This window comes from Borostomias antarcticus, assembly GCF_949987555.1.
Source record: "Borostomias antarcticus genome assembly, chromosome: 15".
NCBI lineage: Eukaryota > Metazoa > Chordata > Actinopteri > Stomiiformes > Stomiidae > Borostomias > Borostomias antarcticus.
The window spans coordinates 19,786,630-19,857,766 of NC_140248.1; the positions used below are offsets into that span (position 1 = coordinate 19,786,630).

The 71,137-nt window shown below is 46.2% G+C and overlaps 3 protein-coding genes across 3 annotated transcripts; all 3 read left to right on the top strand.

The window, feature by feature from the left end:
- Positions 1–18,071: 18,071 nt before the first annotated feature.
- LOC311318595 (amyloid protein-binding protein 2) lies at positions 18,072–27,672 on the top strand. The gene is made up of 13 exons (XM_084449963.1): positions 18,072–18,435; positions 18,808–18,896; positions 19,235–19,386; positions 19,947–20,070; positions 20,669–20,837; positions 21,028–21,117; positions 21,380–21,447; positions 22,982–23,087; positions 23,195–23,319; positions 23,509–23,594; positions 23,815–24,005; positions 24,454–24,619; positions 24,737–27,672. Exons 1-13 carry the CDS (start codon positions 18,298–18,300, stop codon positions 24,991–24,993), a joined length of 1,761 nt encoding a protein of 586 aa, XP_084306089.1. The 5' UTR covers positions 18,072–18,297; the 3' UTR covers positions 24,994–27,672.
- Positions 27,673–27,965: 293 nt separating this feature from the next.
- On the top strand, positions 27,966–43,499 carry LOC311318662 (ubiquitin carboxyl-terminal hydrolase 32-like). The gene is made up of 34 exons (XM_084450055.1): positions 27,966–28,096; positions 28,927–29,054; positions 29,411–29,516; positions 29,665–29,783; positions 30,243–30,402; positions 30,931–31,062; positions 31,196–31,303; positions 31,692–31,807; positions 31,945–32,007; positions 32,103–32,186; positions 32,275–32,336; positions 32,430–32,532; positions 32,822–33,008; positions 33,136–33,299; positions 33,523–33,663; positions 33,769–33,886; positions 35,089–35,243; positions 35,545–35,626; positions 35,745–35,819; positions 36,275–36,413; positions 36,537–36,642; positions 36,758–36,931; positions 37,114–37,288; positions 37,692–37,843; positions 38,334–38,457; positions 38,820–39,034; positions 39,266–39,450; positions 39,577–39,663; positions 39,788–39,908; positions 40,046–40,237; positions 40,473–40,713; positions 40,828–41,228; positions 41,336–41,428; positions 41,708–43,499. Exons 1-34 carry the CDS (start codon positions 28,039–28,041, stop codon positions 41,879–41,881), a joined length of 4,740 nt encoding a protein of 1,579 aa, XP_084306181.1. The 5' UTR covers positions 27,966–28,038; the 3' UTR covers positions 41,882–43,499.
- A 6,366-nt stretch (positions 43,500–49,865) lies between these two features.
- apbb1 (amyloid beta (A4) precursor protein-binding, family B, member 1 (Fe65)) lies at positions 49,866–59,281 on the top strand. Its single transcript, XM_084450480.1, has 14 exons — positions 49,866–49,959; positions 50,888–51,701; positions 51,985–52,190; positions 53,011–53,070; positions 53,221–53,297; positions 53,463–53,523; positions 53,891–54,037; positions 54,588–54,715; positions 55,571–55,685; positions 55,884–55,968; positions 56,210–56,305; positions 56,751–56,866; positions 56,973–57,149; positions 59,053–59,281. Exons 2-14 carry the CDS (start codon positions 50,897–50,899, stop codon positions 59,212–59,214), a joined length of 2,235 nt encoding a protein of 744 aa, XP_084306606.1. The 5' UTR covers positions 49,866–49,959; positions 50,888–50,896; the 3' UTR covers positions 59,215–59,281.
- The last annotated feature ends 11,856 nt before the right edge of the window (positions 59,282–71,137 follow it).

A 71,137-nucleotide genomic window follows, 5' to 3' on the forward strand; every position in this document is an offset into this window, starting at 1 on the left:
CAACAAACTCTGCTGGGCTTACCTCCCGATCCCCAGCCAGCCACTCTACTGTACCTCCCGAGCTACATGCCGTCCATAAATTCATAAACAACTCCAGTGATCAGCAACCATGATCTGTAACTGTAGATAATGTAATGTTAGCGTAGCATTATCCCTATATCCTCAAGCTTCGCTTACTAACAGTAGGCTAGCATGGCTATGATGTTGGGCAGAATTACTATACTGTAGCAGTAAAGCATAGCAATAGCATGGCTATTGTAGGTTACACTTGCTCCAGTATTACATAACTATTGCTCTCTTTAACTCTAAATTATCCTTCTATATACCCAATTATGCAATTTGTACGAACCTGCATGACAAAGGAAGATCTTTGATCCTGAGAAATGCATCTCCTGAATAATTTCATACAGTGAAGTTTGACTCATTTTAGGGAGATGACCGGAAGACAGTATATCACGAATATCCATAGACATGACTTTAACTGCACAAATTCAACATTTACTGAAGACATTCGTAGGCTTTATCGTATAACATGCATTGACTGCACTCTGAGCTAAACTGAACCAAGCAGCCATTGTGTTACTCCGCCTTAGTAGCTCCGTTAAAATTTGCCAAAACTTTTCTCAGCTTCACGCAAAACATGCACGTCCTTGGGTCCTGGGCAAAACATCCAACGCATATCAAATTCATACACGGTTGTTAAGATAGTCGAGATACAGGCAGACACCATCAGACAGACACCATTGGGCACCATTGGCCCTTTCTCTCATAGACCCTTTCAATGTAACCAATAAAGCTTTCGGTCACTAGGGCAATGACTTCTTGGTCCAAGCGAACTCTTTCTAGGTCGTCCTCAGACGAGCCCTCCATCAGCACTTCCAGTCTTCCCGATCCTCCATACATCTGGCTATCTCGCTGGTACTTTCTGCTCCTGCATCCTTCTTATACGTCCACGTACGTCAGTGTGGGACGCCCACGTGATCTATGCCTGTGTGTCGGCGCCCGCAGCACCAGTTTGCTGGCTGGAAGCTCCTGGTGTCTCTGGCAGTGACCAGCCAGCCTCATTCTCCTGGCTGCTATTTTCTCACTCACCCTCGGTGTCCCCCCATACAGATGCTTCTTGGTAACATGCTTGTTCTTGCACTGTAAACTGTGGTATTGTTGTTTTGAATATGAAAATTCCATGAAATGGTCTACAGAGAGATGCTCTGCTTCTGGTCTGATCTCCACTACCCCCTGGAAGGAGAAAGTAGAAATGCAGAGAGATGCCAGGCCAACCACCAGGAGCAGTGTGAGGTCAAACTCCTTCTACAGGCCAGGTGCTCAGTGGACAAAGTTCATTCTCAAGGCTTGACCAACATACAGACTCTTGGAATCCAACACAGCAATAATATTGTTACTTTACTCCAGTGAGAACCTCGTCTAAAAATGGCTGAGCGTAGAGGAAATTGCATCAGCAACGTGATGTTGCTGCAGAACATTTCTAGTGCCTGGCTTACCGTACTGTGTACTCTAGCTCCTACACTATTGGCCTCTGCTCCTCTCCTCTGCCCTCCTCTCCTCCTCCTCCCCCCTGCTCCTCTCTTCTGCTCTGCTCTCCTCCTCCACTCCACCCCCCTCCTCCTTTCTTGACTACATCCCCACAAACACTCAGCCCACAGCCTCACACCTGCAGAGGCCTGTCAGCCACATCAAACCTCACTCTGCCATCTTCGCACCCTTTACCAATCAGATCACTGTCTGGGCTGTACGGCTACAAGGCCGACACCTCTCGCTGTGTGTGTGTGTGTGTGTGTCTGGCGGCAGCTCCATCGGAGCGTGGCCGTCTCTGCCTCCAGACACGGTGGAGAGGGGCGGGCCACGATAACCCCCCCTCCCCCTCCCCCATCTGACAACAGTGAGGAGCAGCCTCCGTCTGCTCCTAATGGACACCCTGTCTAAGGGCTAACAGCTCAGAGCAGACACGGCTCCACTTAAGGAGTCCGGGCTGGTGTGTGAGGGAACCATACTTAGCCCTAAGTGCACCGAAGAGCCGCCTCTTTAAGGCAGACGGCCGAGGGAGCGGAGGTGTGGATGAGATGAAATGTCTGTACTACAGGCTCTCGTGACTACGGCTCCGCTTATGGAAAATCTTACAGTTCCCACTCAAGGCATATTCACCATTGTTCTACTAGCGATCCTCATTCGCTGAGTTCTTTAGAAGCTCCAAGGATCTCTGCAGAAGAGCTGTGAGAGAGACTGAGGTGCCATGCCTGGATGTAGGCTATTCACCTGTTGTGAAAGAGCTGGCCTTGCGTGATCGCTTACACGTAAATGCAGAGACCTCCAAGAACCTTCCAGTTTAGATACATTGTGAGCAAGATTATAATGAGAGTGTCTTTAGTGGAGGGCCACTCCTTCACCTCTGTGTCTCTTCATGTCAGAACCAGACACCAAACTACATACAGCTTTTAATGCACAGCAGCAACAAACGGACATGTTTCAGCACTCAATCTCCGTCAGCTTTGTCAAACACATACTGTAGGAAGTGTGAAGCTCAGGCACCATTAACACGAGATCACTGGATATCAACTTCAGACTATATAGGCGCCCGTCCCGGCAAAAATCAGAAAAGTTAAAGCGCCAGCAAACGTGGAGACAGAGGTATTTGTTCTGGATGAAAACAGATCCCTTTATTACGGATGGTAAGACAATGCGGCCCTGTCAGGAATCCCGGTATTCCCTTTGAAAGGGAATTAGTGGCTGCCCACGTCTGTGATGTAATCCTATTACCCAGGAGACAGGCTCACTGCACTCAATCAGAGGGCGGTCCTCTGCAGACGCCGTCCCAGTGGGGACTGGGTACAAGGGGGGCGAGGCCCGGTGCTAAGAGGCCTGGGAGTCCTGGGAATCCTGGGAGAAGACACTGCTGGAGACCCCCTCCTGGCCGCCACCCCACACAGCAGAGGGCTTTGGTTTTCCTAAAGCCCAAAATACAACCAACCGGACGTTAGAAGACAAAATATAGAATACAGTGTACATGGCGTGCACGCTGTCGGGGCATAGACCCACGGCCTTTTGCACAGCCACAGTTACTGCATGTTGTTTCAGGTTTGTGAGCCCTCAGCGCTGGCACATGAGTCAGGGCTAAAGAGGAGGTTTGAAAGGTGCTGTCTGAGATCCAGCACAGACTTCCCCCAACACCACCACAAGAGCCACAGGCCAGCCAATGAGGTATTTTCCTGCTCCAGTATGGGAGGTGGTCAAACTTAACGCGTACGTTTAAAAGAGGGGGAATCAGGCTACTCTCCATCCTGAAACATTAATGATTAGGATTCGGTCTCATTTTCTCAAAGCATTCATCATAGTGAATGCAAAAGGAGCTTTTTTAACAGTGTAAGGTGTGTGGTCTGCCAGTGTTTGCATTAGGGGTATGACTCAGTTCCAGAGAAAATAAAAAGCTCAACTCACAGCAGCTTTTTACAACTCAGAGAGTGGAGGGTCTGTTTTCGTGGGGAATAAAGACTCTGTTCTTACTTAATTAACCTTGTGGGAGCTCAGCAAATGTGAGCAGCAAGCTGCAAAATATAGGGCTCTGGCAGTCAGTATAATTTCCCTCCATGTGTCACTTGCAAGGCTATGTCACAAGGATAATAATATGTATGCTGATCAAGATGGACATCACTTGTAACGAGAAAGAACAATGTATGTAACTCAAGCAGAGGCACAACTATAAGCCCAATCCCATGGCAGCAGCAGAAACATAACTTTGCAATATACTGTAGCTTACTGAGAGCAGCCATGAAGGCTATTGATTACTGCATGGGTTAGCGAAATAAAATTAGCATATGGAGCAGTCCCCTATTCGAATCTGGACTTCATCACATCCTGGTAGATGCAAGGTGAGGGCATACAGTAACATAGCATAGCATCTTAGTTTCCTACAAGTCAATCAGAAACAAAATGTTTTTAGTCACTACACTCCTCCACACCATAGTGAAAGTTGATGTGTGACTGGATACCTGGACTAGATGGCATAACCGAGATGACTGTAATTGGTCGGCCACAGTTGAGAGCGACTACTGTATGGAAATGTGATGACAGTTCCAAAATTCCAAAGAGGACCCTCATACAACATCTGCTGTAGGGGTCAGGGGGTCAGTTCATGGATGAGATGAACGATGACATTCAGCATTGCACAGCTATAGCCTAATTGATTTTACATTATCATATCAAAATTGAAGCATTAGCACATTGTAGGGTCATAGAAATAAGGCCTTTGACTTATATTCCCTAAGCCATCATAGAGATCTTAGGTTAGTCCAAAAATGTTCTCTATACTGCAAATAAAAAAAAAATAAAAAAAAAGGCTCATGCAAATGTATAATAAAATGACACAGGTAAGACTATCTCACTAAACAGTTTGCAAAGAATAGGCAGTGACTTGACTTGTGGATCTTGGTCCCCAGCAGCACTGATGATGTGGGAGCCATCACCCTCCCTCTACCAAACAAACCTGCTGTTCTCTGCCCATCAATAGTGACTGGCTCCTCTCATAAAGACTAAACACTGAAGTGCAGTGATTAGACAACACACTGCAGCCGATCAATCCTGGACTTAATGCTTCTCTTAATAATTGATGAAGGACAATTTACAAACACTGTGGTTTGTAAGGACCGGTTAAAGACAGGGGGTCTGCCAAGGCCATCCGAAAACAGGCGCCACACTGTATTGACGTTTTATCAATTCTGAAACACTGGGCTCCCCTGATTCACTGTCTGTACTGAACTGCATCATTGTAGTGACATGGTGGATAATGTGTAAACGTATAGGATATGGGTGAGTTTAGAAACTGCTCTACAAGAAGTACAGATCTCCAATCAATTTGAGTAGCTTGAACTGTTTTGAGTGATTGGATGGGCCTTTCCAGCTGGCTTTTGGCCTGCCCTATTCCATGACTGGGGTGTGTGGGTGTGTGAGAGAGAGTGTGTGTGTGTGTGTGTGTGTGTGTGTGTGTGTGTGTGTGTGTGTGTGTGTGTGTGTGTGTGTGAGAGAGAGAGTTTGTTTGTGTGTGTGTGTGTGTGTGTGTGTGCGCGAGAGAGAGAGAGAGAGAGAGAGAGAGAGAGGAGGAAGGGTGAGCCTCAGGGGCATCGTTATAAATTACAGCCCAGTGCTGCAGACGGGCAGTCTGCACGCTTAGTCCCTCTAACTTCATTTGCTCCGTTCACCTCCATCTCGGCGCGCCCCCTTTGATCTGGGCCACCATTAAGGCTAATGGCCCTTGTCTCGCACAAGCTGTTGGAAGCTCGTTAGGGGGCCATCGGGTGGCAAGGGGGTGCAGACGCAGCCTTAATAAATCATTGATAATGCTTGAGAGGTTGAAAGAAGACTCAAACCATATGGGATGGAGAGCGATGCTGTTTCATCAAAAGAAGAATAAAGAGTTCTGTCTTAAAATTAGTGTTACAGAACACTGCTGAGGTTGGGTTCCTGAGGAGAGGGATATTAGACCTGAGGAGGAAACGCACTCCGGCCTCAGAGGCTAGGTATGACTATACAAAAAATTCTGGGATATTGTCGCTATGGAGAAATAAAAAAATAATATTTATTAACATTTGGAGTGGGAAGTTGGGCGAATTGCCATTGGGTATGGGCATTTTGTATAACTGCATTGGGGCTTATAGGGACTGCCTGGGCTGGGGGGGGTAGTTCAGTTGTGATTCTTTCAGGCTGAGATGACGTTCCTGAGCTCACGCGACGCCAGGCTAGTTCATGCTGCCTAATTAACCTGAGCTGGCCCAGGTGTGGTGGATGAGAATGCAGGAGAGCTAATGGTGCATTCGTTTGTGGTCGGAGGTGGCAAGTCGCAAGTGGCAAAATCCCTACCTCCGACCTGTGTGCATTCGAGCTATAGCGAATGATACGATGATGATATGATATGATATTGACGTCAGCCGGAAACTGGGGGCTGAGAAACATATCCGAATTTGCGACGAGGAAGTGCGAGTTCATGTTTTATTTAATCATTCCTAGTAGCAAGTCGCAATTTGCCACCTCCCAGTTATAAACGAATGCACCATAAGAGAAGGAAGGGCCGTCACGCCTGCGTATCGATCGAGGAAATGCCGCGGCGGAGGGCGAGGAGGAGAGCAGCGGGAATGGGTAGGCTAGCCTACTGCGCAGTGACCTCGCTGAAAGGGACGGCCTTCCAACGGCCAAAAAGTAAATTCAGTGAGTGAGCCCGCGTTCTAACGATATCTGTGTTCCTGTGTCTCCACCAGCCGCCTCTGGAAGCCAATCCTGACAGGCCAAATAGCCGAGTGGCGAAGCCTTGCTCAGTCCATAACCGCGCACCAGTAGGCCTACCTAACAAAAGGAACACGCTTCAAGGCCGGCCAGACGACCCACGCAGGGAGGACGTTTGCTCTGGTCTAGGGCGTTAGTGATGCAGTTCTCACTAATGCCCTGTTAAAGACCATACATTTCTACATTTACTTTTTTAAATGAAGAGTCTGCTCTAGAGGTCTTCTCGGGTCTAAAATGTGGACCCGAAACCGAGATGGACCCGAGACATTCGTTCCGAGATCCGACTAAATCTGATCATTTTTTAAAATATGTATACCGGACCCGATTTTGTCCGAGAGCAGGAGTAGGACAGAGACCCGAGACCCGAGTCGGATCGGGTATTTAACGGATCCGAACGGCAGTAGTAGCAAGTAGCCTAGTAGCATTAATCGCTTAGTCTGTCACGGCTGTTAGCTTGCATGCCGTTGCATCACAGTTTGATGGAATTGCGATTTATCCTCTCAATCTTGACAGGATCAATCGCTGTTTTGTCAGGCTGTGATGTGGCAGCATGGAAATGAAACGGCCGTAAATAAATAAGGCTACACAAAGCTGCCGCTAGAATTGACCTCTTTATATTCATTTTCTTTCAGCTTTTTTTTCACAAGGTAGGCTACTGGTGGTGGCTGCCGTGTCTCCGCTCGCGTCGTGCCCGCGGTCTCACTGAATTCGCGTCATGCGTTTCTCTCGGGTATTACGCATAATGACACAGACCCGAGACCCGAGGTAATAGAATCGGATCCACCCGAACCCGATTGACCATAATAAAAGCGTGGAAATGTGGACCCGGACCCGTACGGGTCTCGGGTCCGGTTCGGGTCCTCTCGGATTTACCCGACCCGTGAAGACCTCTAGTCTGCTCTACATATCATATATTTTCGTTACTCACCGAAGTGATAATGTTTCTCGAACGATGAAAGCCTTTTCTGAGGTGGCTTCACTGGCTTGACTTCCCGCCCCTCACTTTTGATATAAAAAACTTCAGATCCAGATCATGTGATCAGGATGGCAGTGAAGAAATAACACCCAGGTGATGAAGTAAGGGGTTCAGGTTTATGAGCGATCTCAACTACCATCTGCTGGGGTGCAACCGTATTGGCGACTCCTGATTTATCTCGTACTATGAATGGACACAAGTCACATAAGCGGCTGTTCTCAAGCTTTATTCTTAGTATGAATTTGAAATCAACAGCTGCCGTTATAGCGTTCTGAACATTATTAATTATTAACAACAGCGTGCTTTCTTCACGTGTGAATGGGGAGCATGGTTTTCTTTACTCCTCAGCACTAGAGGGCAGCCATGAAGAAAGCTTGGTCGACTTCAGACAGCTCTATTTCAAATATAAAAATTATAAATGTCACAGCTCAGATATTTACACCGTATAAATCCTGGGAACCATTTTGGTATATAATATGCCCGTGTAGTAGCAGTGACAAGTTTTATTCATAGTTTTTGTCCCATTGAAATGAATGATGGAATGTTCAGTGGTGGCAGCTGGTGATTTGAAAATATGCACCCTAATGCTCCGCATTTTACACAGTCACTCACATACAAATATCTCAGTGATGCCATTTATAGTTTTTGAAATATTCAATGTTTGAAAACCATGCACATGAATGACAGAATGTTCAGTGCTCAACTCTAGCGGCAGTTGGTTATTTTAAATTCATCCCCGTTTTCTAACTTGTCACTATTCCTACAGGTTTTAAGCTACATGGACATACAGTATGTCCGGAAAGTACTCACACCCCTTTACTTTTTCCACATTTTGCTATGTTACAGCCTTATGCCAAAATGGATACACATAATACCCCATAATGACAAAAAAAGTTCTTTTGTTTCTTTTAAAGAACGTTTTTAGAACATTTTGCTAATATATATATATATATATATATATATAAATAATGTAATTAAAACTTAATTAAAATATCACATCCTTTACTAAGTACTTTGTTGAGGCACCTTTTCCAGTGATTACAGCTTCAAGTCTTCTTACTGTAGGTATGATGCTACAAGCTTGGCACACCTGTGTTTGGGGAATTTCTCCCATTCTTCTCTGCAGATCCTCTCAAGCTCTGTCCGGTTAGATGGGGAGCGTCTGTACAGCTATTTTCAGATCTTTCCAGAGATGTTCAATCAGGTTCAAGTCTGGACTCTGGCTGGGCCACTCAAGGACATTCACAGACTCGTCCTAAAGCCACTCCATTGTCTTGGTTGTGTGCTTAGGGTCTGAGGTCTTGAGCACTCTGGAGCAGGTTTTCATCAAGGATCTCATGTACTTTGCTCCGTTCATCGCTCCCTCCTGACTAGTCTCCCAGTTCCTGCCAATGAAAAACATCCCCACAGCATGATGCTGTCACCACCATGCTTCACCGTAGCGATGGTATTAGCCAGGTGATGAGCAGTGCCTGGTTTACTGAAGAGAGGCTTCTGTCATTGCACATCACATATCTAATGATTTCTGGTTCTGCTTGATCTTAGTGCAGCTTTTGACACTGTAGATCATAACATCCTGTTAGACAGGTTTAGGGAGTGGGTGGGCATCTCTGGGAGCGCCCTAAATTGGTTTGCATCCTACCTTAAAGAGAGGAGTTTTGCTGTGGCCGTTGGTCCTTTTAAGTCTGACTCCACTCCTCGTTCCTGCGTTGTGCCACAGGGCTCTGTCTTAGCTCCAATTCTATTTTGCTCTCTACATGCTTCCTCTTGGCCTACTCAGCAAATTAAAGAGCATCTTTTATCATTGTTATGCGGATGATATCCAATTGTTTTTGTCTTTTAAACCTGATAAGATGGGAAATATAAACATACTGCATGAGTGTCTGTCCGCCATTGAGGAGTGGATGGCGAGCAACTTCCTCCAACTCAATGCGGCTAAGACTGAAGTCCTGATTGTAGCTTCAGACAGTGTTGCATCTAGGGTGGCAAACCATATGATGTCCCTAAATGGAAATGTAAACCCTAACCTCAGAAATCTTGGTGTTATTTTTGATCAGTCAACACACCTGGACAAAACTTGTAAAGTCTCTGACCCGCACCTGCTTTTTCCACCTCAGGAACATTGCAAAACTCAGGTTCATTGTATCTCATGCTGAGCTGGAAATGTCTGCCCGTGCATTTATATCTTCCAGGCTTGACTACTATAACCCACTGTTCACCTGTCTTAACAGATCATCTGTGGATCAGTTGCAACTGGTCCAAAATGCTGCTGCCAGGCTGCTCACCAGGTCAAAGAAGTCATGCCACATCACATCCTTGCCTCCCTACATTAGCTCCCATGTGCACCTCAGGATCCAGTTCAAGGTCCTGGTGTTCCCCTACAGAACCCTCCATGGTCAAGCCCCCACCTATATCTGCGAGCTCATCCACCTATACTCGTCCAGCCGGTCCTTGAGGTCGTCCGACCAGGGGCTCCTCGTGGTGCTTTGGACCAAGCTAAAGACATAGTAGGAGCTGCCTGTATTTTATATCTTTATTTGTATTTTATATCTGTACAGTATTTTATATCTGTGATTTGTATTTTTTATCTCCACTGTGAAGCGTGCTGTGCAGTCGTGATGTGAAGAGCGCTATAGAAATAAAGTTTTACTTACTTACTGTCTGGCTACTCTACAAGGCCTGAGGGCTGTATGCTGCAGGTGGAGTCCTGCATGTTATCCTTCTGGAAGGTTCTCCTATCTCTACAGAGGAACGCTGGAACTCTGTCAGAGTGACCATCGGGTTCTTGGTCACTTCCCTGACCAAGGCTCTTCTCTCTAGGAAGGTGATTCCAAACTTCTTCCACTTCTTCCTTTTTTGTACCCTTTCCTAGATGTCTCGGAGGTCTACAGACAATTTTCTCGACTTCATGGCTTGGTTTTGGTCTCACATGCACTGTCAACTGTGGGCTATTACTACTGTACATACAGTACAGAAGACAGGTGTGAGTCTTTCCAAATTATGTCCAATCAATTTCATTTGGTGGACAGGACTCCAATCAACTAATCACTGCCAAAGGTGCCTCAACAGAGTACTGAGTAAATGGTCTGAATACTTGTGTATATGTGATTTATTTTTTTTCCTCTTTTTTTTTTTTTTTAATGATTTGCAAAATTTTATTAAAAAAATACTTTGTCATTATCGGGTATTGTGTGTAGATTGATGAGGAAAAAATGAATTTATTTATTTATTTATTTATTAACATGTATTTACATGTTAACCACAACCACACTTATTCCTAAGTGGAAGCAGGAAGTGCAACTGTATGGTCATGGCGCAATTCAAACAGGACTAAGAAATTATTTGTTTCTCACCGTTGAATAGTGTACATACTTTTTTCTGCTTCCGCTTAGGGCCCATTCATACACTAGCACACTTTAGGCTATGCAAGGTGTCCTTGCGTGTGTCGTGGATAAAATTGTGACTTTGTGCAAGCGCTCGCGTAGAGCCCGCGTTCACAGCCGCGTCAGCGTAACTTGTGTAGAGTATGAATGAGGCCTTCGGCACTATTGGTTGGGAACATCCCAGCAACAATATTGGTGACAGTTACTGTGACCCCGGACATTCTTTTTGGAGGATGCACCTCTCCAAACTCCCCATAGAGAAAGTGAGTCTGCTTCCCCACACTGCCTCTGCCACATCCCTCTCCTCAAGGTGTTATGAGGCCTGGCTGTGAATCAGAAGCGAAGATCATGGATGTGAAGTCAGCTGTGACTGTGGCCACTGACAGGGTTGGCAGGTGGGATGTTGATGGAGGTTGTGCAGCAGGCAGGACACAGGAGCGGAGGGCAGCCCTGGGTTTGAGGAGAATACTGGAACGAAGGGGGCGGGACACACAACATGACAGGAAGCAAAGTGCAACACCTCACAGCATAACACATCACCACATAACACAAAACTCACCACACAGCACGTACAGTAACAGCACACACACAGCACAACAACAGTGAGCTCCTCTTAATTCAACAAGATGAACCATACATGCTGTATATTCTACTAAATTTGGACAAGACAGAGGAGCTTCTATAGTGTGAGGCAATTAGTGCATTCAGCCATTGAAATGTGTGTCCACCTAAACCTATTACGTGTTTTAAGTGGCAGCCATGTTAGCCAGTAGCTTGAGGATGGCTCCTGTGCTGATTAACTGGCAGACATGTTGACCTTTGTGACCTCTCTAAGCCCTGAGGGGGGAAACCACTGTCATGAGCGATCAATCTGACCATCCCACTGCACCAGCTGAACACAGCATGCTGGTGAGCTAATGCATCAAAGACTCTTGCTCTCTCATCATACCTGTGTACTGCCCAGGACTAAATTATTCTATAAAAATCATTTGTCAAAGGATAATTATTCTAAATTAAGGTAGTCACACTTTTTCTGCATTATCTTAGGTATGTCAGTTTCTTCTGTAACGATTGATTGAATCATCTAATGCTTTATATTTACACGTCTATACTCGTGTTCAAGGAAGAAATGGTGGCTATAGGCTATATTCATTTCTTAAAACATGAAAAATAATAACACAAATTGGAAATGACTTGACAAAGACATTAGTAGGAAAGCTTTTAAATGATTTTAAACATCACAGAAGCCAATATCTGTCACGATGACACAGAAGCCGATATCGGGCACAATGGTTTTCTTCACATCTTCACAAAAAAATGACTTTACCTTCAAAATATAAGTAATAAACTGTAGGACATGAGAACATTTTAAAATGACATAAATGATTAAATATACAAAAAATATTATTAAAAACATAACTGTACATCAATCATACTCTAATGGTAAAAGTGACGATGACTGGAAATTGAGGTAACAACAGTTTTTCTGTACTGTGTCAGTACTGTGTGGATATGTCACCAACTTCTGTAACGATTGAAAGATTCACAAAATTATGTGTTTTGATAAAGGGGCTTGAATCTTAATTCATATGGATTCCTACTTGTCTGTTGGAAAATGTCTAGTCATTGTCTTGTAAGAATTCCCATGAATTGAAACTAAAACTAGAGTCTAGATTGCAGTGATGAATAATATTTGAACGCATTAATAATGTTTGAATGCCAGACATGAGGGTTGAGATGCATCAGAGCACCATCCTCAAATCATGTTTAATATGGTCTAATTGCATTACATTAATGTATCAATTACGATAAATTTGATTGCCCTTTGTCTTGGTATCACGAAACGGCATCAAGGGACAGATCATTGGATTACACCAGGGTGCTGGCTGCAACAAACACAAGGCCATCATAATCAGTTTGCCTGTCAGTTTCCACAGAGTGCGTGGTATGGCTGCAGACGGAAGGGGGTTCAAGGTCTCTGTAATGACTGAAGCTCCACTCACATTGATTCATATCCAGATCCTTACAAAACAACACATTTCCTATGGCATTTTCATAAAAAATTATGTTTTTACTGATTAGGTGATGTGTATTTGAGAATCATTGGTAATAAAGTTATGCGTTATTCACTTGGGAACATTGTTCAATGTATCTTTTCTCATTATACAAAATGCCTTTTTATTTCTGTTTTCTTATTGAGCTTTTGATTTTAACCTCCAGGTAAGCACATCTATAAATAAACAGAGCAGCACAGGCCAATGGTTTTCTTATCCAATTTCCATGTGTAAAGTTGGCCTCTAAGCCCTGGTTCTGAAATAGTCATACACTGATTTGTGTCAGGATCTTTGAAATAATCATATACTGATTTGTGTCAGAACCTCTGCACATACAGTATGTGATGATGAGCTGGTTTATGATTGGAGAGTACGATTCCCTCATGCTCAGAAATAGCTGGTATTTTCCATACTTCAGTTCTAGGACGCTTAATCCAAGGCCAGATTGGACACATGGTTATGCTTGGAAAGCACCAAAACTTCAAATGCGGTTTTCCTCTTACAGTGATGTGGTTCTTTGAGGAGATACATGTGACAGTGCCATGTTGCTTTGGATATGAGGACGGGTGTCTTCTCTATCTGACCATGTGTGTATGTGTGTCTACATTCATTTCAGTTGATGGCAGGAAGTGTGATTGTATCACCACAACTGTGTTTATGATCCGATTAGACTTTAACATGTCATGCAAAATATGGCACAGTTTTTATCCGGAGTAGTCTTTCCTTTCCTACAGTATACACTGAGAAAATCCCCTTTCTTGACCACATGATTGTTCAAGGTTTTGAAATGAAAAGGGGCAGCATGCAACCCACTGCAGAGACAGAGAACAGACACGGCACTGTTTTCCAGAGCATGAAGAAAGGAAGACGCCTTTGGTTTTGTGGGGACCAGGGATTTTTTGAAATTAAAACCGTTGGATACCAAAGAACTTTAAAAGGAATCTCAGAATTCTCCCAGAGTAAAAAAAAAAAAAAAAAAAAGGAAAAAAATAGGTTGTTGGCTCATTTTGGTAATTTTAATAGTTCCTCAGTTGCATGGGAAAATTGTGCATTTCATATATTTTTTACATATCACGGATGGAGGAAATGTCACCAATATTGATACAATTCTGTTGTGCACTAAGACTAATGGTAAAGTCTCCTCTCTCTTGCACTTCACCTCCTTTAGGAGTCTGTAAAAACCATGTTACTGACACCTCACCTGTGTCTGCCCATGTCATTCCCGCCAACACCTCCTCGTCCCAACACGCTCTCAATTAGCCCTGCCAATCCCCCCGCATATCTCGCACTGGGCACCAACACCTCGCCAGTCAAAGATCCAGCCCAGTCGAGATGCTAATGCGTACACATTCAGGGTAAATAGAGGCACACACTCCAGTCCAGCCATGGGGGAGAGGTGTTTCCTTGTCAATTCATCGCCATTACCCGGGGTGTCTGTTTAGAGGCTGTCACGAACTCTTCACCATCACTCGTGCACAGAGATTGTGCAGCTTTCATCACTTTCCTGTGAGGGGAAATAAACATGAAAACCGAGGGGTTTAAACCAAAATCAAAACCAGTTTGACGTTCGGCTTAGAATAAAGGGATCCATATTAATTTGTGGTGGACTTGAATATTATGAGGGCCTGAAGATTATGAAGACAGTTTCATTCAGAGTAAGAATCTCTCGAGTGATCCCTCAAAGTTTCATTTGAAAAAATATAAAAGTAGGCTATTGGTGATTGTTTTGGTCATATGCTTGTTCATTATGTTGCTTGTTCATTATGAGTAACTTAAGATTGGGTTGACTATCAGAACATTGTGAATTTAGGAACATATTGAAAATGTGTTTATTCAGCCTCTGATCAATTGCAGACGCTGTCCTTTTCTTTAACATTACTGGCATCTAGTGGGAAAATGTGGAACTGCGACTCCCCAGTACAAACTCAGAATAGAATAGAATAGAATAGAATAGAATAGAATAGAATAGAATAGAATAGAATAGAATAGAATAGAATAGAATAGAATAGAACATAGAGGTAGGCCAGCAGGGGTTGGGGGGGTTTGAGAGACTGGTCCATCAGAACAGTCGTGGGGGGTAACTGTCCAGGGCAGGGGGGTGGGGGGATGGATCGTGGGAGAAGGGGGTCTGTCCAAGGGGGTGTCTTCAGTGGTGGTCTACTGCTGCTACTGGCTGGCTGTTGAGCTTGCAGACCGTGTCAGGAAAGAAGCTGTTGTGGAAACTCTCCTTCAGGTCAGGATGCTCAGTCAGTTAACTGAATGGGCACCGGTGGAGGGGTGGCAGGCCTAAGAGCTGAGCAGGGGTAGCATCCACCTGAGCAAACCAAATGGTCTGGGAGATTATGTCCATGCAGCAGGTTTGGGGCACTTAAAGCATATTTTCCTACAATATAAGACTGTAGCTTTCATGATTCATGCTTGTATTGAATTTATTAGAATTGTATGAAATTAAATTTCAGATCCTGCAACTGAAATTTCAACTCCAACTCCATTAATTAAGTCCTAAACAGGTGGCACAGGACACTCCCTTAAGTCCCTAAGGAGCAGTGAGACACCATATAGAACGACTACACAAAGTTGCTTTGATTAGAAGGGTAGTAGGTCTGGGTATCGATTCGAATTTCAAGAATCGATTCGATTCCGATTCACAAGGTTCAGAATCGATTATCACGATTCAATTCGATTCGATTCAATATCGATTCGGTTAGTGTTACTAAAACCTGTTTTTTTAGCTGTAACCTTAATTACATGACTGCAAAGTTATGCAACACATGAATACTAGGGCTGGGTATCGATACTGATTTCCAAAAATGAATGAATGAATGAATGAATGAATGAATGAACTATTCATTCCTTCATTTATTCATTCATTAAATATAAGATCGATTTTGGGAATCATTTGATTCATCGATTTTTTTTAACCCAGCCCTAAAGGGTAGTTTAAAGTTAAAGAAAGAAGCCATGTTTCCATCCACTTGTCAAGCGAATTATGTGAAGATCGCTAAAAATATGAATGTGAATAAAGCCGGTGAACGTGCGTTTCCATCTAGAGCTTTAAATCGGATAAAGCATCTATCACAAAAGCCTTTTATCGAACAAGAGAAAATCCGACGAGATCGACAGTACAAACTTTTTGTCGATTTTCATGACTTTTAATCAAATTGTACTGTTTCCATAAGACATTTTTAATTCGATATAACTTAATTCGCATGAAACGTGTGGATGGAAACATGGCTTGTGTTACACATCCTAACAGTCTCTTTGGGAGGCATGATGTTCCACTGCCAATTGGCCGGGATGATGTACTGTACAGTGTAGCAGTGTTAGGAGGCAAGGGTCACCAGTAGACAAGTAGTAATTATAGCTCCAAAGATCACCTGTCAAAAAAGTACACATATCAGAAAACATTTGCTGTTGGATGGATTAAAGCTGAGTGTGTGTGTGTGTGTGTGTGTGTGTGTGTGTGTGTGTGTTAGGGCCACACAGGATGTGACACTCAAAGCTAGGGGCCACAGCAAGAAAAGGAATCTTGTCCGGTGCTCCTCGTAACAGGGCCACTGTGGATCAGTCTGGGCCTCTTCCACCTTCCACACAACACAGTTCACTAATCAGACTTAGCTACACTGAAGGGACAGAAAAGCAGAGCAGACATGGTTGGCTGCAACCTGTCATCCCTCCAGGAACCACTTCTACACCACTATAGAGTCCATCCTCACCTCCTCCATCACCATCTGGTACGCTGCTGCCACTGCTAAGGACAAGAGCCAATGCCTCGATGGCCACCTTGGGGTTGTCCTTCACTGTGTCCCCTCATGGGCCACATACAGTCCCATCACAACCATACTGGCTGTTGTGCCTGATACATTGGGTAGACCATTGAGGATCTTTGGCCACTCGGCTGTACAAGCCATAAGAAAAAACAAATGCAACTGCCTGGTCGTCAAAGTCTAACACATGAATGAATTTGTCTGACAGTACATTGTGATTTGTAAAACCGCATGGTATGACACTATCCATAGGCTACTGAACTTAGATGGAGCACCCATTTTCAAATTGTACAACTGACTTGACTTGGTGAATGTGTTTTAGTAGACTCACTGTTACGCTACAACTTAGCTTGCTAACTATTGTACTACACTTAAGTAGCTTTTTCCACATTGCATGATAGTCGGCCGGCAATAAACCCTGCACACATTTCTCCATGGTCATTGGACCAAAGTCCCTGTTACTGTATATTTTCAGGTCTTTTCAGGTCTCGCAGCTGAGATGATATGGCAGGATTTATATATTAGTCTGCTGATTGGGTACCTCTGATACACCCATCAAATGAGAGAAAACCTACCTAAAAAGCCTGTTGCACACCGTTTCACGGAAACATACCGTTCATCCCAGAAACCGTAGTAAAACGGTGAATACCGTTTTCAGATAGAATTCACTGATGGTGTTTTGAATCCGCTCAGCAAGATCTCTTTCTACTTTTGACTCCCTTTTTCTCACCCTCTGCAAATTTAAAATATTATCCTCCTCCGGCTCCTTCAGTGGGGGTCAGCTCAACTTACTCCATTTTAACCTCACAACGATCCACCATGTAGCCTATTCCCCCTCACTTGGAGAATGCACTCATTCTAAAAGTTATTACATCGTCGATGATCTTCAAAGGTTTACACTTGCTAAATTAATTCACTATTGGCAATTAGTTAGCAGCTTTGCAATTTGAGCCACAATTTGCCACGATGTCAGGAGGTCAAGCCTGAGCCTGTGTAACCCATACGTTTCTGCTTGCCCAGGGGTGAACCTGGGTCTAACTGGTGCGGCCGTGCGATTGGACGGTATTTATACTGGGGGAGTGAGTTTAACCAACAACTCGTTACCTACTTGGGCCTCACAAGGACTGTTTCACTCGGTTACACTCACCCCCCTAAGATCACTCCACACAGGACATCCAGGTCACGGCACCAATGTAACCCATACATTTCTGATTGGGGTGGATTTGAACCTGAGTCTCCCACGTTGCAAGCACCGTTTTAACCACACAGATGAAAAGCTATCTCTTCACCAGCGCGGGTAGACGGTATTCAGGGGGGAGTGAGTTTAACAAGCAACTCGTTACCCACTCGGGACTCAAGGTTACCCCAGGGGTGAGTTCACCACGATAAAACGGAGCAAAACGTTTATTGAAACGGAACCGGTGGTGCGTTCGAACACCGAGCTGATCGGAATACCCACCAAATTAGAGAAAACAAATCGCTCAAATCGGAAAATGTAGCAAAACGGTACACACCGTTTTCAGATTGAACTCACCCCTGCTTGTGATCTACGTGATAGCGTCGTACGTACTGACGTCAGGTGCTTGAGGGTGGAGGAGCTGTCAAAAATGTATATTGGCTAATCCCTATGAATGCCCTGCCTGGCGAAGAATGACAGATAGTGCATGCTTGTGCGTTGATAGTAGTCTTAACTATTCTTCTACATGATAAGGTGCAAGAAAAAAAGAATTATAACTTGACGAGGCGGCTAGCTAGCTGCCATCGATCAAGCAGGGGGTGTTGCTGGCCCAGAGTTGGTTGCTGTCCAGAAAGCTAACTATCAGGAAAATAACATGGCGGCAGCGGAGCTCGAATGGATCCCGGAGACATTGTACAACACAGCGATCTCTGCAGTGGTGGATAATTACAGTCGATCAAGAAGAGATATCCGTTCCCTCCCTGAGAATATTCAATTCGATGTTTACTACAAGGTAGGTCCAGGTTCTCTATCAGAACTAATCATCAGATCATGACTGCAGTTAGCGCTAGCTAGCGTGCTAACTGTGTTAGCTAGTGCATATAAGCGAGCTAGCCTGTTATTATGGCTTCTACTACTACGGTTAACCTCGGCTGACGTCAGCTAATCGAGGTGCTTCAGTGGCAACATGGTCACGTTTACTGCAGTTTCATAATATTGTAATAGAGAGAATTAAAACTTAAGAAAAGCCACTTATTATGCACCAATTGTGGTGTTCAGACTTGGCAAGAAAAGGACGCCATTGACCCTCTCTGCCAAGTAAATTATGTTTAACTAAGTACTCTCTTCTTGTCCCCATTCTTTCTCTCCCTGTCCTGTATCCCAGCTTTACCAACAGGGCCGCCTCTGCCAGCTGGGAGGGGAGTTCTGTGAACTGGAGGTCTTTGCCAAAGTTCTTAGAGCAGCTGACAAAAGGTAAGCCTAGTTCTTTGTGGAAATAACAATTAAAACCAGACCTCATCACAATAATGTAAAGGGATAGGATGAGAGAGAGAGAGAGAGAGAGAGAGAGAGCTTGTGTTACAATAGTTAAGGAGACTTTCCTCACTCACCTCCTTTGTTGAACCTTGGTCAATAGGAAGGTTGGATTCTCCAGCTGGGTAAACTAGATACTACAGTATTATTGCCACATTATCTATATGACAAACAGGCCTTTTTGCCCTTGCTTTCAGTGAATCAAATTCACTTTTAGACTGCATTTTGTTTGTCAGTGGATGTCTGTGTTCAGAATGTGCTATTAAAACTGCTTTCAGACACCTGCTGCACCACTGCTTCCAGGCCCTGATGGATCATGGCGTTAAAGTAGCGTCTGTCCTGGCTAACTCCTTCAGTCGACGTTGTTCCTACATCGCAGAGTCAGATGCCCATGTCAAGGAGAAGGCCATCCAATTTGGCTTTGTTTTAGGTGGGTCCCCTTTAACCCTCAGTACTGTATGAATCAAAATGCAAGAGAATATCAATTGAGCACATTTTGCCAGCAGCAAGAAGTTGCTAGAATGTTCTCACACGTTTTGGAGACACCTGTCACTAGAGGCACCTGTCACTCTACATGTGACTTTAGCTGTTTTCGGAATCGCTCCCTATTCACTATATAGTGCACTATATAGGGCGTCAGCCATTTTGTTTGTAGTGTCTGAATTCTCCACGGAATGTTTGCTCCCTATATAGTCCACTATTTATTACCCACAATTCACCTTGATTTCCAGGGAACAGCGCATGTACCCTACATTTTCTCCGTTCCCTAGGTAGTGAACCCTATATAGGGAGTGAGGGAACGAGGGAGCGATTCCGAACACAGCTTTTGTTTTATCTAATGCAGCTTGATGAGCCAAACTAAATTACAGATAGGCGCCCATCATTCGTTGTCCACGCAGAGGTTACATTTATCAGTGGGCTCTCCTGTTTTATGGGTCTCTGATTGATATAAGCCACTGGTGACAATGTTTTCTTGGCTCTTTCTTATAGGTGGCTTTCTCTCGGATGCTGGCTGGTATGGCGATGCAGAGAAGGTGTTTCTGTCATGTCTCCAGCTGTGCACACTGCATGACGAGGTTCTGCACTGGTACCGCGCTGTGGAATGCTGTGTGAGGTCAGTCCTGTTACTTCTGCTTTGTTCATTGACTGTCAGAGGTGGGTAGTCAGAAGTGGGGAATGCGGCATCTCCGACCTACATGCGTTCAAGCTGCAAAGTCAGAAAAACATGGGATGCTCAGCTAGCTAACATACTAAGGTACTCTTAAAACGGCTAATAACAACGTTAACGTTTAATTGTATGAGTTTAACAAACTACTGTATTGGTATGCTGATTGGTCTGAAAACATACTAAGTTGAAAAAAAATCCAAAATGTGTCAAAAATGGCATTCATACAGTTGGTGAGATTTCCTCTCCGTTTACGATGTGGCCATGTTGGACGTAAAATGACAATTGGGGATGGAGAAATTGTACCTGAGATTCTGATTAGGAACTCCGAGTTGACGTGCCGTTTTATTTTATTTTTCCTAGTAGGAAGACCGACCTCTGAGTTATAATCCAACGCAGCATTAAAATTATATGTATTCTTTGTTATCCTTCCATCCTAGCTGTTCTCACAAAAGCTCACTTGGGAAGTGGGGACAAGGGTCCTTTAGAATAATACAAAGTAGTTCACACAGTTCATTCAAGTCTAAGTGTTGCCATCTCCTTGTAGGTTGCTACATGTCCGTAATGGTAATTGCAAGTACCATCTTGGTGAAGAGACTGTCAAATTAGCTCAGTTGTACATGGACAAGCTGGCCAAACATGGTCACCAGGCCAACAAAGCTGCACTGTATGGAGAGCTCTGTGCTCTGCTCTTTGCCAAGAGCCACTACGATGAGGTACGTGTGTCAATGTAGTACTAGTAGTCGTGGTATAACGTAGAATACTGAACAACTAGACACACTTCCTGACAGACATTAATTTTTGCAGGCTTATATTAATATGATAATATGAATGCTGCCTTTATATGGTCAGTAAAGTTATGATTTGTCTCAGGTTTTCATATAGATTTCACATTCTCTTTTGCAGGCATATCGGTGGTGCATAGAGGCAATGAGGGAGATAACCACGGGCTTACCTGTTAAGGTTGTGGTGGATGTCCTCAGGCAAGCCTCAAAGGTATGGACATTACTGTACTGTATGTAGTTTAACTCTTAAAGATGTTGCTGCTACATTTACAGGCATTAGATCAATGTGTGCTGGCCTTTAAAGTAACGTTGACTTGATACGGTAAACGATTGTTTAATTGGAAGAGTTTTCATCTTGTCACACACTAATGGCCAGTCCATATTCATGGCAATGCCACATTCAATTGCATGGATAGACAAGCCTCTGTTCACTGATGCGGGGGTGTCACATCGTCCTTCCCTCTCACCGACAGGCCTGTGTTGTGAAGAGGGAGTTCAGGAAGGCGGAGCAGCTGATAAAGCATGCTGTTTTTCTGGCTCGGTGAGTTTTCGTTTTGCTCTATACTCTCTTAAATGTGATGTTGTTTTCCTCTAGCCCTGTGAGAACATCAGTCTGGACTCCCCCCCCCCCTATCTCCAACAATTATTCTCCGATTACGTTTTCACCAGGCCAATCGGGGACTGTGTTCTGACTGCTGTTCTGCCCCCCTAGTAGAACGTAGCCCCTGATTGGTTCCCGGGGCAAAACAGTCTCCCAAAGCAATAAGCAGTAATGTTAACGTTAGTAGAATAAACACAGCCATAAGAATGCCTTTAAAACGTGAGGACCCTAACTCTCTTAAACCCATGTTGGAATGTCTCAGAGACATCAAAGCATAGCTGGCCTTGAATTTTCTAAACTGTAATGACAGTAAAACTGAGGTTATTATGTTTGGCCCTAGTGGTTCTGGCACTGTACCTCCAGACCCTGGCCCACTTGAGTCATATGTCAGTCCCATAGTAACCAACCTGGGGGTGAAAATTGAGTGAGCTTAAAATGGACAAACAGATTAATGCTGTGGTCAGGTCTAGCTTTTTTTCAGCTGAAGCAACTCTCTAAAGTCAGGTCTTTTCTTTCCTTTCGTGACTTTGAGAGAGTCATGCATGCGTTTGTGTCCATCCGCCTCGATTACTGACCGCTATGCCCTTTCTGTTGGTCTTGACCAGGCCTCGCTGTCACGTCTCCAGCTAGTGCAAAATGCTGCTGCCCGGCTACTGACAGGGACACGTAAACGAGAACACATTACTCCTGTTCTTGCCTCCCTCCATTGGCTTCCTGTGCAGTTTAGGATTCATTTTAAGATTGTATTGTTTGCTTATAGAGACTTGAATGGTCTGGCCCCACCCTATCTCGCTGACACCCTACATCCGTACATCCCACTACGGTCTCTCAGGTCAGCTGACCAGTCGCTCCTCGTCGTCCCTAAATCTAGGCTAAAACACAGGGAGGACTGAGCCTTTGCCATCGTAGCCCTCAAACTCTGGAACGAGCTGCCCCTCCACATTAGGCTGCCCCAACACTTCCACTGTTTAAGTCCCAACTAAAAACACATTTGTTTTCCCTGGCCTTTTAATGCTGAGTATCAGAGTAGCTCTTTATTGTCTTTCATTATGCTTCTATTGTCCTATTGTGTTGTCTACTGTGTTTTTTGCATTGATTGAAATGGAAAGCACTTTGGTCAACTCTTGTCGTTTTAAATGTGCTCTATAAATAAAGTTGGACTGGATTGGAAGTGCAGTAATGCTGAAATAGACTCAGCAATAACAATTAAACAAGAACAATAGTATGCAGAGTTTCTCGGAGGAAAAGACGTTTTCGTTGTTCTTCTGACTGGATTTGGCAAAAGTTTTGTGACACTCATTGTCTGAAGAGTTAGTCTGTCAAGGCAAGTACTCCCGCCCACTGAAATTGTTCAAGATGGGGTGAAGTCCAGACCTGCAGAGAGAAACTGAGCTCACCAGACCAGGACGGTCTCACCAGGCTAGTATTCCTCTTGTCTCCAATATCTTCTAACTGTTTCCATTTCCTATTGCAGTGAACATTTTGGACACAAGCATCCCAAGTATTCAGACACACTCCTCGATTATGGGTTTTATTTGCTGAATGTGGATAACATCTGCCAATCTGTTGCAATATACCAGGTGAGTGAGGGAGTCCGTTTAAAAAAATCAATTCAGGTTGTACAGTACACAAGAGGGCAAAGATATCCGACATTTTGTCTGATATAACTCTGTTTCTGCTGGTCCAGACGGCTCTAGATATCCGACAGTCTGTTTTCGGGGGGAAGAATATCCATGTGGCCACTGCTCACGAGGACCTAGCCTACTCTTCCTACGTGCATCTCTACAGCTCTGGAAAATTTGACAATGCACTGTGAGTATCCCTGCCTGTGACGCTGCAGTGTTAGAGGGGTGGATGTGCGTGCTTGTGAAACCTTGTCTGACCTATGTCCCGGGATTATTCGTTTTCCTAGGAAATGTTTGTGCTTTCAGCACTGGTCATAGTTGTGTCACTGAGTGCAATGTTTGCTACTGCTGGGTCCTCTGGCGTTGTTCTCCACAGATTCCACGCAGAGCGTGCTATAGACATCATCACTCACATTCTCCCCGAGGATCATCTGCTGCTGGCCTCTTCCAAAAGAGTCAAAGGTACAGCTCCTTTGCAAAAGTGCTGTTTGTTTGTGTACAATGATTTTGGGTGACCCACACACATTTGAGCACTTTGGTCATTTTTGTTAGAGGATATCTGGGATGTGACATCAAAATCATTATAATCAAATAATGAAATCATCTAATGTGACTTTGATGCTCAGAGGTTGAGCTAGTCCTCTGCTGACCGGGCGTATTCCCCTGTGCCGTGTTCTCCCAGCCTTGATCCTGGAGGAGATTGCTATCGACTGCCACAACAAGGAGACGGAGGAGAGGCTTCTTCAGGAGGCGCATGATCTCCACCTGTCCTCTCTCCAGCTGGCCAAGAAAGCTTTCGGAGAGTTCAATGTCCAGACGGCCAAACACTATGGCAACCTGGGTCGTCTCTACCAGTCCATGCGCAAGTTCAAAGTCAGATCATCGTCTTTTTACCCCCCACCTCCCCCAAATCTATAGTGAAACGGGACAGATATTTCCCTGAGACACACTTTCATCATATTAGAAAGCTGCTAACCTGCCATCCGTGTGTTTTCACAATTCCTATAATGTTGTTTTGGAGCAGGAAGTGGATATATGAATGTCAAATGGGCATTGCATTCCTGGAGCGTTAGTCGTTTATATGTTACATTACATTTTTTTTACATTACAGTCATTTAGAAGATGCTTTTATCCAAAGCTACTAACAATATTTGCATTTAACTTAGGAAAAGCCAATGTACTACTACTTGCCAGAACTCACAAGTGCATCTCCTTCCTAAAACAAGTGACTAAGCATAATCTAGTGCTGAAGGCAAAGGGCAAGAATAGCAAACTAATATGTGGTTGCGATGCATTCCTTAACCTGTCTTGGGTGTTTTAGGAGGCTGAGGAGATGCACATCAAGGCCATCCAGATCAAGGAGCAGCTGCTGGGCCAGGAGGACTACGAGGTGGCTCTGTCTGTGGGCCACCTGGCCTCCCTCTACAACTACGACATGAACCAGTATGAGGACGCCGAGAGGCTCTACCTGCGCTCCATTGCTATCGGTGAGCCACTAGGTGGGATGCCACTGGGCATCTCGTCACACGTTTTTCTACTCATCCTTCTATGACTTCTATTATTCTTCTATTATTCTTACAAGAGTGTGTTGTTTTTCCTCGTAGGTAAGAAGCTGTTTGGCGAGGGCTACAGTGGACTGGAATATGACTACAGAGGCCTAATTAAACTGTACAACTCAGTGGGGAACTATGAGAAAGTCTTTGAGTACCACAATATTTTATCCAATTGGAATCGCCTGAGGGACCGACAGTTTGCTGTGGCGGATGCCCTGGAAGACGTCAACACCAGCCCCCAGGCCACCGAGGAGGTGGTCCAGTCCTTCCTTCTGTCACAGAACCATGGGGCTGGCCCACCTGCGTAGGCCACACACACACCACACGTACACACACACACACACACACACACACAGGTGCGTGCCCATGCACATAGAAACGCGTTGATGTTCACAGCTCACATGTATTGAATACGCAGACACTCTCCATCCATATCAGGGTTTGCCTTGCCGCGGGACACTTGGTTTTAGGGAAATGTATTGTCATCCATGGAACGCTATGGATCCAGTCCCTCTGTCTTTCACTGGAGTGTGCTCTTCTGTGACTTAACCCCAGCATGGTGTTGAGAAAGGAAGGGAACTTTTGTCACACACTTTGCATCTCTGAACATCAGCATCATCACCTTCAGTCCTGACTGTCAGGGGACATGAGAAGGGTAAAAGGAAACATTGTACATCAGGCAATAAGAAAAGGTCCTATATAAAAGTAAATTAGTTCTATTTTATGGTTGACCGGTGGGATTCCCCCCTCACAACCAATTATGTTATGATACGCCACAAATTATGTTCATCTTACCTTTTCATTTGTTCCGATGTAACTCTTTTATACTTTTTAGTGGTTTCACACTTTTAATGTCCAATGCAATGAGGGAGTTGGCTGGAAAGGGCTTTCATTCATGGACCAAATTTGTTTCAGAGCGCCTGCTTCTGCCGCCTCACTCTAAAGTCTACGTCTGCATTAAGGCTTGTCCTTATTTTGATCTGCACCTAAATCTACCAACATGGCTATTGAATTAGAACATTACTTTCCAAAATATATGTTGTTGGTCCACATGCATGATGATTTTAAGTTTCTTATACACCCGGCTATTTTACAATGTTTGTTGGTAAAGTAAAATGCCAAGTATTTATAAGGAATTTCACAGAGCTAAACCAAAAACAAGCAACCTGAACATCTATAGTCCCACTTTCTGGCTTTACACGTGTACATTTATGGTCCTCAAACACGCCTGAAAACATAGTATTGGCTTTGTGTTCACATTCTAGAACGTTGTCTAGTCGTGAAAGTAGCAGTTCTAGTGAATGGGTATGTGGTTCGTCGGGTGCTGCTTTTTTAACTGACTAGGTGGATTTGAACTATTGTCTTTTTGAACAAATGCATGTCTGTCTCATGGATATTAATGTTACATGTGCTGTAATGAACTGAAGTCCAAGCCTTTGCCTTAAAGGGCGCTCAGCCCAAGGTGCTCTTGAGTCTCCATCTGGTTCTTGTGGACTGATTACCCTCCACATCTTGAAGCCTGACTATGTTGTCCCACACATAAGTACACCTATTCTATCTGAAGGATGACCAGCAGCTCAGTTTGGCAGCCATCTTAAATCAACAGCTTTGTGATGAGTATTGAACTATAGACATGCTTAAAAAGTAACAGAAATTATCAGTGTGTTGGAGAGGGTAATTTTCAGACATTAAAAGAAAAACAAATTGGGCTGTTATATAAAGCTAAAGTGAAGCGTAGAATTTTGTGTGGTTATTGTGATATCTCCCCCATTTCACTTCCATCCACATGCGCTTTGCCTACATACTGTACACCTGAGAGGATTTAGGAAATTAGATGTTCGTGAAGATGATCCACCTGAACGGTGGATCTCATAAACCAGGGCTGCTTTGAATGTGGCTGATGTATTACTTGTTTTGTTTACATGGCTCTAAATGTTCAGAGTGTTTAATGATGAATGTTACGGCAAGGGCTCCTTGGGACACGTATTGGGGTATTTGTGTATACATGTGAATTTGGGGGTTCCTTGTCCTGTTCATCAATATGTGGTATCACTATGTCACCTCTGATTCAGTGAAGGTGTCTCTAATTTATTACCAGACACTGGTCTTAATCACAGTTTATCATGATGGATACACTTTGTCCCTGGGAAGTAAGCTTTTTGTACAGCACGATCCTTCTCACAGCATCATCCGTTAAACCATTATTCACTCTGACAGTCAATCAGTATAAACAAAAACATTTTACAACCCAGAATACACATATTGTTGGACTAAAGTGCACTTTTAATCAAGATTGTCTAGACTAAATCAATAATGTTATAGAGGTTAAAACTCAAAATGGTCAGCGCCTTTGTTTTGTTTATTATTATTTTGAAATGATCTCTGGTAACAAAATTCCCCTACTCCCACGATGACTGATTTATGTCCCTAACAGGAATAAAGATTCTCTTGGTTACATCCATGGGTTACATAGGAGAAAATAGACTATATGAAAAGGTACAGTATGTATTATGTAAAGCACCAGGTTGCAGATGTACTATTAGGAATGGACTGTGAAGGAATGTGGTATGCAGTGATAACTTGACAGGTTCATGGCATTCTGATGTTTATTTTTGGAAGCAGGATATTACATGAAACTATTGAAATGTGTAAAAATACGATTTTATTGGATTGGCCTTTAACATTCTGTGCAGTACATGCAGACTGATAGGTGGCAATAGTAGCGTAGTCCATGTTATGTGAGAAATCAAGCTCTGTGTCACTACATGTTTCTACATTTTTCATGAAGATTGAATTCAATTGTGGATGTCCAGACACATTTAGAAGATGTGGTCTGCCCCCTTTTAAGATTGTTTATCTTGATGACATTTGTTATAGTGACCCCCACTTGTATTTAACAGTATGATCAGATGATATTTCAGGCTCTGCCACTGCCCCCTGTCCAATGCACCTCCAATACAATACAATAAACTTGTTTGTACACCATGTGTCCACTCCACTTTGTTTTTACAATATAAATGACCACTGTAATAAAGCTTTCTCCACGCTCACTTCCCAGACTACAACAAAGGAAATGCGGGTATATAAAACAAGAGTACCTACCATGGATGTATTAATAGAACTGTACCTACATCATGTGGGTAGGTCCTCGGTCCTTGGGCCCAATTTTGACAGCTCTAGTAGTCACGTGACGTGAGAGCGTCAACGTTGAGCATCAGACCTGGAGTCAGTGCTGCTAGCTGACCAGACTACATGACAGAGGGACGATCTGACAGCCTGCAGAGAGAACAAAGCCAGAGACGAGCAGCTGATCACATTCGTTTGCTTGGCTGCTGTCATGAAATGAAGAAAACATGGGAGCCAAAGAGTCAAGGATAGGTTTCCTCTCGTATGACGAGGCCATCAAGAGAGGTAAACACAGCTAGCACTAGCTAGCTTCTGGACGTTACGTTAGCAAAGACTGCTTTGAACCAGCTAGCTAGATTAGCTATTTAGCACTAACACTAGTTGTTATCGATGCTATAGTAGCTAGACTAGCTGTTTGTTTGAAGTGTACACCGGTGTAACGGTCTTTAAACGGCTAGCTAATGCTAATTAAGTTACAAGAACAATAGCTAGTTCTCTTCTATAGAAGCTAGCTAGCTTGGCGGTTAGCTGTTGTTAGCTAGCTAGCTAACATTAGCTAGCTAGATATCGTCGTTAGCTAAGCTTGCAACAGCGAGCGTGCTATACATGTAGTCTAGATCATTAGTCCGATGTGACTAGCAAAGCAGTCGGCTGGCTTGCCAGACTAGTAGGAAGCAGTCACTGTCGCCCTCTTTGCCTGTGTACTGTATGTCATCTAGACAGTGATAACTTACTAGTTTCCTCTGGGAACGTTTATGATCATTAGCTACTGTAGCTATGAACAAGCATTAGCTAGCAACCATATTGAACTGCCTGACTCGACGTAATAATGCATGGTGGCCAGATTGAACTGAGCAGCCCTGTCCCAGCCTGCTGTCTGGAGAACATGCTTGAAGCTACAGTTGCATAGTACATTCACACCAATGCTGACAGCTGAAGCTAGTTGGCTTGATCTCTTACTGAGTTGCCCATCAATGGTAAGCTTGTGTGCCATTAGTAAATGCTGTGGTTGCCACATAGCTAGTTGTGTGGGTGTTGTTTATCTGGCTTCCCCTGAGTCTTGTATGTAATTTTCTCTCACTAACTTAAACCCCCATGCATCTATCTGCCCACAGTCACAGACATAGAACTCCAGCGCCTGAAGGATGCCTTCCGCAGGACCAGTGGCCTGTCCTGTTACATGAGCCAGCAATGCTTCCTGAGAGAGGTGCTGGGAGATGTCGTACCAACCAGGGTTGCTGAGGTGAGCCTTCTTTGCCAGTCAGGTATGATGGGCATGAGGTCTGCTGAGAGATGTTTGACACCATGCCCAGGTTATTTCACACTCTGAAAGCACTGTCACTACGCACAAGCTGCTAAATGTGACCGTCAACCGAACGCTGCTCTGACAGTCCCAGCATGATTTAATTGGATCCCACCTTGTCTTTTGTTATTTCACTGATCCTGAGGAACCTAGTTCTCACATTGAAAGAAGGTTATCAATAGGAGCCAACTGACATTCAGGATGAGTGGGCCTAGAAGAAGGCCCACCAAATTCAGTGAAGGAGGTCCATGTAATGGGCATACTAATCTATCACCTAATCTGTCCCCTTTGTCTAGGTAATATACAGCTCTTTTGGTGGAACATCAAAAGGCCTGCACTTCAACAACCTCATTGTTGGACTTGTTCTCTTGACTAGAGGGCGTGATGAGGAAAAAGCGAAATGTGAGTAACACTTTTGCTATCAGCCTTGTCAGCTTTGCAAGTGATGGTGTGAAAATAGTGTTCACCATTCGCAACAGTATTTATACCATAACAACATGCATTTGACCCAAGTTGCAAAGCCTCATTTTTGTTTTTTTCTTCCATCAAGACATTTTCAGCCTGTTTGCCAGCGATTCGGGCAGCCATGCAACCCGAGAGGATATGGAGAGCATGCTACAGACCGTGGACGGAGAGATCCCACACTCTCTCAGGAAGTGCTTCTCTGAGGTCAGTTCATGCGGATTGCCCGACCCGCTCTGTTTGACAAATCACATGCACGTTACTTCTTACCAGGGCGCTGGGTCGTAGCAGCGTTGGTTATGTAGGGCCTGCGGCACATTCGGCTCTGTGACCTGAAGACGATCCTGGTGGGGACTGAAACAGTTTCAGATGGGTTATTTCCAACAGCACCTGTATCTCCCTTTCCCAGTAACGGGTCTATTTTTATAAAGCTTTTGTTCTGCATGCCGCATAGCCCGCCGAATCTAATTGTAAGCTGGTGACAAGACTTAGCAGCACACCTACTGTACGCTATCTGTTTAACCAGGTGCACATACTGCTAATGCTACTTGGCAGAGGATAGGCCTACTGTGTGCAGTTTGTGTTTGTCCCCTTGTTCAAGGCTTGAGTGAGTATTGCACCCAGTGTTGAAGTTATGTATGTTTTTTGTGTTTTCGTCTTTACTAGGGTGAAAAGGTAAATTATGAGAAATTTAAGAGCTGGCTCCTGCAGAACAAGGACGCCTTCACGTTCTCTCGCTGGCTTCTGTCCAGCGGGGTGTGTGTCACCCTGACGGACGACAGCGACACGCCCACCTTCTATCAGACCCTGGCTGGAGTCACGCACTGTGAGTGATGTGTTTTAATGTAGGGCTGGGTTAAAAAAATTGTTTCGGAATCGATTCGGAATCAAATGATTCAGAATCGATTCATGAATCCCAAAATCGATCTTTTATTTAATGAATGAATGAATAAATGAAGGAATGAATAGTTCATTAATTCATTCAATGATTCATTAATTCATTCATTTTTGGAAACCAGTATCGATACCCAGCCCTAGTATTGATGTGTTGCATAACTTGGAAGTCATGTAATTAAGGTTACAGCTAAAAAAAAACAGGTTTTTAGTAACACTAACCGAATCAATATTGAATCGAATCGAATCGAATTGAATCGTGATAATCGATTCTGAACCTTGTGAATCGGAATCGAATCGATTCTTGAAATTCGAATCGATACCCAGCCCTATTTTAATGCCCATTGCGCTAGACGTAACAAACAAAGCGCTGCCGTGTGAAAGTCAGGCCACTGATGAACTGATGTAAATGAAATCGTTTTGCTTCCGCAATATTGTTTATACCTTGCGTTGCTTATAGTGGAGGAGTCAGATATCATCGACCTGGAGAAGCGCTACTGGCTGTTGAAAGCCCAGTCTAGGACTGGACGATTTGACCAGGAGACCTTTGTGCCTCTAGTTTCCCCTCCAATCCATGCATCCCTGAGTGAGGGTAAGAGAAAATCTGATCGAATAGACTACATTTGATCATCTCTTTACATACATGTACCTGGTTGTGTGTTGCATGTTTGGTAGTCCGCGGTTTGTTGCATTCTCCTCAGTTCCACCTTGCTCCTTCTCTCTAGGTTTGTTTCACGCCTTTGACGAGAACAGGGACAATCACATAGACTTTAAGGAGATATCCTGTGGACTGTCCGCCTGCTGCAGAGGGCCCCTAGCCGAGAGGCAGAAGTGTAAGCAGGGATTACATTCCCACCGTTGTCTCTAGCCATGTTTCCATCCACACGTTTTATGCGAATTAAGTTATATCGAATTAAAAATGCCTTATGGAAACAGTAAAATTCGATTAAAAATCATGAAAATCGAGTTTGTACTGTCGATCTCATCGGATTTTCTCTTGTTCGATAAAAGTCTTTTGTGATAAATGCTTTATCCGATTTAAAGCTCTAGATGGAAACGCACCTTCACCGGCTTTATTCGCATTCATATTTTTAGCGATCCTCACACAATTCGATTGACAATTGGATGGAAACATGGCTTCTGTCGCTACCTAGCCCTTTTGTATGATGTGATCGTATTGAGTGACCGCTTGTCCGATTGACCCACCGCGTCCTCCTCTAGTCTGCTTCAAAGTGTTCGATGTAGACCACGACGGGGTTCTGTCTCGTGAAGAAATCCACGAGATGGTCGGGGCGTTGCTGGAAGTGTGGCGAGACAACCGCACAGACCCTCTACCTGTAAGTCCTGCTGCACGGCCAGATTCACAGCCGGCATGTTTGCCTAGTTTCATGGATATACACCATGCCATAAGGTTGCTTTACTTTCTGTTTATTTAGTAGAAATATTAATATAGACCATGTGTCTGTTTTCTCAGGAAGCACACAACAATGTTGACGATATTGTGGAGGACATTCTGAAGGAGCATGACACTACGAAGGTATAATTTAAGTGTGCACATGGTTTACGCAGTCATACCCAATACATGTTGAAGTTCATACTAATCCCTGTCATGTTCTTGTTCACGTTCTTCAGCAAGGCCATTTGACCCTTGAGGACTACCAAATATGGAGCGTGAAGAGTGCACTTGCCAACGAGTTCCTCAACCTGCTGTTTCAGGTAAGCACCCTCGACCAAGGTCACTAGTTCCTCCTGCATCTGTTGTTTTGCTGCGTCCCGTCTTATCTGCATTGGTCTTCCTCGCCAGGTGTGCCACATCGTTCTTGGGTTGCGGCCGGCCTCCCCTGAAGAGGAAGGACAGATTATAAGGTGAGTGTCATTTAATAGTTTCCCTCCGAAATACAAACTCACGACATTTATATTCCCGAATTCACTTGTGATCTCGCCCCCTGTCCTGTGTAGGGGATGGCTGGAGAGAGAGAGCAGGCGTGGCCTCCAGCCAGGAGACTACTGGTTCCTCATAGCAGTGACATGGTGGCAGCAGTGGAGGGAATATGTTAAATACGTGAGCAGCATACATACTTTACTATACGGACCTTCTTGTTTTAATGGTCTCCGTTTCCTCTCCTCATAGTTCCTTAACCCTAGTTATGACTAATTAATGGTACTGTTAAACAATGGTCTTATGGGTTCCTGTCTGTTCTTTACTCCCGGGGGGGGGGGTTCATGTTAAGTTACATCAAAACCTTTTTTTTGTCGGTAGCAACAGAGCCCTCAAGGTGACTCCAAAAATGACCTGTCTCCTGTTTTGTTTACATTTCATTTTCACGTTTTGGGTCCTTTTGTGCTTTCAGGACAACAAGCACATTGTGGTGGAGCAGCCGTCAGTGTTCGGCTCGGGGAGGAGTGGCGTGGGGGCCCAGGCTGAGCAGGGCCCCGAGAGAGGGAGAGAGAGCATGGCCAGCTCCCACAGCTCCTCAGAGGAGAAGTTCTCCGATAACATCTCCAGCGCATCTGAGGCCTCGGAGACCACCAGTGGCAGTGAGTCACAAGGCTCTTTGATGCCATGCAGTATTAAAACAGTTGAATCGAAACACTGTGCCGAACTGCTGGATTTGATTATATTCGAAACATGTAACTGGAAGCCGTGTTCCTCTGACTTCAACAGGTCTCCTTCCTCTGGGCTCCACGGCCACGGACATCTGCTTCGCCCGGCACCAGGACACCCCAGACTCAGACAGCCAGTGCGTCCTGGGGGCTGATGGGAAAATGGTGGTGCTAAGGCCTGGGGCTATAGACAACCAGCCACTGGTCACAGCTGAGCCACTTAAGGTACTGTAGGCTCCACACGCTCGAATGCGGGACCTATTGGGGCTGCATCTGTGTATGCAGCATGTATGTGTGATGGCTTTGGTATAGACCGCAAAATGACCAATTTCCTTTTGTAAAAATGACCAATTAAGTTATGAGCTGTATTGTACGAGTGTCTTATTGACCAAATTGAGGTCGTCCTATTACAACCGTGTCTAACTTGTTCTTGCTCTGCTCTCCCCAGGCTCCCACTCTGACGATGGAGGGAAGCCTGCTGAGGCGCTCCCCGTCTCTGGTCCTGGGCAGGGACTTTGAGATCGTCCCAGAGCCTGTGTGGAGGGCACTCTACCACTGGTACGGAGCAAACCTGAGTCTGCCCAGGCCGGTACGTACAGTCAGCCATGTCATCCAGGGCCAATTTACCCAAGATCTGCCTCTATAAAGAACGTATATAGCAGAAGTTGTGAATGTGCTTTTGGTACTCTCTCAGGCCATCAGAAATGCCAAGACGGACTGCGCAGAGCTGGAGCTCTTCCCCAGACACCTGCTCTTCCTGCGGCAGCAGCTCCCCGCCCGCACCCCTCAGTCCAACGTCTGGGTCAATATGGGTAGGAGACCCAGCATGCTTTGCTTTTATTTATACGTCATTTACGCAGGGATTAGCCTGTTGAGACCCAAGTCTCTTTTATAGAGACATCCTGCGAATAGAAGCAACTGGATACCTTGGATACAACAATAAAGGCAAAAAAAGATAGGAACCCAAATTAAATACAACAAAAACACAGGAGAAATTTAATAGAAAACAAACAACAAAGCACATACATGATATAGAGCTAAAAACAGCTATATCTAACATCCGTCAGACATCACACGACGCACACATGCAATCATGGGTCGCGGGTGGAAAGTGTTCCTTGCATTTATCCCATCCAAGCTGTCCTCCAGGGGCAGGCAGGAGCAGTGGGCAGCCATCATTCATGGCGTCCGGGGACTAAGTCCAACTGCTCAGTCCAGGTCTTAGTCATGAAATGACCCTTATCCTCAGCATTTCACAACCAGGGCCGGCAACGGGAGGCTTGCGGTCCTCAGTGAAGTCGGTGTCATCTACTTTAGTGTTCAAAACCTAATTACAGTATGCAGAGCAATGCATTTTCCATCCAGAATATGCAACCTAATAGGATTAGCAGATAATGATCTTGTGTGAGACATCAGATTAGATATTAGAAAACCAATCAATTTCTCAGTTTCTCAAGGCTATAGCCTACAAGGTCAGGACAAGTCATGAATAATTCATTGTCCTGGAGAAAATCTCTTCCCGCAGTTGGTGTTAGTTTGGGCTACGGTACATGGACGTCACAAGACTTGGGTCAATAGCACGAGGACGCACATCCAGCTCATGTGAGGTCACTTCTGTACAATGATCTAGTGACCCTTCATTACATAGCAGAATTGAAGCCTCTGGTGAATTTGAGGTACAGTTTGTGTCGTCTCATGCATTTCCATGGCATTTACGTCTCCTTGAATGTCCGAGAAAACATACCGAGATGCCTTGAAAAGGCATGGGGGAATCTGATACCCCGTATCATACCTCATATCCATGCTGAACCCTGAATTTGTGTGCGAGTCCAGACCGGTGCGTTATTCTGGGCGAGTGCCCCTGTAGATCAATCCCCGGGATTACCATCCGGATCACGCCGGCCTACACAGATCGCCGACCCGGGAATGTAAGCTCTCGAGATCGGGACGGTCTCGCGACGAGGCCGCCTTGGATCCGCAGTAGCCCATTCTGTCCCCTCCCCCCCTTCTCCAGGTAACGTGCCGCCCCCCAGCGCCCCCCTGAAGCGCGTGCTGGTCTACACGGGCTGCTTCAGCAGGGTGGGCACCATCAAGGACGTCCACGAGTACCTGGCCCAGAGGCTCCGCATCAAGGAGGAGGACATGAGGCTGTGGCTCTACAACAACGAGGTGGGGGCTCCCGTATGGTTCTGACCAGCGCTTGACCCGGACTGAAATAGCCTCCGGTTCTCACTCGTACTGTTTGAACCGATATACTATAAGGGGTGCAGGAGATCAAGCGGTAGTGCTCTCAACACTGGGGAACGGCTGCCCAGGTCAAGCACTGGTTCTGACCCATATGCACAGCTGCTACGTATATTAGCTCTCCTAAACCACAAACACATTATTCTAGGTTATAATACACATACTACTGACCAATGCTAACAGGTCACTGACTGGGTCTTCAAAACCTGTCATGGTTCTTCCTCAGAATTATCTCACCCTGCTGGATGATGAAGACCACACGCTGGAAGGTCTGAAGATACCAGATGAACAGTACATGGTCATAGAAGGTATTCGTCACAGCCTGTGTCTCAAAACGACACTTTGGAACAGGCAGGAATAAGTTGCCGTGTGTGTTGTCAGGATCGGTGAATACCGAGCGCTGTTTTGTCTCGTTCTGTCCGTTAGTACGAAACAAGGACATGAGCTGGCCCGAGGAGATGTCCTTCATCGCTAACAGCAACCGGATGAGTCGGCACAACGGTAAGACAATCACCACCGCAGCTACAGCACCTGCGCCTGTAGTCACGCCTTCAAATCAAATCAAACTTTATTTGTATAGCGCATTTCATACACAGAGGCAACACAATGCACTTTACAGAGAGCAATGGGAGGGTGGGCATAGGTCTCACCCCTACATATTCCAGAGGGAAGCAAAAAAACAGTTTCACCCGGGGGCCAGAAAAGTGAGCTGTAAAAATTCTTCCCTGACCTCTCTAAACGAGACGATCGAGCAAGCTCCTGGAAAATGTTTGTCTATTGGCTAAGAACATATACAGAGCAGTAAACATGGGCTCGATACTTCATAAGAGCGCCTTGTCATAGCGACTGACACAAACGCACGAACACACAAACTGAGAACAATGAATCCCAGTGTCTCGGACAGCCGCGCGTGTTGAACAACCGTCTTAACAACGTTGCTTCCTTGTCTGCGACAGTCCCGACTGAGAAAGGTGCCACCGGGCTGAGCAACCTGGGAAACACATGCTTCATGAACTCCAGCATCCAGTGTGTGAGCAACACCAAGCCTCTCACCGACTACTTCACCTCAGGGACACACCTCTACGAGCTCAACAGGTGGGTGTTTTTGTGTCCATGTGTGTCCATTTGTGTCACCTCATTGTCCTCGTGTCCTGTTTTACTATTTCACTGTAGCTCAGAGCCGTCATATACAGTACCTTGTGTTCTCTCTCATCATAGGACCAATCCCATCGGGATGAGAGGTCACATGGCCAAATGCTATGGCGATCTGGTGCAGGAGCTGTGGAGTGGAACCCAAAAGAACGTGGCCCCTCTGAAACTTAGAGTACGTTGAAAGCGCGCTCTCTTGCCTGATAACATCCGACAGACGCACGCCTCTTCCCGGCTAAGAGCGAGGGTGTTAACAGTTCCCCATGTGTCTCGTCTTTTTGACTCCTCAGTGGACGATAGCCAAGTACGCCCCGCGCTTCAACGGCTTCCAGCAGCAGGACTCTCAGGAGCTGCTGGCCTTCCTGCTGGACGGCCTCCACGAGGACCTGAACCGCGTCCACGAGAAGCCCTACGTGGAGCTGAAGGACAGCGACGGCAGGCCGGACTGGGAGGTGGCCTCCGAGGTCAGGGTTCAACCTTCTGTTGCGTTTTGCAGGGTGCCGACGACGAGGCCACCTCTAGCCTCGCCCCCCCCCGCCCTCCGTTCGAGTTGCCTGGGGGGGCGAGACTAGAGCGCCTCCGGTTTAGGCGGTTAGGCGATGGTTGGTTAGTGTGATGCTGAGTCGTGTGTCCCTCTTCCACACAGGCCTGGGAGAACCACCTGAGAAGGAACCGCTCCATCGTCGTGGACCTGTTCCACGGGCAGCTCAGGTCCCAGGTCAAGTGTAAGACCTGCGGCCACGTCAGCGCACGCTTCGACCCTTTCAACTTCCTGTCGCTGCCCCTGCCCATGGACAACTCCATGCACTTAGAGATCATAGGTGAGCCTCACACCCGCACCAGACAGACCTGGATCAAAATACTATTTGAAATCCTTTCAATACTTACTTTAGAGTTTGCTTGAGGAAACTCGGAGTGTCGAATGGAGTCCGCATTTTTGGGAACAGTTCATTGGCTTGAAAAATCAAGCACAGACACGTAATTTAAGTGATTTCAAAAGTATTTGGACCAAGACTGGACGCAGACTCCTTTGGAAGTGAGGGCGGGATCAGGACATTTTGGAGTAACTCCTCATGTGTGAAGTAAATGTGACGTTCTCCATGAAAAATGAATTTGTTCCCTTTTTTTTCTGGACGGAATGTTTCTCGGTTCCCCTGACCTCTTTGCCGTGGGAGTGTTCTGCGTCGGGTGTCTCTACAACAGCTCTTTGTTTCTTGTGTCTAGTCATTAAGCTGGACGGGTCGGCGCCGGTCCGCTACGGGCTGCGTCTCAATGCAGACGAGAAGTACACGGGCCTGAAGAGACTGCTGAGCGAGCTGTGCGGTCTGAAGCCGGAGCAGATCCTCCTGACTGAGGTCCACGCCTCCAACATCAAGGTAGGGTCTCCCCTCGCTTCCATCACATCTGTCTACAGAACACTGAACTGTATCGCAACCTGTATTCCTGTGATTCATCTATCTGTCTATCTGTCTATCTGTCTATCTGTCTGTCTGTCTGTCTGTCTGTCTGTCTGTCTGTCTGTCTGTCTGTCTGTCTGACTGACTGACTGACTGACTGTCTGTCTGACAGTCTGTCTGTCTGTCTACCGGTCTCTGTCTGTCTGTCTGTCTGTCTGTCTGTCTGTCTGTCTGTCTGTCTGTCTGTCTGTCTATCGGTCTCTGTCTGTCTGTCTGTCTGTCTGTCTGTCTGTCTGTCTGTCTGTCTGTCTGTCTGTCTGTCTGTCTGTCTGTCTGTCTGTCTGTCTGTCTGTCTGTCTGTCTGACTGACTGACTGACTGTCAAATTCTTGAGAGCTCACAGCACCTGGTAGTCCCAAGCAGTCTCCCATCCAAGTACTAACCAGGCTCGACCATCTACACTCTTCCAGAACTTTCCGTCAGACAACCAGAAAGTGCGTCGGGCGGTGAGCGGCTTCCTCTGTGCGTTTGAGATCCCAGTGCCAGGAGCGCCCACATCCACCGCCTCCACCCCCAACGAGCCAGATGGTGAAGGTACGAGCGTCTCGCTGCTGACACCGCAGATTGTCACCTGTGCTGCTAATTACCACTGATGCTTTGTTGCTTTGCTCATAAAGCAGCTTTTAAAATCACTCAAAGCCTTCATCGTGGAGCACTTAGAAAGGCACCAGTGAGAAGTGTCGAAAGGGATTGGAATTAGAATTCAAAGAAGTAACAACCAAGCATGTCTTGGAATGAACAGATGGATCCGTTGATAAACAACACATGGTTTGGTTAGATCCCGTCGGCTCTTGTCTGTCACAACAAAGCTACAAAACACTGTCACAGAGCACGTCAACACTACTGGTGCGTGGCAGTGTTGTCACAGCTCGACTATGTGTTTTTGTCATCTACAGACGAAACTCAATCGCCAGCCCTGGCCAATGGGAATGCTGCCATGGTAGCTGACAGCAACTCCCTCAGCCTGGGTCTGACCCATAAGGGCATGCCCAGCACCGTGGTGCCCTGTGGCACAGAGGGGAGCCTTGCCAACAGCCTCCCCAACGGCCACGCCATGCCCCCCCCGGAAAGCCCTTTCACTGGGTACATCATCGCCATCCACAGGAAAATGGTGAGAACTGCAGGAGAGAACAGAACATACTGTAAAAAGATTGTCACGGTACAGTAGATTCATTCAACGTTGTTTGCGATTGTTTTGCGATGCTCAAGCGCGCAGGTTTGATATTTTTATCCGTCTCTGTGACGGTTACGTGAGGAGGTTGCTGACGGCTGCGTTTGTGTTTACTCATTATTTTTGTCTATGTATTCATGCATTGCGTACGCGTCTGTGTTTGCGTCCTAGATGCGGGCGGAGTTGTACTTCCTGTCCTCCCAGAAGAACAGGCCCAGTCTGTTCGGCATGCCTCTGATAGTGCCCTGCACCGTCCACACCAGGACCAGAGACCTCTACGATGCCGTTTGGACCCAGGTCACCCGGCTGGCCAGTCCCCTGCCTCCCCAGGAAGCCAGCAATCACGCCCAGGACTGGTCAGTTTCGCCCCGTACCCGTCTCTATCCTTGTGTACTTATAGAGCCTTAGCAATATTCCCCAATACCGCCGCTAGAAAATTCTGATATGTTTGTGCTTTTATTTTTTGGGGTCCTGCCATATAGTGATGACAGCATGGGTTACCAGTACCCCTTCACCCTCCGAGTGGTGCAGAAGGATGGCAACTCCTGCGCCTGCTGCCCCTGGTACAGGTAATGAGACTCCAGCACACAGAAGCACTCATTATCACTCTACGAACGGAGAACCGGTCCACTGAGGGGCGTGTTGTGCTCTCTCTCTCCCCCCTCCCTCTCTCCCTCCCTCCCTCCCTCCTAGGTTCTGCAGAGGCTGCACAGTGGAGTGTAATGATAACATGGCCGCTGTAGGGAACGCCTTCATGGCTGTGGACTGGGACCCTACCGCTCTGCATCTCCGCTACCAGACTTCCCAGGAGAGGGTGAGAGGCGGCAGAAGACCCTAGGGGGGTGGTCTCTCACACACTGGCTCATCAAAGTCCTGTTACCACAATGGCAGATGACATACTGTGTAGACTAGAGTGATAATTGTGTGTGTGTGTGTGTGTGTGTCCCGTAGATTGTGGAGGAGCACCCCAGTGTGGAGCTGAGTCGGAGGGCCCAGGCGGAGCCCATCAGCCTGGACAGCTGTCTGCAGGCCTTCACCAGCGAGGAGGAGCTGGGAGAGGACGAGCTCTACTACTGCTCCAAGTGTAAAACCCACTGCCTGGCCACCAAGAAGCTGGACCTCTGGAGGCTGCCGCCCATCCTGGTCAGAACAACATCTACCCAGACTACCACCAAATAATAATAACAATAATAATAATAAAATAAAAAAATTATAATATAAAAAAAAAGGGTTTTTAGTTATAAAGTACTATTTATATTTCTATGTTGTAGTATATTTATATATTACACCTCATTCCATCTGTTAGATTTTAAGAAACAAATGTGTCGTATTGTTCTGACCCTAAGGCCGCTCTTTCTTTGACCTATTCTAATTGCAGATAGTCCACTTAAAAAGGTTCCAATTCATGAATGGGCGCTGGATCAAATCTCAGAAGATTGTGAGGTTCCCCAGAGAAAGGTTTGACCCCAGTGCATTCCTCACCCCAAGAGACACCAATGAAAGCCAGCAGGGATGGAGGGAAGGCCTCAGGGAGGAGCTTAACGACTCAGGGGGAGGGGCAAAGGCTGGAGGCGGAGACATGGTCTCCAACCCCGGCCTGACTCTCAACGACGGGAAAGGTCTGTAGAGACGAGTCATCACACCATTCAGATTCACTCATCAATCACATCCTGTTGAATTCCTCTAGAGAGAGACGGTGTGTTACGTGTGTGTGTGTGTGTGTGTGTTCGCAGAGTGTTCAGGGAGGTTGGCCAGCCCCCCTAGCAGGGACGCCAGTCCAAACTGCAGCCCCAGCAGCGAGGGCCGGAGGCAGGGCCGGGCCCGAGGGCTCCCCCTGGGGGACAGGCTCCAGATGTCCCTCAGTAAGGAGAGCCTGGACAGTGGTAGGGAGAGCCCCATGGACCTGGAGGGCAGCAGGGCGGGGAGCAGGGGGGAGGGTCACAGCGACGCGGAGGGGGCAGGACAGGACTCCACCACCTCGGGAGAGGACACGGCCCGGGACTGCGACAACACCATGTCCGTCTCGGAGATGGAGAGCAACGGCTTCACCGAGGACAGCATGGACCTGGACGCCTCCCAGGACCAAAGAGACAAGATCTGCCTGGAGCCCATGTACAACTTGTATGCAATTTCTGTAAGTATGCATCCGGTCGTAACGGTGCGTCTACAACTGATCGGAGCCGGTGACAACTCCGGCCGGCCTCTGCTGTAACCACCGGTGTCTCGTGTCTCTGCTTGCAGTGCCACTCAGGGATCCTCGGAGGAGGCCACTATGTGACCTATGCCAAAAACCCCAATGAAAAATGGTACTGCTACAATGACAGCAGCTGCAAGGTAAGTCCTCAGTTAGAAGAGGAAAGATGCGCACACTGATTTCTCCCGGTCCACTTTATTGAAAATATCGCAACGTTTCGACCCTTTAGGTCTTCATCAGGCAACTTCGAAGTTGTTAAAAAATAAATAACATGTAATAACATGTAAGGTTGGATGTGCGCACAGCACTTTTGCCTTTAAGTCCTCAGTTAGACCCTAGACGGCTGTCGTTTAGTGTTCATTCTCAATACATGAAGGCAGATCACATTTTAAGCTGAATCTTATTGTGTATCCGTTCAGGAGTTGAGGTCGGAAGAGATCGACAAAGACTCGGCCTACATCCTATTCTACGAGCAGCAGGGCGTTGACCATTCCCAATTCAGGCCTAAAACGAACGGCAAAAAGATGGCCGACACGAGCAGCATGGATGAGGACTTTGAATCAGATTACAAGAAGTATTGCGTTCTTCAGTAACCACGTCAGTATGTTTTCGATACGCTGCCATCTCATCAACGTGCTTGTGCTACCGGAACACCTGGAATCTCTCAGGTAGAGAACAACTGTACCTTAGAGGTGGAAAAACAAGGCTTTACTCCTCCTTATCACTGGATGGATGTGTTAAGCAATGGTACTCGCAGATGATTTCCAGCTAGCAATGTCCAACAAAACAGGGCTGCGTTTGAGCTCGATCAAGCACCACCACAGTGTTGTGGGTGACTCAGCTTTGGCCAGATTTGACAAATTAGGTTGTGTTTGTATGTGTGCGTTATGTGTGTGTGTGCGTGCGTGTAAGCCAGTGGCAGTCGCATTTGCCATTTATTCCTATAGACACATCTTGATTCATACTTTCTGGGGTTAAAGATGTAGTGATACAATAGAAAGTTCCCCCCCCCTATAGGAATGGGAAGTCCCTAACTAATAGCTCAAGAAATTTTGCAGTAGAAGCAAGTCTACACTACCTCATGCTTTGGACTGTGCTCTCATTCAATGCCACAATTCTAGAACTTAAAATCTTCCCATTGTTTGTGTTTCCGCCCCCTGAAATGTACAATGATTAGATGCCCCAGACTGACACAGGGAGTGTGGATTATCTCTAGTTTGCTCAACTGCATTTGTATGCACTACCTATCTCCTTTGCTTGTACCATGTCACAGTAGCTACTGAGAGCAAAGCGTCCCTCATCCATCTGAGAGAATGAAGCTCGTGCCATTCAGATGTGTAGGCCAATCAGAGCAGCGCCTCATTTGGGTTTGTGCCATCACTATTGATGGATGCTCCATCGCAGGAACAGATCAGTGTCATTGCAGTTGTGCCACCAGTGCATTCAGTGTGGAAATTTGGTCAAATGTAGCCCTATTATGCAAGTAGTTAATCACATTGCGATGGCATATTGTTGATAGTATTGCATCTTTCTAAATGAATTACATGTTATTTATTTTCACTGTGTTTGGCATTTTACAGTTTGAGAGGTTGCACCTTACCAATAAAGGTCAAGTTAGGACGTAGTGTAGCTTTCTCTTTAGAGTCTCACGTATTGACATCTACAGTAGTGACTTTTACTAAAGATATGCCTACTGTGTGTGGAAAACTGTATCAACAAATTGAAAGTGTGTCGTTGTGGAGCTAATGTCTATTCAGTGCAATACACAGCTCATTTTATGTGTGGAGGTAATTACACTTGGTGAATCATCTATTGATTATCGCAGCTGATCAGAAAACGTTCCACTACCTGGTTTGAGACAGTAGAATGGTAAGCATCTACTTTATTTTATAACATTTTTAATTTTATGTCTGTTCTCCTAGTCATTTTCAGTATTGTACCTCTGCAAGCTTGATATGGTGATTACTACTGAATGTTATGTCCCTTGTCTTTTAGTTATTTTTTTATTGTTATTATTTTGATTTTGTGATTAATTTAATTGTACATGTACTTTTGTAAAATTTTGTTTAAAGTCTAAATTACTTTGCACTGACCTTTTGAGGAAAAAAATGTATATAGATAATTTTGGAGAAAAAAAAGATGGGAATATGAACTGTAAAGATCTGTCTTGTATATGGAATGGATTAGTTTATCTGTATTAAAGCCACAAATGAAATACATTGCCTGTTGTTGCCTTGGTATTGTCACAGATAAAGACAGAAGCAAAGGCCAATGCTGATCGGAAAGAGGCATCACCTCAGTGTGTCTTGAGAGCAAACAAAGGAAACCACATTGTGATACCTCTGACACTCAGCTCCTTCTCTGGGGGTTGTGTTCACAGATGCTTGTTTAGAGTTTAGAGTTTGTTTTTTTTGTCTCGAACAATCAACTACAATGAAACCACAATAAAAAAATAAAAGGTAAACAATATAACATATAAAAATAAATTGCAGTCTTTATGAATTAACAACAAATGTGTTCGAGAAGGAGCAGAAGGAAGCATAAGCTTATCTAGTTCTGCCCCTTCCTCACGCTGTCACTTTACATAAAACAAAAATGTGTTACAAACCTAAAATATCAAAAATATATATGATAATAAAAATCGTTGATGGAAAAAAAAAAATATATATATATATGATATAAAAAATATGCTCACATCTGTAACTAGCCAACATTTCAAATTAAATTACTGCGCAAAAGCCCTGTACCCTACAGAATCGTGGCATACTCAGTATCCTAACTATTGTATTTTAACACTACTTTTCCAAATGTGTTGTCTCGTACTCTCTGTCACATGCACAGTGTATGGGTTATTTGTGTAGCAGTTTAATTTAGTGGCGCTGACAAAATGCCTCCTTCCTGTAAGTGCGGGGCTACAGGAAGTCCTAAGTGATGTAGTGCTTTCAATGATCTAAATGTAGCTGCTGAAGAAGCTGTCCGATCACACCTCATGAGCACAGAGGTGTCTTTACCATTGTAAGCTTTCAAGCAAGTGATCAACAAGTTTACATAATGAACAGCTCAGCAGCCAATGAAACCCTACTTTCCAATGGAACCACACCGTCTATGACAACTGATCCTGGATTTAACAGTACATCTACTCTGAAAGGTGAGTGAAGAACATAATGTTGGCTATGCTCTATAATTTGTTAAATGTTGTTTTTTTTGCTTTCCAAGGTGTCATAACCATGAATCTAAAATATTCATAACTGATGCACCTTTTTCCCCCAGATTTTCCCGTCCAGGTAGACATGTATACACTACTGATCCCAGCGTCTGTGTTTACTGTTACCTCAGTCATTGTGCTGGTAGTTATGTGGGCTTGGAAGTAAGTTTACCGTTTTATCCCTTGTTAACATGTAACAATATATTAAATGTAGCCTATCCAGTGCTTACATGCTACATTTCCATTTCCTCACCAGGTATCGCTCTTTGAGTCGCACAATTCGAGACCTGTACAGTGAACAAAGCTTGATCAGACCTCAATTCAAACCTTCAGCCAATAGTCCCCCCACAATAGAACCATCTATTACACTGGGAGAAGAATCCCAGGATTCCAGCTCAGCTCCTGTCCTGCTTAGAGAGACACCTGAATCATCCCCAAGGGACCTCTGTTCACCCATAGGAACGGTAACTGGAGAAGAAAAGCTAACTTTAATGTTTGACTACTTTGATGAACACATCTAATGCCTTCAGTTAACATAATTTCATCACAGCTTAGAACTGCATTGTATGTTCCAGGGGACCTTCATCAATAAATTTGGACTGAGCCTTCAGCAACTCATCAAAGCAGGAAGAAATGGAATGTACTTCAAGGCTAAAGTAGTCCGACACACCTGCAGAGGGCACTCCGTCGTTACCTGCAAGATAAGCAAGGAGGGTACGCCAGTCACATCACCTTTTCTGACATAGCTATCATCAATACCCGGAAATAAAAGTGTCGTCTTTCAGTTCAGAATAAGCACAGTCATCTTTCACAGTCACGGTTGTCTTCTGTACGGTTTGTGCTCTGTACTGTAGATGCTCCCAAGAAAAACCTAAAGAGAGAAGTGAATATAATGAGGAAGTTGGGAACCCATAAGAACATACTGCAGCTCCTGGATTGGAACATCTCTGACAGTATGTCTCAACATGTTTGACCGTGCATTTCACAAGTGGACAATAGATTGTTGTTGATTAGGGTTCTATTCTAAAGTTGTCTTTGTATTATTATGCGTGTTTTTACTCTAGCTCCTTGCATATTGATTATGGAGTCTGTGAGCTGTGGGACCATGCGCAGCTTCCTTCAAGCCAACCACGAGGAACTGAATAGAGATAGTGATCTGCAGTGCCTCTTCACCAATGCAGCATACCACATTGCCCATGCCATGCTTCACCTGAGCTCCAGAAGGGTACAGTCAAGCGCAATAGAACGAAAGCACTAATAATGTCCCATTATTACCTGTAGCGATGCCCTAGCAGTTATTGCCACTGCATCATTTTATGCCAAGTTAGTTTCTTCCTTGGCTGGCAGTGTATCGTGTGCCCTGTGTTATGTGATTCATAGGTGGTTCACTGTGACCTGGCACTGCGGAACATCATGGTGAACCAGTTCCCCAAAGAGGTGAAGCTGACAGAGTTTGGTCTAGCCAGAGACCTGACCCACACAAATATTCGCTGTAGCCGTCGGAAGAGCAATTCCGTGGTGAGGAGCTGAACTCTTAAAAGTTGAGGCCTGCAGATGAATAAGCATACTGTATGTGTGTTTGGATTTTTTGGGGAGAGCTTGGTCAGTAACAGATGTGCAGACCATCTTAATAGTATTTTGTGTGAATGATATACATCACTTGCAAGTACACAACGTCACCTAGGTACCCTCTCATCTTACCCCTCTTTTGATGTCAAATTCAGAAGACAGATTACAAAACCATAACACAACTGTAAATGTAAATGGCACGTATGGTTATTCGTATGGCTTCAGTTGTCATCCATTTTATAGTATGCCCTCACTTAAAATGAAAAGTGAAAGCTCCTTTTGTTTTCTATATGACTGAATATCTTGAAAGCAAAACTCAAAAGCATACACCTCCTCGTTGTTTATGGGGGCAGCTATAGCTCAGTTGGTAGAGAGGGTCGTTCAGTGATCAAAGGGTCAGTGGTTCGAATCCCAGCTCCGACTGTCCACATGTCGAAGTGTCCTTGAGCAAGACATCTAACCCCAAATTGCTCCCAATGAGCAGGTTAGGACCTTGCATGGCAGCTACTGTGAATGTGTGTGTGAATGGGTGAATGAGAGGCCATTGTAAAGCGCTTTGAGTGCCGCTAAGGTGGAAAAGCGCTATATAAGTGCAGTCCGTTTACCATTTACCATTTACACAGAGTAAGGTACCCATACGCTGGTATCCCCCAGAGTACCTCCGAAACAAGAGCTACGGCTTCAAAGGCGATGTCTGGTCATATGGCATTCTGCTGTGGGAGATGCAAACATTCGGTAAGATTGTTTATCTTTGTAATGGATCCTATTTCATGTCGCCTGTAATGTCATTAGTAGGCTATTGTGTTGTCATTGTGTCAGGACTGGGCTCAAACAATGATTTTTAAACGAAACCAACTTTAGTGACAAAATGAAAACAAAACAAAATAGCCTAATGACATCACAGGTTACTCATTAAGTGAGATCCATGACAATAATATCAATGAGGATCGAATGAATAGTGAATTGTTTATCAATCTCCATTAGGCTCCCTACCATACCCTACCATGGACACGCCCAAGGAGGTGGTGCCATCTGTCTGCTCTGGATACAGGAACATAGCACCAGAGACCTGCAGGCCAGAGATGTGAGTTCTGTCAAGGTTGCAGGACCACCAGACTCAGTAGCATGCTTGACTTGGGCTGAGCACCTCAAATTTGCTCCTGCACCTGTAATAGAATATCAGCTCAAAAGGATTGTGTAGCTCTTGCAGACCTGTACCTAAATATGAACTGAACTGGTGAGTAGCGCCACCAACCTGGGGTCCTGGTGTGTACTCATGCATACTTGCTATGTTGTTGTACAGAGTGAACCCAAACGCACAACACACACACGGGACATAGGATGAGGTTCCGAAGGTTTGTTGTATGGAAGGCAGGGAGTTGAGGAGCGACAATGAAGGCCATGGGCTGGCTGGAATAGCAAGCATCTGCTACTGAAGCTTCTGAAAACGTTCTGGGAATGTGATGGAAGGACCTAAATAGGACCAAAAAAAGAACATTATGGGTTGGTCCCCTAAAGGTTCCTGTGATGTCAATAAAAGGTTCTGCAAACGTTATGTAGTGTAGAGACCTAGAGGGAAGGTCCTATAGGGTCTTCTCAACGTTCCCAGAATGTTCCCAGAACGTCCTGAACGTTCCGCAAATAACATATCCCTCCCTACCCTTTAAAGAAATGGACATTGTGTCTGTCCAGGGACGTTACAAGGGAATGTTAACGGAACTTACAGATTCTAGCTGGGTGGGCAGGTTAAGCAGGCAGGTGGACAAACAGGGGGGCGGCAGGCAGGCAGGCAGGCAGGCGGAGAATGGTCATGAGCACAAGGAGAAATTGTTAAAGAACACAAAGATCAGCTTGCTATCTAGAAAGGTCTGATACAGTAGCCGATGCCGATCAGTGGCTGGAATAGATATTCTGTGGAGTTGATGAGCTGATGGGAGACGTGTGCAGGATCTAGGTGAGTGTTGAGGTGTGCAGGATCTAGGTGAGTGTTGAGGTGTGCAGGATCTAGGTGAGTGTTGAGGTGTGCAGGATCTAGGTGAGTGTTGATGGTGTGCAGGATCTAGGTGAGTGTTGAGGTGTGCAGGATCTATGTGAGTGTTGGTGTGCAGGATCTAGGTGAGTGTTGGTGTGCAGGATCTAGGTGATTGTTGGTGTGCAGGATCTAGGTGAGTGTTGGTGTGCAGGATCTAGGTGAGTGTTGAGGTGTGCAGGATCTAGGTGAGTGTTGGTGTGCAGGATCTAGGTGAGTGTTGATGGTGTGCAGGATCTAGGTGAGTGTTGATGGTGTGCAGGATCTAGGTGAGTGTTGAGGTGTGCAGGATCTAGGTGAGTGTTGAGGTGTGCAGGATCTAGGTGAGTGTTGATGGTGTGCAGGATCTAGGTGAGTGTTGAGGTGTGCAGGATCTAGGTGAGTGTTGATGGTGTGCAGGGTCTAGGTGAGTGTTGGTGTGCAGGATCTAGGTGAGTGTTGAGGTGTGCAGGATCTAGGTGAGTGTAGAGGTGTGCAGGATCTAGGTGAGTGTTGGTGTGCAGGATCTAGGTGAGTGTTGGTGTGCAGGATCTAGGTGAGTGTTGAGGTGTGCAGGGTCTAGGTGAGTGTTGGTGTGCAGGATCTAGGTGAGTGTTGGTGGTGTGCAGGATCTAGGTGAGTGTTGAGGTGTGCAGGATCTAGGTGAGTGTTGAGGTGTACAGGATCTAGGTGAGTGTTGAGGTGTGCAGGATCTAGGTGAGTGTTGATGGTGTGCAGGATCTAGGCGAGTGTTGATGGTGTGCAGGATCTAGGTGAGTGTTGATGGTGTGCAGGATCTAGGTGAGTGTTGATGGTGTGCAGGATCTAGGTGAGTGTTGATGGTGTGCAGGATCTAGGTGAGTGTTGAGGTGTGCAGGATCTAGGTGAGTGTTGATGGAAACCAACAGGAATCGCAGCAGAGAGGGAACACACACACTAAGGGAAGATGCAGTCTACCGTCTCAAAGCTGTGGCTGTGAGACAAAGGCTATGCTGCTTGTGAGGTCTCAAGCATTCTGTATCTAACTGCTTGTGTATGTTATACATAATGAAACTTCTGGTCATGTGGTTTTGCCTGGATCCCGTCTAGACGTCGGATGATGAGAGACTGTTGGCTGGAGGATTACACCCAGAGACCCTCCTTCAATGACATTGTCACAGTCCTGGAGAACATCATGGAGACTGATGCTGTGAGTGTCTCTCAGACTCTATAGGAACCAAACATTTCATCTGTGACTGCGTATAAAATTCAATTAAAGCATGTTTCTTCTGCTTCCACTGCAGGATTACACCAAAGTGACAACAATGAATGAGGACTGATCAGTGAATGGGCATGCATTTTGGTCATTGCTAGCCAATTTGTGAAACCTACAGAAAGATATCAATGCATGTAAAGTAGGCCTTCCACATATGAATAGCCCGACTGTGAGCAACTTGTAACTACAGTAGGCTATAGCCAAATGGAATCATAGCTTTCTGCAAAAAAAATAAAATAAATGAATGAACTGTCTCATGACTTGATTGACTCTCTTTACTTAGATGTGATGACTTAACCTAATGGTGAACGTTAGCACTGCAGTATTCAACATGTTATCAAATTAAAAGGACTGGGGCTTGTAGGCGATGATCTGTCTCAATCTTCATTCGCTGTAGCCCTTCTCAGGAACTGTGAGTGCGCTGATGACGTAGCGTCATGGATGTAGCATCTCGTACGCCTACGCTCCCTACGTTACGATGTGACGTGCATACCGTGACGTTGGTTCTTCTGCTGTCCTCCCTAAATTGATTTGTGGTTCAAGGCGTCTTCAATGTTGCGTACGTTTACATATGCATATTTAGCCATCGATGCAAATATTGGAAGGACCATAAAGAACAGCTAACATTTTAAAGGTGAGATGACTTGTCATCGAGGTAAATAAGTGTGTCGTTCGTTGGTAGGCGTGTTTATGAAGGGGATGCTGAAGCGTTAGCTATCGTTAGCTGTGTTGCAGCCTCCATCCATGACTCCCACCACGGCTAGCTAATGGTGCGTTCGTTTGTGGTCGGAGGTGGCAAAATACCTACCTCCGACCTGTGTGCATTCGAGCTATATACCATTATATCAGTTACCTAGTTATATCTATATACCATTATATCACAGTTACCTAGTTATATCTAGTGCATTCGAGCAACTGGGGGCTGAGAAACATATCCGAATTTGCGACGAGGAAGTGCGAGTTCATGCAGCGTTTTATTTAATCATTCCTAGTAGCAAGTCGCAATTTGCCACCTCCCAGTTATAAACGAACGCACCATAACTAGCTTAGCAGGCTGTGCGAAATGAGACGACATAACTAAGCTTCTAGCTCTGCCAAGTATTTGACCAGCTTGCTAATACTAAAACAGTTTATTAATGCCCGAGAAGAAACAAGATAACGTTACAATGTTACGTTAACGTCAGGTCAGCCGCTTTCTAGTTTCTAGGTATGTGCTAGCAACGTTAGCTACTACTAGTTTGCTAAGGTTAGCCTGTGAGTACTAGCTCCAATGCGAGGAGCGTTATTCACAGTTGTGTCGATGTCAACGCATATTTTTCTAGCTAGCTAGCGAGGTAGTAAGATACCTAGCTATTTGTAGCCAATATTAGCACTTTTAGAGGCGTATGCTCAGTCAGATAGCTAACCAGTTATGTTCAATTACCAAATCAATCAATCAATCAATCAATCAATCAAAGCTTTATTTGTATAGCGCTTTGATTGATTGATTTGGTAATTTGATTGATTTGGCAAATGTCCAGTAGCAATTACCTTCCCCTGAACGACTGTTGTCTATCTCTCAGCTCTCTGCCATGTCTTTGGAGAAGACCTCCGACCTGGCCAATGAGAACACGTGCATGCCCTCGTCGCTGACCCTGGACCTCCGATCCCCACACATTGCTCTTCTTGACTCTGACCTGTGCAAGAAAGGCAAAGGTACAGGCACATCCTCATTGTCCTCTAAGAAACGCCACAACTATGCCACATCTACGCCTCTGGACCTGCTGAATGGCACCATGGTGGACATCGACGACGATGACGATGATGATGAGTCTAGCCATCAACGAGAGGAGGATCGGGTTCGTAACCAAGAAAACGAGCAGGGACAGGGTGGCACTGGCAGTAATGCCAAGTGGGTGAAGGAAGGACAGAATCAAATGCGCAAGGTGGCAGAGAGGCAGCAGGACCAGAATCGTAATCCTGACCCCAATCTGAACCACAACGAGAGCCCAGACGAAATCCCCAACCAGAACTCGCAAGACGCGGACATTCCGGAGGACAAAAACTCCTCAAAGTCCCTCAGGTCTTTGTGCTCCGACGTCAACATGCCGCTTCTGATTGACACTTCGGAGGCTCCTCAGAGGAAAGAACAGCAGGGGGAGGAGGAGGAGGAAAAAGAGGAGGAGGAAGAGTCTCTTCCTGTGCCCGGCGGAGAGAGAGACACAGACTCCTCGGAGGCACAGAGCGCCAGCGAGTCGAGGAGAGAGGAGAGTGGCGAAAGCAGCAACTCGTGCCCGCTGTCCCAAGGTAGAACCGGAGCGCCCAGCGACGAGGACTCCAGCTGCATGTCGCTGTCCCAGGGTAGCACAGCCAACAGCACCCCCGACGGCGACCCAGGTAACGGGAGGCTAGAGAAATCGGCACCGGCGACGCCGGGTCCGCCCGAGCCGTGCTGAAGATTCTGATTCTGAGATCTGATTCTGATTAATGTCAACGTTTAGACCGCCAGAGTCGCATGAATGCAATGCAGCTGTTCGTAGGACATATTCAAAACAATCGCAAAACAATAGCAACAGTTGCCTTTTCATTTCCCATGCTTCCTCTGTTTTCCCCCTCCGACCCTCTCTCTCTTTCTCTCTCTCTCTCTCTCTCTCTCTCTCGTTTCCTGCCTGCGCTGTAGAGTCTTACTGGGATCGTAGTGCCTTTGAGACGGACACCGACCTGCCTGCTGGGTGGATGCGGGTCAGGGACACCTCAGGGACGTACTACTGGCACATTCCCACAGGCACCACCCAGTGGGAGCCCCCCTCCCCTCTAGAGGAGGGAGAGGCCCCGGAGAGACCCTCCAGCACCTCCCCGGCTGATACCCCCAGCGAAGAGAGACAGGTGAGGGCGCAGGGAAGAGGAGGCTGTCTGTGGGTGCATACACAGCTCTGCTCTGTTCACCTGTTTTTATTTATTACCTCAGCGACAGCGCAGGGCGAGAGGTTATGTTTTCTGTGGCGTGCGTGCGTGCGTGTGTGCGTGTGTTAGCAGGATTACGCCAAAACTACTGGACCGATTTTCTTGAAACTCGATGTAAGGGTGTAGCATGGTCCAACTTAGAACCCATTACAGTTTGGAGCGGATCCGAATCACGGGTTGGATCAACGAATGAAAACTAAATTTAGAATGAAGCCTGCTCCTTGTGTGGGGGCGCTAGAGACACAGGGTTCGGACTGGGGTGTGCGGGGGGAGAACCTGGAGTGCACTGCACTGCCCCCCACTGGCTGTGACCCGAGGGGGGCACCACAGAGCTGGCCAAATACAGCCACCCATTCACCTCCAGTCATTTTTACCTCCGCCCAGCGAATCACATGGCTGGTCCACGAGCCGCCCAAACACGGCCCCATTCACCTCCATTCATTTTTTGGACTAGCATTACGCAAAAATTACCAGACTGCTCGGTGGAGGGGCCAGTTTATAACCCATTGAATTTTGGAATGCACAGAGCAACAAAATGCATTAATGGGCAGCGGTCGGTGCTCTCTGAGCACTATTTCTAGTTTATATATTTGTGAACGTCTCTGGGTGGAACTGGCATTGATCCATTCACTCTCTACCTCAGAACCTGATGAATACACAGGCTGCAAAATAATTGTAGGCTATTTCCGTTGTGCCCAACCCGCAACCTTTTTGAATCTTTTTTTCCCCCCTTTATTACCAGTTGACATGGAGTGGCGTCTCCCCCCGTCCTAACAAGTTCAATGATGAGGAGTTCTGGAAGGTGGGTGAACACCAGTGACGGCTTCGATGCCAGCGTTACCTTCTGGAAGCCTCATCCAGTTCCAAGACAACCACTGCTTACTCCATATATGTATCTGAGGCCACTGACCTCCATTGCGTGTCCTCTCACTGTGAACTGTGGTGTCCTCAGGAGGAAGACGGGATGTCAGATCAGAGCCTGAAGGACTTTGAAGGAGCCACGCTGCGCTATGCCTCCATCAACCTGAGGTGAGACCCGTGTTTTTTAGTCTGGTGTCATTGGATACTCTTGGCCTATATAGATCACAAGTCTTTTTTTGTGTGTGTTGTTTGTTCCACACACATTGCCTATCTGAGGACATTAAAGTTTTCTAGCGAATAACTCTCATCGTGTCTCTATACTGTGGCCTGCAGCTGCTCCCAGTCTGAGGGGAACGAGAAGCTGGGATCTCTCATCACTGACCCAGAAGCTAAGGTATCTGTTCTAGACACATGGGCCTTTCCTATCATTGAACACCTGTCCTTCACAGATACAGTACATCCAAACATATCACTCTCTCTTTCTCCTCCTCTCTCACCCTCTCTCTCCCACTCTCACATTCACATCTCTCTCACCCTTCCTCACACACCACCTCTCTCTCTTTCTCTCACCCTCTGTCTCCTCTCACCCTCTCTCTCCTTCCCTCTCTCTCTCCCTCTCTCTATCCTTCCCTCTTTTTCTCTCTCCTCCCCCCCCCCCTCCTCTCTCTCTCTCTCTCTCTCTCTCTCTCTCTCTCTCTCTCTCTCTCTCCTCCCCTTCTCTCTCTCTCTCTCTCTCTCTCTCCCTCCCTCCCACTGGGCAGGTGTTTGCAGTGCGCTCTCTAGGCTGGGTGGAGATATCGGAGGAGGAGATGGCTCCAGGGAAGAGCAGTGTTGCGGTGAACAACTGCATCCGCCAGCTGTCCTACCACAAACACAACCTGCACGACACGGCAGGCATCTGGGGAGAGGTGAGGGTACAGCCCAGGCCCCTGGGGGGGGGGGGGGTGAGGGTACGGCCCAGGCCCCCGGAGGGGGGAGGTGAGGGTACGGCCCAGGCCCCTGGGGGGGGGAGGTGAGGGTACGGCCCAGGCCCCCGGAGGGGGGAGGTGAGGGTACGGCCCAGGCCCCCGGAGGGGGGAGGTGAGGGTACGGCCCAGGCCCCTGGGGGGGGGGAGGTGAGGGTACGGCCCAGGCCCCTGGGGGGGGGGGAGGTGAGGGTACGGCCCAGGCCCCAGGTGGAGAGGTGAAGGTACGGCCCAGGCCCCGGGGGGAGAGGTGAGGGTACGGCCCAGGCCCCTGGGGGTGAGTGTACGGCCCAGGCCCCCGGAGGGGGGAGGTGAGGGTACGGCCCAGGCCCCTGGGGGGGGAGAGGTGAGGGTACGGCCCAGGCCCCCGGGGGGGGGAGAGGTGAGGGTACGGCCGATGCCCTGGGTGTCCGGGAACAGAGCAACGATGTGTACTGCACACGATGTCCAGAGGATGGTTGTGTTTAATGTCACTGGAATTCTCCCCACGCAGGGCAAAGACATGCTCCTGGTCCTGGAGAACGAAACGCTGAATCTGATCGACCCGTTGGGCGAGACTCTGCTGCACTCCCAGCCTATTGTCAGCATTCGAGTGTGGGGAGTGGGACGGGACAATGGCAGGTCAGTGCCAAGACATTATGCCTTTAGGACCAAGCTTGGTTGTGCTTCTCTTGAAACCTTATGTTCAGACGATAAAAACAAACAATAATTATAATGACATGACAAATTTGCTTACTTTGTTATTATTTTGCTTCTCTCGACTACTCCAAGTTCCTGCTCGATTCTTGCTATCCTACTTTATGACCCTTTTGTGTTTTGTGTTGACCTGATTGATTTGCCCTGATTGGTTTGTCTTCTCTTTAACCTGCTGCACATGGCCACTCTCAGGGAGAGGTAGTGTATTGTTATTGGCATATCCACCATCTGTCACCACCACCCGTCACCTAGCTCACAATGTAGCAGACCTGGGTTGAAATACCATTTGAAATCCTTTCAATTACTTTATAATTAGCTGGAGTCTTCCTGGAGTGTGAGGTGGGTAGGGTTTGTAGTTTTGGTCACAGCCCTGTGGTTCCATTGTGCCGGACTAGCGCAGTTAAGTAATTGAAATGATTTCAAATAGTATTTTTACCTGTCTGCACTGTAGTTGTAGTGATGCTGGCTAGCCAGCCGCTAAATCCACACCACCCTCCCGTCTGTCTGATGGACATCATACATTGACATTTTCGTTTCATACTTTGTGTACATTGCACCTTCTTATTTTTTAAATGTTGAACTTTCTGTACTAATTTGAGTAGATTCACCAGTTGCCTGTATAATACAATTCACAAATTTTCTCTAATTCCCCAAAGTTATTTTTGACTAAACCTTGTAAATGTCAAACTTGATTTAGCATCTGCCTCTTATCTCAATACCAGCCTCTTTCTCCACTGACGCCTGCGTTTGTACGCATATCCTTTCTGCTTGCGATTCTAGGGACTTTGCCTACGTCGCCAGAGACAAACTGACTCATGTTCTGAAGTGCCACGTGTTCAGGTGTGACACACCTGCCAAGAACATAGCCACAAGCATGCACGACATCTGCTCCAAGGTAAGCAGCTCTGCTGTGTCCGGCCCACTTGTTGTTCATCATTGTGTTATTTCCCTCTGGTCCCTGAACTGACAGTGTCACACATTTTCCTTGCTCAGGGGGTGAGTTAAGAGCCTCAGAACGTTTCTTCTTATTTGTGATAGTGTTTTAAAGCCCTGTGATAGTGTAACATGTATTTCCGCCTGTCTTCTTGCTCAGATAATGGCGCAGAGGAAGACCTCGAAGAGCTCTCTCAGCAGACTCAATATAGACCCCTCCAAACTGATGGACATTCCTTTCCAGGGTAATGACTGAATCCAAATGTACCAGTGTTCTGTAGTAGTGCTCTACATCAGGCCCTCTACCCATATTCATGTCCACATGCATGTCCATGTTCCTGTTCATATCCATATTTGTTCTGCTCCCTTTGGCTGTCACCATCTTGTCTCTCTCTCCTCCCTCACCTGTCCTCTCTGTCACCATCTGGTCTCTTATCACCTGTCCTCTCTGTCACCATCCTCTTATCACCTGTCCTCTTCCCACAGAATTCCCAGCACCAAAGAACGAGCTAGTCCAGCGTTTCCAGGTACGTTACCTGGGTAACGTTCCTGTGGACAAACCTGTAGGTAAGGAACGCTTCGGTAAGGAATGCTCTTTTCTTCTCTCTTCTAACTGTAGGGGTGTCGGATATAGTCTAGTTACGGTATGCGCTGTGAATGAGGTTGTTTAGAGTGATCAGATGAGGTTCACTTAGCGTATTACCATCTGTCTTTAACATGTTGCCTTTGATTGATTCATTCTATGGAATCCTTTGGAAACGCAATGCAATCATGGTTCACATTTCAGGGAACACAATCAGGGAAACTCCCTTAGTGTATACACTGACCGCATTGGATGTCTAAACTTACGACTTAATGCATTTGATATTAAGAGGGGACAACTTCCAACCCCGACTTTTCAAACGCTCATCTTTTTACACTTTCTCAGGACCTTCTCTCAGATCCCTGAACTAACACCTGTCCTGTTAGCAAATGTCCTCCCATCACGTGTACACGTTCACTGACCCCTTCGCTACGTCCGTTCCAGGTATGGACATGGTCAACGTCGCCCTGGAGACGGCCTTGAATACCAAAGAGAAGGACGAGTGGACGGCCGTAACCGTGAACGTGGCGTCGGCCACCCTGACCATCGCCACCGCCGAGGTGAGCAGTCACACGCTCACGTAGTCACAGGCCCACAGAGACGGCGTTTCCCGTCCGCCGTTTGGATGATGTGACGCGAGCGGCGCCGCTCTTGTTTCCCCCGCAGACGGAGGAAGTGCTGTCGGAGTGCAGGGTGCGCTTCCTGTCCTTCATGGGCGTGGGGAAGGACGTGCGCACCTTCGCCTTCATCATGGCGGAGGCGCCCGGGGACTTCGTCTGTCACATGTTCTGGTGCGAGCCCAACGCCGCCAGCCTGAGCGAGGCTGTGCAGGCCGCCTGCATGGTGAGTACTCCTGCTCTTTTATCAAATCAAACTTTATTTGTAGAGCGCCTTTCTTACACAGAGGCAACACAATGCACTTTACAGAGAGCAATGGGAGGGTGGGGATAGGTCTAATCCCTACATATTCCAGAGAGAAGCAAAAAAACAGTTTCATCTGGGGGGGGGGGGGGAAGAAAGGTGAGCTGTAAAAATTCTTCCCTGACCTCCCTCAACGAGACGACCGAGCAAGCTCCTGGAAAATGTTTGTTCATTGGCTAAGAATATTTACAGAGCAATAAACATGGGCTAAATACTTCATAAGAGAGACATGACTAACAGTAGAGTGCACAAATAGTTACAGAGAGATGTTGGCTACATAGTAGGCCATTATGTGTTAGCTATCCCTGTAGTCTCTAATATGATAGTTAAGTGAATCATATAAGCACAGTAAGCACTTAGCAGAACAGACTCATAGAGAACGCCGCAAAGCAGAGGTGGGGAGACAGAACGCAGCGAGCCAAGAGAAAAGGGGTGGGGTCGGCTGGATAGGGACAGCTGACGACACAGAGCAGGAAGGGGGCAGGGGGCCGGGGGCCTGGAGGCAGGGGGCCTTCCCAGGAGCCATTTGGAGGACCTTGGCCGAGGCCACCATTAACTCCGGCACTCTCAGCGCTAACACAACACTACACCAGAGGACCGTGCAGGACTGATGCCCGGGTCTTTGCTGTAATTAGTGCTATAATCATTATTTGATCTATAACGGGCCGCATGTAGAATTGTTAACACTTGAATCCGAGGAGAGCGTCGGCGTTGAGAAGTCTAGCTTTTGCTCATTGTTATTTCTCCCATTAGAAACGGGACTTGAGCTCGGTCGTTAGCTCTGATGTTCTCTGTTGACTGCCTGCGGCCAGCCACCCGTAGAGCTATAAAACCCACCACGCCACCATTAACCCACAAGACTCCCGTAGACAGACCTCTGCACCACACTGCCAGTTACATGCAGAAATAACAGCTGCAATATGTACGATTTTTAGGAATGTGCACAACTCACATTTTTCATGGTGGACTAATCAGTGGGTAATGTGATGAACGATTAATCGATTAATCGTTTTTTGCCAACATCTATCGAGGCTGTAATTGATTGTGGTCAAAAGGAGGAGCGCAAAAAAAAAAAAAAAATAACAGTGAAAACTTTCTTATTCGTATGAATTCTCATGAATTTCTTACTGTAAATGATACTGAATAACTGAAATAATACAGAAATTAAAAGAACAATCCAATGAAGTGGGGTGTATAGTTTACCGGTGCAGTAACACTGACGCTGCACGGAAATTATTTTTGCGAATGTTTATTTGAATTAAAAAAATGAACGCCCACAATTTAAAAATCGACTTTGACCGTCATGACCAATGTATTGCTTAATCGGACCCACCCCTAACTATCTTTCATCAGATTCAGGGAACTACACCAGAGCTTTAGAAAAAAATGCATCTGAGGGCGCCTCCCCCATAGCAGTGTGTCCACATCTGGTTCAAAGTGTGTGCGTGCTGAGAGTCAATCAGCAACACGGAGTGTTCTTCTACTGTTTTTTTGCTTCCCTCTGGAATATGTCGGGGTGGGACCTGTGCCCACCCCCCATTGCTCTCTGTAAAGCGCATTGTGTTGCCTCTGTATGAAATGCGCTATACAAATAGTTTGATTTGATTCCGTTATTCGGGAGTGTGGTTGATCCAGACCCACAAACCGTAATCATGAAGCAGACCAATTTACTCCAGCAGATGTAATTTTCCCTCGCAGCCAGCTCGTGGTGTGAGTGTTGCATATTGCAGCTTTAAGCCTAGCCTCTCACTGAAACAAACTGAATAAGATCTTTGTTGAAGATGTTACTTAGTCGTGGTCCTGCTGTATGTGTTCTGATTGACAGCTACGCTACCAGAAGTGTCTGGACGCCAGGCCCCCCAGCACTAGCTCCTGCATGCCTGGCCCCCCGGCTGACTCAGTGGCGCGTCGCGTGGGCTCCAGCGTTAAGAAGGGCGTTCAGAGCCTGTTGGGCAGCTTCAAGAGGTCTGGGGCCCAGACGCCATGACGGGTGCCAACCAACCAACCAACCAGCTTCTCCCTGCCAATCTTGCTCTCTCCCCCCCCCCTAACTACACTCCCTACTCCCCTGCTCCCTCCCGCCCCGAGGACTGATGGGAGAATCGGCCTCAATCTCACCACCTGCCCCCCCCCCCCCCCCTCCCGTGGCTGGATAGTGTAGCCATGGGCAGGACTGGCTGCCAGTGGGCGGGGAGGAGCCTAGCTCTGCACTGCGCTGCTGCCTGATTTCCACTTCCTACACTCCTCCTCCTGCCTGACTGGAGGCAAGATCTGCAATCTGGGTTTGGCACCTCTGCTCACGTGGAACCCATTTGGCGTTGTTTTCCGCTATGTAGCGAGGGATCTGCTGGGCTAGAACGGCATGCATTTTCTGGAAGGCAACAATAAACGGCTTCACTTTGTACCTAGAGGCCAATGTAATATCTATCACACTTCAATGAAAACCGTGCTGCTCCATAAGAATATTTACAGCTATTTGGCCAACTATAGAACAAATGTAGCCTAATGTGTACATATTTGTTAAGATAGAAATGGAACAATGTGCAATTGAATGGTCACGATCAACGTTAATGACGTTGGTCGTCGTGGCTTTATCACGTGGGTCCAGAAAGAAGTGACGAGCCGAATGGCATGAATAGTCTAGCATCATGATGAATATCTTGAGAGTCCGAGCTCTAAGAAAACTGGGTTCTTCTTCTGATAAAACTGACCAATTCAAGTCAGAAATGAAAACGCTATGATTTTGGGGCATTAAAATCACGTTTGTAGATGGATGGACTGTGTTGTCATGAACTCTCTTCTTAACTGGACACTACAGAAATCCCTCGTTCCCCCCAGGGGAGCTGGTAAGCTAGAAAGTGCTTTATCTTGTTTTTTTTAATGCAGTGAAGTGCGTATAGCTCATCAACATATATCTGACTGAATTTGAACACGATGGGTTTGGTCTAGAGTGCGGTTAATTCTTTATGGAGACTTTCTCAAAAGTATCAGGATGGAAACGTGATTGTTTGCGTAGGTGGCACTGCACTTCTTCACTGTGTTCTTCATTTCCTTCTGTGTTGTGTATTCTGGTTTTCTATTTTGTTACGTTTTACACATATGGCCATGTCAAGTGTCAGGTTTTGTACCTTTTTGCATTCAGTTTTTTAGACCATCAGAGTTGATTAACAGTTACTGTCTTGAGAATTAATGCAATGAATGAAAATGCAATATAGAAAGCGCTTTGTTCTTTTTTCTGTTAGGTTATTCTTCTGTGGAAGCTGGAACATTTTTTTAAATTTCATTTCACCGTTGTCTGGTCAAAACTTTGTTTTTGTAAATTCAGTCTTCCAGAGCTCTAATTTGAAATGAATTATTTCCTTTTTTGTTGTTGTTGTTGTAGAAGAACCTTTGCCTCCATCTGTGTTTGTGCCACTCTGCTACAGTACTTAGCATTAACTAAACACTCAGATAGTTGCACGCATGACGTTTCAGAGAATTGTATTGTGCAACTTCATTGGTTCCTGTGATTTACTGTACTATTCACTAGGCTACTGTAACTGATGGACAACCAATTACCATATAACTAAAGCTACCTGGTGTTGTCCTGATTCACTCTGAATGCATATTGCTCAACCCTGAAGCCGTTATCTGAGCCCTTGTTTCTCATGTAGCCTGGCCCCAAAATATTTTGAAGAAATGAGTTTTGCTTGTGCTCATACAGTACTGTAGGTGTGACATTATCTCTGTTATCTAGGCCTCACATTTCAATGTCCAGGAGATTGTCACGACATGATCAAGACACACAGGTCCTCACTCAAACTCTGTTTCCCCGAGAGGCAGCAGAGATTTTGTCTTTGTATTTAGTTGTGAATGTTCACTGTAATATCAATTTAACATTGCTAAATGTTTGCTCATTGTGTGCTTTTAGGGACAGATTTTGACCCAAATGTACAGCAATGCCAAGTCCATGGTGTCATGATCTTCATCTCAGTTAAAAGCCAAGGGAAATATATTATTTTAAATCAAACTAACCCCTTTTCTTATTTTTCTGAATGTTGCGAACTGTGTGGACACAGTGTTACTGATCATTTTCATCTCCTGCTGAGGTATTTATTTAGGAAACCTCGCTCTTCTGTTGTATCTTCCATGTATGTCACTCACGCTGTTGTCTTTTGATATCAACTGATGACTGCAATGCAAGAAAGGCTTTGTTTTTTAATTCCTATTTAAAGAATGTATACTAGATGGTATGTGTGTGTGTGTATATATATATGTGTGTGTGTGTGTGTGTATGTCACCTGCCACACTACAAATTAAAATAAGTTAAACTGTTATTTGTTTTATTGGTTCTTAGTCAATTGCATGGGGAAAGGCATGCACTGTATACTAATTTACACTGATTCTAGCCCAGCATTTGGACAAAGGAATGGGCACACATCGGCTCATCTCTCCAGGCAGCATTTCCACTACACCAGATGGTTTACTCTTAGTCCCTAATTAATGACTTGGACATTTTTATTTATTTATTTACCATCAATCTAGCTCCTTTGCTCAACAGATCAACCAGAACTGAGAATTAATATCACCCTCCTGCTTGGCTCTGCTTGTCACTGGACAGAAATCCCACAAACATGAATATTGATCAGGCTGTGTCAATAGAAAAGCCATCATAAACAGACCATGTTGGATTCCATTCTTTGAATACATATTTTTCAGTGTTTGATTCCGTTCTCCGTGTTCCCTGTTGTTAATATTCCAGACGTGTTGCACACAGCAAGGGGTGAAAATAATCACATGTAAATAGGCTGTAGCCTACTGACGTTGATACAGGAAGTGGATTACCATCTCCATATCCTGACCTTGCTTTGGTTGCTTTCATCTGGTTTGCCTAATCATCCCAAACGGTGAGTTCCCCGCTAGCATGTTGTTTTGATAATCAGCAGGGGCTCTACAGCGACTAAACCTATCTGACGCCTCAGAACAAGTTGTACATGCGAGTCATGTTGATGGATTTCAAAATGCAGTTGATGCAGCCAGCATGAGTGCATATGTCATTACAGTTGTTACTTTGTTCATTGTTTGGTCTTTGGAGATGTGCCTGTGTTTCCGTGGGGTCAATCACGAGATAATTATATAATTTAGAGTTTAGTTTCTCTGCTTCAGTATGTTGATGTTGGTTTGAACAATGAGAGTGGATGGAGCAGTGTGGAATATTATAAACCTTGGTTTATGGTGATGAATCGTCCTTATTAAATTAGTAGTCATGAACAACCTCAGTGGTCTGAAACACAGGAACCAGTGATTTCATAGAGCACCTATTTTAATCACTAACTAGTCTTCATCACTAACCTATGAGGTGAACTAGTCTTCATCACAGCCCTCAGGATAATGAATAATTAGAAGATTTAAAATGGTAAAAAGACATGCAATTAAAACAGCTAAATGGTCTGGTAATTCCACCAGGGCTTATTAAAAGCATGTGGGGAAATATGTAATCAAGTGACGCTAGATTGATATTCAACAAATGAAGGTCATTAATGAATGCTAATTTAATTTGGAGGGCTGGGATGAATTGTTAATTATGCAAATGCTTTAATTAGATATCATGGATCAGGAAATGACACGGTCTCTGACCTCTCTATCTTCCCAGATAGAGAACGCCTATCGTATGTGCATCCTAGGCCTAGGCCTACTTCTACTTTTTCACCTTTCCTGAAATTCACCCCCGGGAGTTGAAAGCTGATCAGAGCTCATTCTGGTGTTGTGGATCTCGGAGGGAGGCTATGGAGTCTCTAAACGGGAAACACGCATGTTGATGCTAGTTTGTGTGTCGGTGCACAGCGGGGAAGCATCCCAGTCAGCCTGCGTGATCCGTGGGCTCCTCTCTGCTCGGGCTGATGCTGTCAGCGGCGCAGCAAGATGAAAGCACTGTGAGACAGACGGGGCTGACTGCATCTCCAAAAGGCCAGGCACAAATTGGTGCTCCTCTACACCTTTATTTTCACTTTAGCTGCCACTTCTCTTCGAATCCCATGTCCCATTTTCATTTCAGCTACCATGGTGACGGCGTGAGTGAATAATAATGGCCCTACAGCGGGGCCGCCATTGAGAATTTGCATTTGATCCCAAGCAATATCCTTCCTCCTCTTTTTAAACCTGTCCTTCTTCTTCCACCGTTTACCTGTTAGGCCCTTTGATTACGGCGCAGAGTGCTGGCATGTGTGCGATGGTGAGTGAGTGGGTGTGTTTCTTAGGGTTAATCCTGATGGGAGGGGGACAGAGATGGGGTAGAAAAGGCAGAGCCAGTCATCTGTGATCAAGGCTGGCTAGGTTTCCAGGGACTTGGGGGGGGGGGGGGGGGGGGGGTAATCTCTTGTTTAAATGGCACCACATGACATGTTCAAGGTGCTGCCGAGCACCAGAGAAATGGTTACCTAGTAATCGTAGTTTTTCTCCACCATCTGGCCCCTTTATCTCTCGGTCTGCTTCCTAATCCTGTGTGTGTTTCTCGGAGGACGCAACATAGACTTAATACACAATTCTTCAATCTCTTACAGTACTGAAAACTAGCTGACCGACACAAACCACACAACTGTCAAATCCTTCTCTTTAGAAACAGTGTTCAATAATCCCCAGGAAAATTAGCCTCCTACCTGTCTTTAAACAATATTTGTGTGATGATGAGGAGTTTGAAAATGGGAGTGTGTGTGTGTACACGTGCGTGCATGCGCGTGCGTGTGTGTGTGTGTACACGTGCGTGCATGCGCGTGTGTGTGTGTGTGTGTGTGTTGGGCCCAGCCTGAGTGTGCCTCTACCAGCAGTGAGATATGGCCCCAGGCTCTCTGCAGTCACTCCTAGGGGACACCTCTAATTGCATATAAATGTGTGAGTTTAATAAAATGAAGAATCTTGGGTAATGATGATTTATTGTCAAAACTGAAAGATGCAGCGTGCCTACAGTATTAGAGCCATGGGGCTTAGAAGAACACACTGCCAAGAAAAGGCTTCTATTAGACAGGAACTCAACAGCCGGTCGTTCACCAACACGCAGCCAGAGATGCAAATCCTTTGGACATTAGAATCATTTCTCAGTTTGACTAGAGAATATTATTCGACATTTCCAAGGGTAGAGACGAAAGTAACCTGACATATTCAATCAATCAATCAAAGCTTTATTTGTATAGCGCATTTCATACCCAGAGGCAACACAATGCGCTTTACAGAGAACAAGGGAGGTGGGCATACGACCCACTCTCTACATATTCCAGAGGGAAGCAATATTATATTTTCTTTGTCCGTTTTCAAAGAAATAATGCAGATGCATCCATACAAATCACCATTAACAATATCCCTATAGATTGATGTGGTAGATCTTTTGATTAGTGGAAGACTAACCTATGCAGGTTCCACCTGGGGTTCGCAGTGTTTAAGCTCATAGACTCATCAGTCTTCAATGATCTCTGTGATGATTAAAGATCCAGTGGGGGGTTCATTAATCACATTTTCTCTTGGCAGTGAAAGGGCCTTGTGAAACACATGGACAGGTGCGCGCGCGCACAAACACACACACACACACACACACACACACACACACACACACACACACACACACACACACACACACAGAGCGATGGGAAGTTACCCACCGAAACACCACAGTGATGGAGAACGAGGAAGAAAAATGTGCGACAGCATAACAAATATCTTGGGTTTTCGGTCAAGCCCCCCATATCTCACCTGCACGATCCCATCACCGTAAAGACCCATTCATCCTAATGAGCGATGCCGTTGCCAGGATGGAGAGGGGTCATCAGGAGTTCACCTGTGTGCAGCGATACCAAGCCCATAAAGAACTTCCTGGTTCCTTTGTCGGCGCGCAAAATGTTAGGTTCTTCTAAACTTGCATAGCCTATGGCTGAGACTGGAGCCCAGATGGTCTTTTTGCGTGGACCTCTGAATGAAGAGAGAGTGTTCATGGAGAAAAAAGGATTTGAGCTCATGTGAAAGACAGCATTCGGTTGTTTTTGCCCCGTTGTCTCATGAGGTGTATGATGATATCCATAGTCCACTCTTCCTATCAGTCCCCACTCCAGCGACAGTGGTTGACTGATGTTTGTGGTCTACATAGTTAGTATGTGAGGGCTGATGGCCCTTTCTGGTTACCGTCTTGATTTTCAATCAAATCCGAGACTTGCTAGTGTGCTCTCTGGTTGAGAGAGTACAGGCTTTTGGTTTTAAATAATATCAAACTAGTTTTCTGACATTCGTTTGTGACAGTTGCGCACGCATGCACGCTCACCAGCAGAGGGCAGTCCTGAACCTTCTCTCCTTTCTTCCCTGTGAATCAGTAAAGACTGGATGTCAGCACACCTGAGAGCTCTCAGACTGTTTTACGAACAGATTAGCCACAAAAGAGCCCCGTTCCAATGGGGAATACAGTATGTTTGCCATGGCTCTGCCAGTCATCTGTGGTTCTGGGTCTGGTGTGATACCTTCCAGATCTTCCCCATCGCTGTCCTGAGAAAGCGCTCGGACTGTGTCAACAGAGACCATGGAGCTGCTTTTGGACTTGTCTCTAACAAAGACAAAATGCCAGATCACCCCTGGCAACCCTAACCTCATTACCATTTACCAATTAGACCATTCTGATCAGTCAGTCGTCTGCAGTATGTGTGACATCATCAGAGGCCTATAGATGAATAATCTTGATTGATCTTGATAATCTTGAAGTTTGATCATTACCCTCCTAATAATATTTTGTGTGTATGATATACTGTACATCACTTGCAAGTACACATCTTCATCTATGTAGTGCTATGCATTTAACCTGTGTTTCAGAAAAGGAACTTTCCAAGTAGCAAGTTTCATCTGTAATGCATGGGAAAGGAGAACCAGGCCAGGTCAAGCCTGGCTTATGTGCGTGGCTGGCTTGTTTCTGTTCAGGACTGGTAGGAAGGAAGCTAGTCATACCACTGAAATAGCTGTGAATTGAATTGAAATTAAATAATGTCTGATAAATGAAGATAGGTCTTGTCGCCTGGACACATCAGTTCCAATGCTTCCAATGCTAATCCAGCACAATAAGAGCGGGATAGACAGTTAGCTCATGAGCTCACAACAACTAGCAGCAGCTTCCATAACATTAATGGTAGCGGTCAGTGGCTAAAGCAGTTACACTGATAATTCCTGTAATGTTAGCTATTTTGCTGCAATTGGTTCAACTTCTGTTTCTGGACAAAAGAAGTAATAAAATACTGAGATTACTATAATGGTAACACACCTGTAAATGTAAATGGCACATATATAGTTATTGGTCTGTATAGGCTTCAAGGAAAAAGGCAGCTAAGGTAACACCGTGGAATTACTTAACTGTCTAGTTTGGGCTGTTGTCCTGTTGTCCTGTGAACGCAGTCAGGAGGAGCAGTGACAGGACCCGGGGGATGGGGGGCGGGGCATGCTAATCCCTCCAACGGATGTGGGGACACACGGGCTGCGCAGCCAGCTGTCCCAGCAGATGCTGAGATAGAGGGGACCTGTGTGACACAGACAGACAGACACACACACACACACACACACACATGCATGTGCATACTATGCACACGCATCACACAACACACACCACACACACGCATACCCACACACAACCTGTAAGCTTTTTACACAAAAATGCAGTGGCTGGTGATTTGTAGTGAAACTTAAAAGTGAAGAGATCCTTGTGTGTCATTGCTAATGGGCCAAGAGAAATATGGAGCAATGTGTCACAGATCTGGATAACAGCTGCTTCCTGACCTCTGTTTCCTGTAAATATTGCCCTAGCAGTGGTATGGCTCGTTAGTTGCTTGTAGAAAACTGTACGTTACAACTGTCTTTGTCCACACTTTGAAAGAGAGAGAGAGAGACTGGGAGGTGGAGTTGCCTGAAGGGATGGCAGAGGCATGTGTACCATGCTAGGTCTCAGAGTAGAGGGGGGAGGGGTGCACAGCTCTCTGGGCTGTTCTGGATCAAAGGAAGACCATCACATGGCTTGTTAGAGGTAACTACACACTCACTCACCCATACACAAACACACGCACGCACACACACACACACGCACACACACGCACACACACACACACACAAACACACACACGCACACACGCACACACACTCAGACGCATAAGCATGGCCCCCTTGACCCTCCCTACACACATGGGAGCAGGCCAGTCGAAGGGCACATCACTCCTCACAGAAGATCAGACACTGGAAACCAGCTCCCCAGCCAGGCTTCCTCCTGCACATTCAGAACCACTTCATTACACACTACGACTGTACTGTCTGTCTGTCCGTCTGTCCGTCTGTCCGTCCGTCTGTCTGTCTGTCTGTCTGTCTGTCTGTCTGTCTGTCTGTCTGTCTGTCAGCGTCCGTCCGTCCGTCCGTCTGTCTGTCTGCCTTTCTGTCCGTCTGTCTGTCTGTCTGTCTGTCTGTACGGCCATTAGTGAGAACAGAGTAGAAATGCTTAGGCGTAATCCGCCATAGTAGTATAGAAGACTGAGTGCTCTGCCTGGCATAGTAAACACGTCTAGAAGCCAACATCAAAGACTGCAGGTGTCCTCTCCAGTGGATTGCAGGCTCAACGCCTGGCATTTTCTGAAGCGTCGGGTCAATAATGTTTTTTTTAACACAGTTTTAAGCATTGATTGCGGCCTGTGAGAGATTTAATTGTCTCTGCGAGTGTGCGTTTGGGCGAGAGGAATTGCGCGTAGGGCTATTGAACACGGTAAAAAAGGTCAACCCATCACAACGCAGAATCGATGGCAAATGGTGTAATTTGCAATTGATCCCATTGACTAATTGGTTGTGCTCCAATTACACTGATGACGTCTCACACTTGGCTGAACATGTGATTCTGTTTTGGGAGGGGTCTCGGGGAATAACGAATGACTCTCCCTGACCCCTGGTGTTTCTTCACAGTATGCGCAGCGATTTGAGGCCGCTCGATACTTGATAATGATTTATTATGTTATAGCCTTTTATCCATCTTAGCGCTAGTGAGTGTGTTGGTAGGGCAGTGGAACTGCTTTAATCCAACAGCTACTGCGTGGATATTGACATAAGAAGCAGGCCAAAGTTGAATAATGTCTCTGCAATGTAGTCTCTCTTCGTGTCTCTCCAAGCCCCAGTTTCCGTCTCCCCTCTTGCTTCCACCGTGGCCCCCAAAAGGCTCTCAGCCCCTACCCTCCACCCCCCCCGGTTCTCTCCTCCAATCACACGCTCCGCGGCCCAGCGCAAGACCGTGGGGGTGCGTAGAGGGGAGAGAGAAGAAGATTTATGGCCAAAATTAAACGCGGAGACACGCACATCACGAGAGCAGGGGTGATGGGGTGGGGGCGGGGGGGGGGTCAGCGGAGAGGAGAACTGTGGAGGCGTGGGACCGCCATAGCTCATGAATCCTAATGCCGGCTCACTTATGAATCACATTTCTAAAGGGGGAGAGAGGAATGACAATACCGGACGAGTGATGAATTAGAAGCGTCTCTTCCTCTCCCACAGAAGGCTAGGCTACCTGTTAGCAGAGTGCACAGAGGCTGCCGGCAGACTGGGGCGTTTATAGTTATGGGCGGAACTGGACCGGGGGACCTTTAAAAGGGCTGCTTTAAAATAGAACGTGTCAAGTTCGGTTTTTAGTTTGAGCGTTCATAACGGCGGTTGGTTGTTTGTGAAGCCGACAGCTTGGGGCGGGAGGCTATTCACCGGAGGCCGCGGATCTCTTTGTCATGGCGGAGACAGGCCGCCGCGCTCACCGGAGCTCAAAGCCGTAAGGCCTATGCATCATCTCCGGCGATCATTGCTATTCTATCAGCGCATCACTTCTCATCCCCATCGGCCGCCTCATCTGGCGTATGCAAATGCGTCTGCTTTTGATACTTCAGGCTCTGTCTCCCAAAACCCATTGATGAATGCCTCGCCCCAACAAAGGCTCAGATTCCCTCAGAACGGGACGAGCATATGGAGACAAAAGAGGCGGAGACAGCCGAGCGTCCGTCCTTTCACGCCGTCTCCAGACCAGGTGTGGGGGCACGCAGCCAACGTTTCTGTCTCCGTCTGTGTGTTTCCTCCAGGCGGCCGGGCGTTTTGTCTCGTTGTCACGCCGTCAGCCCCTCGACAACGGGATGTTATCGGAGCCCGGCGCTAACGAGGCCGTCTGGCTCCACTCAGGTAAAGGTCAGAGTGCCCACCCCCCAACCAACCCCCCAAACCCCCAGACACAGCTCAGAGGACTGCCTGTCCGTTCATTTACACAGCCACTGCAGCAGGCTGCCACTATGCCTGTCTGACTCCCCTGTCTATGTGTCCATTCACACGGAAACATCTCCACAGCACATCCACCACCCTGCCTGCCTGTCTATCTGCCTGCCTGTCTGTCTGCCTGCCTGTCTCCCTGCCTGCCTGTCTCCCTGCCTGCCTGTCTGTCTGCCCACTGGGTCACCTGTGGACTAAACAGCCTTCCACTCTCTGCAGCTGGGGGTTGACATTGATCATCTTCTCAGCGTTGTTCTTCACCATCTCATTCAGTTCAGAGGCGACATGGTGGTGTGCTCCTCTGGCAGATGAACGAACTATATGTGATGCACCTCATCTAACCACACTGGAAATGCATGCTTGAAAGCAGATTTAGAAATAATGTGCCACTTACACACTTTCTTTGTTCTCTGTGTACTTATAATGTTCTTGCTCTACAACCCCAACGGTAATTCATGTAGAACGTAGATCAGAGTAAGAAGAGTCAATGGATATTATGTCAGTTTGAGGATCGTTATGATTGATCGCGTTCTGCGTAGTGAGGGTATTGAAGGAGTTGGAGCAGATATCCCCCAATGGCTAACATCCGCAATACCTCAATATGTTCACAGTTCTCCTTATAATAACATATTCTGGATCTCTTTTGCCTGTACATTGATCCGAGGACCAAATTATTGTTCCCTCTTCCCTCTTCCTCCCTCTCTCTCTCTCTCTCTCTCTCTCTCTCTCTCTCTCTCTCTCCGTCTATCCCCACTCTGAATGGTCTCAGGTTTGACCTCACCAAGGCTCCTGTGAGGTTCAGTATCAGTGTTGAGTGACCATGTCTTTCTCTCTCTCTCTCTCTCTCTCTCTCTCTCTCTCTCTCTCTCTCTCTCTCTCTCTCTCTCCCTCTCTCTCTCTCTCTGTGTCTATCCCCCCTCTGTCATCACAACATCATTTGAAGCAGAGCGATAATTACTGGCAGAGAAGAAGAGAGGAGGAGAGAGGTACAGAGAGAGGCTGCTGAGAGCGTATCGACCGTTTGACAGGGTGTTTTGTTTGGGCGTGCGTGAGGGAGGCCTCGTCTGTCCTCCAGGGGCTAAATTAAAAGTCAGCCTCCATGCATGAGAGAGTGAGTGTGGGCCTGGGCGGTGGGTGTAGCCTGGGGAGGCTGTGCCAGGTGGAGCGATGGGGAGGGCCTGCTTCCTGGGGATCATGTGCCACCCGGGAGAAGGATGGCTGATGCTCGGGCAGCCGTGTGATTGACAGCTCCTAACGCTTGGCGCTGGGGAGCCAGGGGAGGGTCCTAGAGAGTGGATTAGGAGGATAATGGTGTGGAAGCATCATGAAAACAGGATGAGCTTTTGTTTTACATTTTCTGGATCGCCTCTTGTCAAAGAGGTCTCAATTATAACAGCAGCTATAATGTGTGTGTGTGTGTGTGTGTGTGTGTGTGGCTGTGTGTGTTCACCTGCCTGTGTGTAAGATATATCCTTCAGCTGAGGTACTGCCGTGCTCTCCGGCTCTTAGACTGACAGGTGTGGAGGTCGATATACCTCAGCTCAATAATGCAGAGAGAGAAGTTCACACACAAGTGGGGAAGAGTAAATTTCAGCGCCTCCAAAAACCGCAGCAGCTCTCTGACAGGAGTGGATGTGAAGAAATGCCAA

Excerpts from the sequence above, each read along its gene's own strand:
- LOC311318595 (XM_084449963.1), top strand. The coding sequence starts at position 18,298 with ATGGCGGCAGCGGAGCTCGAATGGATCCCGGAGACATTGTACAACACA. Across the intron at positions 19,387-19,946 it reads CCAATTTGGCTTTGTTTTAG|GTGGCTTTCTCTCGGATGCT; the intron begins GTGGGTCCCCTT and ends TCTTTCTTATAG. Across the intron at positions 24,006-24,453 it reads AGTCCATGCGCAAGTTCAAA|GAGGCTGAGGAGATGCACAT; the intron begins GTCAGATCATCG and ends TGGGTGTTTTAG.
- LOC311318662 (XM_084450055.1), top strand. The coding sequence starts at position 28,039 with ATGGGAGCCAAAGAGTCAAGGATAGGTTTCCTCTCGTATGACGAGGCC. Across the intron at positions 39,664-39,787 it reads GCCTGCTGCCCCTGGTACAG|GTTCTGCAGAGGCTGCACAG; the intron begins GTAATGAGACTC and ends CCTCCCTCCTAG. Across the intron at positions 41,229-41,335 it reads ACAACTTGTATGCAATTTCT|TGCCACTCAGGGATCCTCGG; the intron begins GTAAGTATGCAT and ends CTCTGCTTGCAG.
- apbb1 (XM_084450480.1), top strand. The coding sequence starts at position 50,897 with ATGTCTTTGGAGAAGACCTCCGACCTGGCCAATGAGAACACGTGCATG. Across the intron at positions 53,298-53,462 it reads TATGCCTCCATCAACCTGAG|CTGCTCCCAGTCTGAGGGGA; the intron begins GTGAGACCCGTG and ends TGTGGCCTGCAG. Across the intron at positions 56,867-56,972 it reads TGACCATCGCCACCGCCGAG|ACGGAGGAAGTGCTGTCGGA; the intron begins GTGAGCAGTCAC and ends TTTCCCCCGCAG.